Source organism: Condylostylus longicornis, unplaced genomic scaffold, assembly GCF_029603195.1.
Source record: "Condylostylus longicornis isolate FDR11 unplaced genomic scaffold, ASM2960319v2 ptg000004l, whole genome shotgun sequence".
NCBI classification, from domain to species: domain Eukaryota; kingdom Metazoa; phylum Arthropoda; class Insecta; order Diptera; family Dolichopodidae; genus Condylostylus; species Condylostylus longicornis.
The window spans coordinates 1,066,013-1,138,101 of NW_026577973.1; positions in this window are offsets into that span (position 1 = coordinate 1,066,013).

Below are 72,089 nucleotides of genomic sequence, written 5' to 3' on the forward strand. Positions count from 1 at the left end.
AATGTGTGAGGTGACTAATTTGATGAAAAATGGATTAAATGTAGATGATTTTAACAAGAAATGCTAAATTTAAGCGTTTTATAGCATGTAAAGAAAGCAGAATTGTTTTTGTGAATAAGTTTAATTTGAAAACGTAATCTCTTTTACTTTTCGGTAGGAATTTCTAGAAATAAGAAGTTCTCGAAGGATTAATATGTAAAGCTATCTTTTTTACTTGGAACTGTTGAAAATGGAAAAAAATTTTTTGCAGTACCTTTGAATAACTCATTAAAATTCGTCACACGAAATTGAACAAAATGTAATTTACGGCACATTTTACATACTAGATTGCTTTAAAAATCTGCTCTAAATAATTTATTCATAATGTTCGTGTGAGCATAAAAATTGTAAAAAAATAGTTAAAAATAAATTTTTTTCTTTTAAAACTCTATTTTATTTCGGACAATTATTAAGAATATTTTATAATGAAATAAATTCTTTTATATATACTCATTTAAAAAATCAGAACCAACATCATTTTATATTCACATTTCACAAGTTTTAAATAAAATTTTTTTAAGAAAACTTTTTAAATTCCTTGTATATCAAACCTAATGAGTTTAAAAAGAACAATTTTTTTTTTCTTCGAATATTATAATAAATTATAGTCGTACATGTTCTTGAAATTCAACTTTTGGTTAAGAAAATGCATTTCTTCATTTTAATATATAAGAGCTCAACTGAAAATATTTCACAAAGCATTTTAAATAAGAAAAATTGATGGTAAAATTGCGTAACTTTCTCGGCCATTTCCATATCAATGTTGTATGCAAAGATGAGATAAACTTAATATAACAACATTGCAGTTGTTTAAAATAATTAAACTTTATTAACAATAAAAAGTGGGCCTGAACTCTAATTTCAGAAATTATAAGAATTTTCGTAACAACTCCGTTTTTCGTTATGTGCAGATTTTGCAATCTATCTACTAAAAATTGTTTTAAAATGTTGCAATTGTTGGGTCAAGTAGTCAGAACTCGAGAAAATAAATTTAAAGCAAATATTAAGAAAATAGTAAAATTTTTTCTTTTGCTTTAGTTTTTGAAATTTATTACTTCAATTCTTTTTTATTTTTCATGCACTAAATAAAATAAAATTTAATGTAAATTAAAAAAAAAAAAAAGAACTATTATTCTATAAGCCGGGTTCATATACATACTCTTTTAGTATAGTGAGATAATCTATTTTTATATATAGAATATTAATTGAAAAATTCTTCATAAATTTTCAACTTTTCCCATTAATTCCTAGTAGAGAAAATTCATTTATATTTTCATATTCTATATGCTATATTTAAATTTTTATTTAAAACTTTTCTATGGCCATGTTAAAAGAATAAAAGACGAAGAGAGAAAAAATTATAACTTTTCAACTTTAAAATTTTTAACTCGCATAATTTCAAAACAAAATAGATAAAATGTAAGTACAACCTTTTAAAAAACTTTAAATCAAAGTAAAATAAAAATAACAAAATTTTAAAAGAAAATTCAAAAAATGCATTTACTTATTCATTAATCATCTAAAATGCGAAAACAAGTAAAATTTGCTGAAAGTATAAAAAATGTTAAATTTAATTAGGAAAAAAAAATAAACCTTCCTCATTTTAGTAATTTAATTTAAGAATTTCTTTTAATTTACTTTGTCGATGGTTATTCTAATAACAAAAATGCGGGATTTTACAAAAATTTTGTACGGAAAAGTCGGCAAGACAATTACATAATTATTCTTGTACAAACAAAAACATATTACTAAAAATTTGATATCGTAAATGGCATATGCAAGTGATTAATTTGACTTCTTTTCTGGCAAAAACACTGGTGTTCCTTACGCTTATTGTTTAGACTACTCAACAAGATTAAGTCCAACAAAAAATACATTTCCAAACGCTTTGAGAAATGCTAGAAGTTCTTGATCTATTGTGTTTTTTTTCCTAATTTAGCTGTATCTACATCTACTAAGCCTAATATAAGTAACAAGATGCACACTCCATAATCTAATTGGATTTGTAACTGCAATAATTGTTTGTATTTATACGAGTATGGTTTATTTTAAAGACAAGTTACTTCTACATATTATTTTACGCAATAAATCTCTGTTAGTACCGAAATACATATTATATAGTAATATGAAGTAATATGAAATGTTTATTATAAAGACACTAAATTTGGATATACCCTGTGTTGTACTCTAATAATTATTATACAGATTTAGAGAATTTTAATTATGCATTGTGAGAAAAATTGTATTCTATTCAGGTGAAACAACTGATTCAAATGAAATAAATAAAAATAAAAATATTAAAATCATCAATTTCAATCAATTGTTTTTAGAAGATTAAATCTGAGCACAGACAGTGATAGCAAAAAAAAAATCTAAAATAATTTCAATTTTAGAGTGCAAAAAACTCATTTTTTTTTAATGAAAATTAAAATTACAAAAAAAATCAATTTATTATTTAAAATTCTACATTAAGAAGGCGTCGTTCTGTCTTTCTATATCAACTAAAGTTTATTTATTTTTCAACATGATGAGCATTGAAAATCCTTATTTGTATTACGATATACATTATGCAGTATTATGTATATATATATTATTTAGGTATATTGAATTTTTATTTTCTCGATATAATGCGTTGTTATGCAAATTTGAAGCGGGAATTCTGGTCAAACTTAAATTTTGATTAATTTAATTCAATTTTACTAAAGAAATTTTAAATTTTAAATTTTAAACGGTCGAATTCGTCATTTTGGTATAATAAGATTAACTATATTGTGATGGAATATTTAAACTATATGCAGTAGATTATTCCAGACAGTACCAAAAACTGATCTTAACCAAATAAATTTATACCAGCATGGAACAATCATTAATGTTAAGCAATACAGGCAAATATAAAAATTTTTGAAAATTAAAATAGTTATTCGACAATACTGAATCACATTTGAAAATGAGTACAAGGATTAAAATAAACAATACTTAATTTATTTGAAAATGTTCGAAACATCAATAACAAGAAATAAGAAAATTTTATTTCTAAATTAATTTCGCAAAAGTTACAAGATGTAAACAAAATTATTAACAAAAAAATGAAACAGAAAAATTAAATCGAATCATAAATAGGACAATAAAAAAAAAGGATTGGTTGTAAAAAAAAAAAGAAATTATGAAAAATAAACAAGCATTCATTTATTGAGCTCGTCATAATACCTAAGGATAATAAATGAATAACAAAGAAATAAAATACCAAAATTTACTTTTTCTTATTTTCTCATACTGAACTAAAATGAAAATTATTAATGAAGAAATTTTTGTTTTTCTAATATCCTTATAACATTTTTCTCTTTTAATCTACTTCCTATTTATTTTTCACTCGTTTTTCTTCGTAAAATTTTTTATTTTTCATATAAAATTATATAGAATGGTCTTTACCACGAATGGTGTATACAGTCTTTTGTATATTTATTATCCTTATTGTCATTATTTTGCCAGTTCTTAATTTTTTTTTTGCGTATATCCTTCGTATTATGTTCGCTTTATTGCATAATTTGTTTAGTTGACTTGTTTTTGTTCTCTCATAATATTCTTATAATTTTACAAGAGATTTTTTTTTGAACAACCAACATACACATAAATACTTATATATATTGTGTATATGTTAATGTTACTACATATGTTGGTAGATAAAAACATATGTGCAAATGTATTGGAATAATTGTATTTTTTTCTTTACTTTTTTTTTTTCGTTTTTACTGTTTTTCAAAGAATTTACGCAACTCTTGGAGCCACAATATTATATAATATCATATTATAACATGTAAGTATGTTTCTGGAACAAAAAAAAAAAACAAGAAACAATGAAAATTATATCATAGACAAAGGGTCTGACATGGCAACACAAAACATTCAAAGGACGCGTATAGGAGATAATATGAAAGTTTTTTTTTCTGTGTATATGAAAAAAAAAAACTGACATCAAAAGATATTTTGACATTCAAAGAGATATGAAAATTAATGGATTTATAGGAAGATTTATAGATTTATAAATATGTATATGTGTATGCGAGTATATAAAGAATAAAAATAAACTGAGGCAAAGAGGGATTTGCGAAAATAAAAAATAAAAAAACCGCTTGAAATCAGTTAAATTATTATACTTAAATATGTGGAAAGTATTTTTGTTATCTAGTTTGCTTCTTTATAGCCAAGATTTTGTAAACATTAAGTTTCATTACCCGTTAAACATTTTTTGACAAATTTTTGATTATTTGGTATATAGATGAGGGTTTTTGTGTTAAAAAGTTTGACAGGAGCTGTTTTAGTTTTCCTGGTACAAAAACAAAAAAAATATTGCTTATTGTAAATATTAAAATGTTTTAAACTTTTACAACTTCGGCAGGCAATAATTGTCCATTTTGAATTCGGGTGTTTACACTATCAGTTATTGAAAGTGATTTTGTTTTGCTATTGCATGATCTGAAACAGAAAGAGAGATTGATTTGTAAGAAAAAGGATATAAATTTAAGAAAGGGGAGAGCATTTTGTCTTCTCTAAAAATATCCGTCTTACGGTTTACAATTGATTTTGGTTGAAAATAATAATAAAATTAGAAATTTGATACTTTTTAACTGATCTTAGCCATTGTATCACTTTAATAGTTATAAATTATATTTTGTTGCACGGGTGGAAAGAATAAGAAATAAAAACTAGTTTAGTTTAAGAATATGGATGATGTTTAATGTAAGCAGAAGATCGATTGAATTAAATTGTTAGTATAAAAAAAAGTTTTCCTTAGAAATGGTTATTGATTATTATATTTTGATATTTTTTTGTTATATAAAAACGCATAAGTATATCTACGCTATTCAGAGGCGAAACTTTACAGTTTTGTTGTAGTACAAAGTTCAAAAAACTTTATATTTTTTAAAATGTGTGTTAATTTCGCTTTAAAATTGTCATTCCATACTCTGAGTTTGGGTCAAAAAATAGTTATATATTTAAAAACCCGCAAGAATACCAGCTTGATGAGTATGTATAAGATGTTTTTATTTATTTCTTCACTCTTAATAATTACAGCGGTTGTTGGCAAAGTAGAGAAAACCTAAAAAAATAGGCAGTCATTGATTGGATATTTAAAAATGTGAAATTTTATTTCCAAATATTTGTCCCTTACTCAGCAAAACGAAAATGTGATTCGACTTTCACATTAATTATGGATTGCTGTGAGTTGAATTTAAAATCCTGGCACTGATTTTTAACATAGAACTCTTTTTGAATTGATTTGATTGTGATGAAAATAACAGCTCACACACTCTTACCAATTTTAATATAAAAAATATAAGCAATTACTTGAGAAAGGTGAAATAATTCTTCCTTCTTTATTCTGAGCACATACAATATGAACGGTTTGATGAGCGTATTTAATCCCTGATTACATTAATTTATAATAAGATTCCGCTTAAAGTGTTATTGAATCTTGAAATATGATTTTCTTGTTGTTGAAAGAATACAAAATAAAAAATTATTATAAATGGTATTCTGTTCTAGTTTTGTGATCCCTTCTCATTTAAGATGATCATGATGGTTGATCCAATTTTTCCAAAATATTTTTTTGTTATTCTTTTGTTTAATTTCTTTCATTAACGCTTCAATAAATTTCTGGTTTATTACACTCTGGCATTGTTTTGATAGCATAGTGCCAGTTTGTTTTTATGTTTGTTTTGTTTTTTCCTTTTTACTTAACTCCCTCTATTTTGGACGAATTAGCGCCATTTTTGAAAAGGATTTTCAAAATATTATTTTAAGAAGAATTTTATTTTTATTTAAAATGTGGAATCGATTTCTTAGGAGAATTTTTTATTAGAATCCAAGGTTGTCTATTTCTAGTAGAGAAACGTATTGAAAATGTTTTTCCACTTTTTTGAACATTTTGTTGATAAGGAAAAGTAATACACGTGGATTGCTTTTGTAACATTAGAAATTTGGTTTAAGGTTTTATGCGAGGGTTCGAAAGTCTTTTGCCAATATTAAAATATGATAAGTATGTAGATCTTATTGCTGTTATTCGCCGTGTTTATTTAAATGTCATTTTGAATATTACGAACGCTTCATTTTCCTTTCGTCATCTTGGGATGGGTATATTGTGTGTAATAATAATTAAATCTTGTTCGACTTTTAAAAAAATAATTTTTTTTTGAAATATTAATTTTGATTTTCCTTGATTTGGACTTTATTATTAAATTTTTGGTGTAATAAACGAATATAAATTTTAAAACAGAAGATACCTCTATGTGCTACTCTTTATTGTACATATTTAATTTCATCTTCCGATTATGAATTATACGTTTACAAAAAAACAGACTTTCTAAATTACTTACAAATTTTAAGCTAAAAAACCATAAATAATTTTTACATTGAAACTTTGGTCACAATCAAAGGTCGCTAATTTTAGCTATAAGAAATACCGATGAAAATCTGTTGAAACTTTTATTTAGTAGAATTTTTGTTATTGGCTCCCGAAGAGATTGATCTAAATAAATTATAAAACCTGGTCAGGCGACGCTTAAATTGTTAAGTTATGCGGTCTGTCGTCTTAAGACAAACTTTAAAAAACTCAGAAAGGAATATGATATTACAAAATATAAATTTTTTGTTTTCAACTATACTAGATTCTTCTACGGATTTCAATAACTTGTAATCCTCCAAAATTTTTCTATAAAATTTGTTTGAATGAAGAAAATTATGAAAGATTCTGATTAAGAAAAGGTTCTACCCTTTTAAACGTGTGTTTTCCTTTAAAATAATTGAGGAATATTGTTTATTTACTAGAATATGTGTATATTGAAAATCTTATATAGATATTAGATTTTTTACTTCTTTTAATATTCATTGAATATAAGAACTGGTCATTTTATTAATAAAAGTTCTCCCACTAAAAATTTAAAGAACAAAAATGTTTTCTTATTATAAAAAGGTTATAAATTAGAAATCTATTGAATAATAAAAAAAACAAAAATCCAGCAGAATTTAAAGAAGAGGGAAACCGTAAGAAAAGAAATTCCGATGGCATAATTTATGATGTTTCATACTTTCATTTTCCTCTCTATCAGTTTTCCTCTATACAAATGTAAATGTGTAACGTATACGCACACTGCTTTACTATACTTGTACTCATACCAACATAAAAAGCTTTCCAACACAAAAAATTAAAAATAGAAAAATAAAGAAAAAACAAAATTAGAAAATATTTTTGCAAAACGCAAAAATATTTTTGAAAGAAAAAACTAAGAAAATCGAGAACTAAAGCGAATTTTCGTCTTTTTTATTAAACTTTATCAATTGTTACAAATATGGAAAAGAAATCGCGGTAGCATTTCATTTTTCTTATTTGCTTTGTGTCTTGAATAATTTATTTTTGGATGATTTTATTTAAAGATATACTTGTACTTTTGGATCTTTTGTTGTTGTCTTTAATATTTTAAGGGGCCGTTCAATGTATGGGCTCCAAAATATTTTTCTAACATTTTTCTGTTTTTGTTCAACCAAAAGTAATAGCAAATGAAAAGATAAAAATTGGAAAAAAAAAAATAACAAGAACACAAAAAAAAAAGTAAACATTTTAGAGGAAATCTCAACATAAATCATAAATATTTTTTTATATACTTCGTTTTTTCGTATTTAATGTTTAAAAGATTTGAACCTGGGGTCTATTTTCATGTAATATTATGTACCTACTGTTCTTATATAATATACACGAGCGCGTATACGAATAAGTTGTGTTTTATAGAAAAAAAAATTCTTTTTTCCACACGCTGATGGTATTTTAAAAGAAAAGTGTAAATAAAAGTGAATTGGGTCGTTGCTAAAAAAATGTGATTTTTATTATGAAAATTTATTTAAAATATTAACAAAATAAAGTTAAATAAAATGAATATAATATAATATAATATCACACTTTAGGAACACCAGATGGTATAGAAGCAAAGCAACTGCAGAGAAAAATTCTAAGAATAAATTTGTAAAATGGTAGAAAAAAAAAAAAAGACAGAAAAAAATATCGTAGTAAAAAATATTACAAAAATTAGGAGGGTTATAACAAAAGTTCATAAATTTTTACAAAAAAAAAAATTATTTTTTTTTCAAATCTGCATAAATGTTTAAACATAAATTGATATACAAAAGGAACAAAATATTTAGGAAGTTGGAACTGATTTGAAAAAGAATTTTTAATTTAAAATTTTCTGTTTACACACGCATTAAATTAGTGCTCGTATAAGCATTTAGAAATTTTTAAATTATGTAACTGTGTACACCTTTTATTTTTCTTCATAATTTAGCTTTTTTGGATTTAATATGAAAACATGGATTTATTCATATTTATGGGTATTTAATTTATTGCTACAATATGGATCTGGAAAGTTAAAAACAAATAATATTATGTCGTTCACAATAAGTGTATAAATTCGCATGAAAAACGACTAAACTAGAAAATCTTTATTTGAAAAAAAAATTATGGAGAAACATAATACAGTTCTCCCCGGTTAAATGCACCACGCTTAATTGATTTTCCCCTTTTATTGAACGAAAAACTAAGGCAACTTTAAATCCCTATTAAAATATACATGAATAACATCGTTTAATTGAGTCCCGTTTAATTGAACAACTCGCTTAAATGAATCTCTTTTTTTGGTATTACCTTATAAAAACTGTGAAAAATTCCCCTGTTTATTGACCTGATAACGGCATAAACATTGTACGGAAATTTTTTATCTCACAAAATAAATTTATTGAAAACTTAGATGAAATGGAAACCTTTATTATTAAGAATCATTACAAACATAACCAAACGAAAATTGCAAATTTTTTTAAATAGGTTTAATTTTTTATTATTCTATTTGTTGTTGTTAAACTAGCAATAGTAAATTTATTGAAAAATTAGATATAACGTATGAAATATTTTGTTTTCTTTGTAATATGAAATATTTATTTTTAATTTTTGTTATGTTATGTGATATAAAAATATTATGATTTAAATATTTTGAATTTGAATTCATAGTTACATTACTTAGATGGATTTAAAATAAAGAAAAATTTAAGTTTTAAAATTTTGAAGTAAAGAAACATTTAAGTTTTTAAATTTTGAAATAAAAAAAAATTTGAGTTTTAGTATTTCATTAGTGTATCCCCTATTTTAAATATAGCTTTTTACCTAGGATATTTTGATAAGTATATGTAATAGGATATGCTTCCTATTGTTTTTATTAATTTTATGCAGTAGCAGGATCAAATTCGTTTTTGCGCCTGATCTTCAATAGCGAGTATTCGTTTTCATGCGTAAACGATTCAGTTAAAAAAATTCGTTTTATTGCACCAATTGTTCAATTAAACGGGATTTTTTTAATTGATTTACCCGCTTAATTGATACAAAAAGTGTGCAACTTTTCTCGGTTCAATTAACCGGGGAGAACTGTAATAATAAAAATGTGGAATCATTATAACACTTCTTTATATAAATAAATTGAATAAACTAATTTTTATATTTTAGGAGTCATCTGATACTGAAACAATCACCAAACAATTCAATTTATATTTTTAATATTATTTGGTCTTACAGAATTTTTCTGTTTACGCGAACATTAAATTTCTATTCAAAACTAAATGATTACTTTATTTTTTTAATTAAATTTAATATGTTGAAGAATTAAATTTGCCTCAATATAATCCTTGTTATTTCCGTTAACAAAAAATCATACATGTTATTTTTGATTCATAATGTGGTCCAGTAATTTTTTTCGATATAAAAATTTTGTTTAATGTTTTAAAACCTTAACAATTTTTTTTATAGAATTTCGCCCAACCGTTTAAGCTTTAATTTAAGTCATCAAGCATTAAAAAATTTTTTATGGTACAGAAAATATAGCACAAAACCACAAATATTGTGAGCCAAAAATTTAATTAAAATCAAAGGAGATGTTGATAAAACTAAAATTAAATTCAATCTAATATTCCTTTATTCAAAAATTTTACAAATTTCTCAAAACGAACACCAAATTCTCCTATGAAATTCATTTAGTTCGGCACAAAATTTATGTTTTTCTTCTTTCAAATCTATTTCTATTCAATCGCATATTTCAAATTAATTGCTTTACTGGAATTCCTCTTTAGTAGCATCAACCGTATACCAATTTTAGTTGTTGTAGAAATATGTTGAAAATTTATTAATTCCCTTAAATTATTTATTAATTATTTATTAGTTTAATAATGTTAATACAATATTATTTACAAACTCCATTTTGTGTAAAAAATTAAATTTTCCTATTAAACCAAAATTTTTTTCTAATAAAATAAATGTCAAAATTTCTATGGCATGTCCTTAAAAATTCCCTCCAGCTTGATAATTTTAATAATTCAGATGCCAAATGGTGTCTAGATTCCAAAAATTATTTTTTTAAATTTTTAAATTGCACCCAATCTGAGAAAAATGGATTTAAAAATTTCAAACCATATAGGTACTATTTCTTATAAAAACTGGCAAAATAAAAAACCTATCAATTTTCTTTACCAAGAAAACTTTCGAAAAACAATTTTTTGATTACTAGATTTTTTTTTTGTTTTTCCTTATACAAAATTCTAGTTTTTCTTTTCAAATATTTAAAATTTTTTAAAATCAATTTTTGATTTTCAAATTAAAAGTTTGTATAAAATTTTGTTTCAATTTTATTATTATTTGTTACATTTCAATAAAAACAATAAAATTCAGATTTTTTACAAAATAACGGCTCTTAAAAATGTCAAATGTTTTTTGGAGTTGATAATTACAGCCCTTAAAATAAGTAAAATTCAAAAAAAAGTGAAAAATAAGAGCTTTAAAACCTTTACATAGAAATGGTTTTTGTGCTAAATTTTCTGTACCATAAAAATTTTTTTAATGTTTAAGGACTTAAACTAAAGCCTAAGCAGCTGGGCGAAACTCTATAAAAAAAAATTTCTTATGAAATTATTAGAAAAAACTGAAAAAATAAAACAAGGGAAAAATTTGATTTTGCCTAAAGTTCGAATGCTTTGTATTCCGAAGGTACGTAAAATACAGAATCAAGCAGCATGTTTATTTTAAGGCCTTTTACTGGGCCTTTCAGAAACTGTTTGTTTGAAGTCTCCATCTTTTCAGAATGGAAGTTATAATCAAAAAACTTGAATAAGTAAAAATTTCGTGAAAACTCGTTAAAATTCCTGGAACTCGGAAACCTTTGGGATTTGGTACCCAGTCCGGAACAAATGTTTTACCCATTATTTAAAAACTCGAATAATTAAATATACATGTAAAATAACTATACTCGTATTTATAATTTCATATGCAATTTTACACATCAAGTAAAAATGTAGCATTTTAAATTTCATTGTAAAATCGCAAAACTGCAAATCATCTAATCGATTAAATTAATATTTCCGAACATTTTCTCATAACTAAATTGTTGACTGCTAACATTATTTCTTTTTAAACAAAATTACTTAAATCATATGTTTATATCTATATTATATATGTATATGTGTACGTGAACTCTGGTTTGATAAAAATAATGTACTCTTTTTCTGAACAATATTGCATTTTAAAAGGTTTTCAAAACTGATGAGTAACCGCCAATAAGATAATCTTAATTAAAATTTAATTAAAAATAACTTTTAATTATGAAACCTCAAAATACCGAAATATCTTAACTACAGTCGCTTTTTAATCAGTATTACAAATTGCAAACAGATAACTTATGAATAACAATATATTCAACCCCATGCTGAACAAACTGGATATATTTTTTCTAGTATTAATTTTTACAGTTTACTATATTTTTGATATATAAATGTTAATGTAAAATATATAATTTATATACGTTTCAAATTTGATCAGGTACCCAGTTTAATTTTAATTAACATTATTATTCATATATGATTTCTAATATCGTTTTTTAAAATACCCGTCTTAACATAGCAGTTTTTAATCAAAAAGTCTCTAACTGTATAAAAACAAATTTTCATGATATCAGAAGAAAAATTGTTTTAAGTTAAATTTCCCTTAAATGGATTCCCCCAAATTTTTTTAATATTTTTTTATAGATTAATATTTTCTCTTAAATTACTGTTTTTAAATTGGCAAATTTGTGATTTGTTCAAGATTACGAAGGGCTTAAAGCTACATAGTTTGAGTTTTCTACAGAAGCAAAACTAACGGTTCCCAAAATCAAATTTAATTAAGTATACATTTTATATGTATCTATTTTTTTTGGTTATTATTACTAGTAAGCACTATTTTCTAAATTTGAAATTAACGTTCTTCAAAATTCACCAAATTGCACTTAGAATAAATTCTATTACAATGTGACGATATTATATTTGAAAATGTAGTTTGACTTACGCCACAAATTTTCGTGGTTTCCTGCTACTGTGCAATATATTATACGGTGAATTTCACCGAAGGAAAAATATATTCAAGGAGAAAAATATAGCATGCTCTGAGAATATTTATAAAAAGAATTAAATTAATGTTAAAGAAGAAATCACTATAATGAAATAAAAAATATAAAAAAAAATGTAATTAGGAAATAAATACCGTCTACTTAAGGTGCTGACCTTTGCTTTTTTTAATTAAGGAAAGTGTAAAAGAATGATTGATTAGTATTTACCTTACCGTCAGTATCCAATAAAAGGTCATACTATTATATGAACATATCACATAGTATAAATTTAATGTAAGGAATTGTATGGACAACTGCAAATCGATCGATTAATGTTACCAACAAAATTTCACCTCAAATTAGATATATTAACAATTATAAAAACTTGGCGTCAAGCTTAAGCTACTAAGTGCATTAACTTAAACCAAATTTTTCTAAAAATTAATAAAGTTTTATGTCGGGTCTTCAATAAATTTTGTTTTCGATAAAATAATGTATGAAATTTAAGGCGCAGCAATAAAGTTTAGGTTAATGTTCTTGTATAGACCTAATAATCAGCATCTAATAAAAAAAAATTACATACTAAATTACTAAATGAGTATAGTGAATGCAATGTATTGAAAAGTTTCACCAGAAACCCCCAGATCATATTTAAGAGATATTTTGAAAAGAGTGCACTTTTACTATGCATTTAATAATAAAAATATTTTACAAAACAAAGTTTTTGTTTCCCTTCCCTCAAAAGAAAATTCCATTTTAACGTTTTTCTACACCATTTTATCGAATCTGTTTTTTTTTGTCCTTTTACCGAAATTTTTACTAAAAACAAAAATATGCTTTGATGTTATCAATTTGATTTTATAAGTGTAACGAAAACAAAAAAAAAAATTGTCATGATACGGTCACAGAAAAAAACTTTCATTTAATTAGGAAGCAAAAAAACTTTCAAAGCAAATTCTACAATAAAATATTATAGACCAAAATAAAAAAACCAAAAAATGGGACGAATGACAAATTCCTGAAATTAAACTGAAATATTTCGAGTTCACTATTTTCAAATTAAAATTTTAAATTTGACAATATTAGTAGAATGCAATATTCAAAAAATTTTTCCTACCCAATTTTTTCTGAACAAAAAAAAAAAAAAACAAAGTTTATTTTGCAAAAAACGTAAACATGGTCAGAATTTCAGAAAAAAAAAAAAACCTATATGAAAATGAAAAATGCATTGATTACGTTTTACGGATGCTATTTGAAAATTTGGTAAATATTTTCCTTTTTAAAAATGCCTAATTTAAATTTGATTGAGTTTTGATTAGTAAAAAAGGAAAAAAAAATTGTGTAGTGGTCTTCCAAATCACAAGTTTTTTAATGAAATTTTCATTTGATTTGTGAATGAGCAAGGAATTTAAATAACGTTGTGGCCACTCTATATTCCTTCCTTTTTTTTTTAAAGAGGTAAAACAATATTAAATAGCATGGATAGTTGAATATTCACATGAGGTTCTTGTTCATTATATTCAAAAAATTTAAAGCATGATTGAATTAAGGAAATTTTATTAACAGCCATTATTTGTGATTAATGTGCTTAATCCTAAATTTTTAGAATTAATGACTGAAGTCTTGCACTGATGTTTAGCAATAATTTTCAGTGGATTGAGTTTCCATTTAAGAATTAAACTAAATTTTTCCATATAAATATCGATGTATGGAATTTGGCAGGTTAGTGATACCCGTACGAATTTGTTATCCTATGTGCGAATAAAGATGCTTTTGAAGTTGTACGACAGCTACCACAGAAGCCAAGCAATTTCAACGAGTTTTATTGGACACATTGGCCCTACTAATATATTCGATTTTGTGAAATTTCAATACCATAACTTTTATAGTTCCTGAAATATAGTCAACTAACTTTTGAAGTTGTATGGCAGGTACCAGAAGGAGCCAAGTAATTTCAACGAGTTTTATGAGACACATTGGCCCTACTAATATATTCGTTTGTGTGAAATTTCAATACCACAACTTCTATAGTTTCTGAGATATAGTCAAATAAATTTTGAAGTTGTATGGCAGCTACTCGAACTGGTAACCCGATCATGTCCATTTTAAATAGGGTTCTGGCACTTACTACAGTAAATCGTTTGTGAAAATTTAGTGAACTTAGCTCATTTAGTTTTTGAGTTATCTTTGGGACGGACGGACAGACAAAGCTAAATCAACTCAGAATTTGACGCTGATCAAAAACATACACTTGAGTCTATATCTAGCACCGTTATTTCTTAGCGTTACAAACGGTAAGGCAAATTTAGTATACCCTTCGAACATACGTTCGTACGGGTACAAAAAAACACATGAAAAGCTAGTCTGTAAAAAAATACAAATAATTTCATATAGGTAAATTTAAAATCCCACCTAATTTTCCACTTACTTGAAGAATTACTGTCTGAACTCGAGAGTTTGTATTCAGTATTAACTTAGGTAAAGAATTAAATTATTGTTCAAATATTAAACGAAATTTTTTCGGAGCTTAGTTTTTAAAAGAGAGTTTACAAATTTCTGCCATCTTTAGACACTGCACTTCCAAAAAATATTTTTATACGAAATTAAAAAGTATTACTTGCATTGACTACTTCTCACTATTTTAATGTTGAAATTTCATAACTATTGAAAATAGAATTTTTAGAGCGTTATAAATAGTTTTTTTTTTTTAAATTTGCGGTTCACAAAATAAAAATAGATAAAGGAAATGTGATTGGACTGCAGGAATGCGTTGAAATTTTGGATATTTTCTGTATTTTACTGAGTTTTTTACTGTTGTATTTAACAGTAATAAAATAGAACAATCTTTCCTTCGTAGTACCCTTAAAAGGATAATAACGATGATATGTTAATGCTCACAGCATTCACATTATTACTAAATTCAAAACTTCAGTCCCTTTGGGTTATTGGTCCAAAAAAAAAACACATATAAAGCCATCCCACGATATGATAATTTTTTTTTTTGCATTTTATTGGCTTTTTCCATGTCGTTTTTATAATTTTGCTTGATTATTTATTTATTTTTTTTTACAAAAGCTGAGAATAGCATTTTTGTTTTATCAGTTTACTAAAGATAAGGCTATTTACAATTTTAATCCTTTTAAAATTTATTAAAAGTGAAGTAAATAAACAAAAACAATGTGTAGAAAAATATTTTACATTAAAACACCATATACGATTCAAAAATATGTGCTGGTGACGTGCTGAAAAATATTCGTTATATGCTATGCATTCCTTTTCTCACTTCTAGTCAATGTCTGTTAATTGTCGAGGTTTGTTATGTTGCTTCACATGCTTAATAATATTCTCAACTGAAATAATGTGTGTTCCAACATAGAAACAGAACTTGCCTTGATTATTGATTTAAATTTAAATCAAAGCAATTCGAGACTGGTAAGAAACTTACAGGTTTAATACTAGTCTGGAAGATGTTTTCAAAAAAATTTACGCTTTTGCATTAAATTTTATATTTTTTACATAATGTGTTACCATAAAACTAACCGGATAAATTTGACGTTACTTAAATTATGATGAAGTCTGCGTTTTACTCAAAAATCTAGATTTAAACTAATGAGTCTTTAAAGGAAAGGTGTAAATATTTGTGCATATTACGTTTCTTACACTTATCATTCATGTTGAATGCCGGTGCACTTATCAATAAAAATCATTAAAGCGTATAATTGTTTTTGGTAGCATAGGGTTTTTTTCCATAGTAAATTTGAATGTACTATTTCAATTTCCAGAAAGAAATGAATCTGATACAGAAATACTATACAGATTCACCTAATATAATATTGTGTGTGAATGTGTGTAGGCATAAAAATTAATATAAAAGAAAGAAAATGAGTAGGAAGATTCGGTATTAACGTCAAAAAATTAATTTTTAAATGAATATTTTGTAGGAAAAAAATTATTTTAATTTAAGAAAACTGAAAATTTTTTAAATCAAAAAAAAATTTACAAAGAGGTCTTCTGAAATATTATTGAAGGCTATCCAAGTACTCGTATATGGCAATATTCACATTTATTAATTTCATTATTATATTCGCAACAAACACATTCTTATAGAAGCTGCAAATAAATTTTTTTTCGAAAAAAAAATAAACGAGTCCTTTTTTCATATGTAGTTTTCCATGCCTTTTATTTTTTTTTAAAAACACTAACGACGTAATAAATTTATGAAATGATGAATTCAAAAAAGGAAAAACACCAAAAAGAGTTGGTACAATTTTAATTAAATTTTTATTTTGAAATTAAACAAAAAATAATTGAGAAAAAAATTTTAAAGCAATAGCTTGTTAGTTGAATTTTTATTCGTTGAATAATATTATTAAATAAAAACTTAGAATTTAAATGTCATCTTTATTCAAGATTAATTACAGGACTAAGGTTGTAATGAATTTTCTTTTTTCGTTTTTTATTTTCATAATGATTTAATTAAGTTTTTTAATTAATATTTTTCAAAAAAAAAATGTAAAAAAGTGTTTATTAGTTTTACTCTATTTGTTCGCCTGTCTGACCATTCGTCCGTCCGTCCGTAAACATGTTTAACAAAACTTCTACATCCTTGAAGTTTAAATCTACATGTACATAGATCTTTATTGAAAACTCATTTCCCTAGAAAATTTTTCCCAATCTCCGCCTCTGTAAAAGCTATATCCGCCAAAATCCCTAAAAACATTTATTGTAACGAAATCATGAGCATTTTTTAAATTTTTCATACGCAAAAAAAGTTATAGCTAGCTTCTTCTACCTTGGCATACTACATTTGAATTTTAAAAGTACAAAATTGCCTTTAAAATTTACCGGTACCTAACATCCGTTTTTTCAAATTGTTGATATCGTTTTTCCTCTAGATTTCAGTTTGTATAGAAATGTTCTAATAAACTTCTATAAAGAAATTTTCCACCTTTTTAAAATAATTTTTTTTTTCCACCTCCAAATCATTCTAAAGTTAACGCTTCTGGAAATTTGTAGAATTAGAATTTTCCACCTTATGTTTCCGAAACTTTCAGGCTTTTGCAAATTTCTATATAAATGCATAAAGCTAGCGGTAAATTCCATGCCATTAAAGAATATAATTATTTTTTTTAACTCACGCAATTAACCTCAAATTCGAGTATTTAATGTAAACGCTTCTTTCAGTTCTTTTTTTTTTTGTTCATCCTAATTGTATGCAATATTTTTATATGTAATTTGTTATTTCATTGAAACTAATTAAAATAATGTATTAGATTGCTTTTATTAGCAGCATATTCATTTGTTGAAGAGAAAAGTGCTATTTTACAAACTATCGGTTTGATCTAACTGAATTTTTGTAACAAAAATATTTTCTTTATTAAATTCTCTTTAAATTAAATAAATTATTTATTAACTTCAAAATTCAAGTTAATTTTTGTTCTAAGTTAGGCTACGATAAAATTTTTCTGGTCTACTTTATTTGTAGGAACAAAATTTAAATGATTTAATCAAATTAGAAAAGCATGAAAAAATAAAATTTATGAATAAAAAGAAATTTTCTAAAAAATGATTTGGTCACTTATTTAGTTATGCTTTTTTGACTTAAATTTACAATATTATTTTTAAAAATTAACTTTTGATAAGTGTTTTCACTTAAGTAGGATATTAGTTTTCTAATTTCTATAAAATTGAATTAGTCTTAAATCGGGAACTCTTAAATCTTACCTTAAATTTAAATTTCTTCAGCAGACCAATTAAAATTTCATTTAAAAAGAAGACAGGCCAAAAAAAAGTTAAAAGTAAATGCGAACCATGTAGAGAGACGCTTGTACTTTAATTTAATAAGCCGTATTTTCTATAGCTTCCTACTGTTTTGCATTTAGAACGTATATTTACCGATGTAAGTATATAAATAACAATATTAAGTAAATTTTGCAAAATAAAAAAAAATTATAATTATTGACCATGTCAAAGTTAATTTTTACGCTCTGATTTCTTTTTTTTTACTCATAGAATACCTTTTACTTGAGAAAAGCAAAAAAAAATAATAATCACCGTATAATTACTTTTAAAATAAAATCTCGTTCAAATGAAACTAGATTAGACAAGACTATAACTTTATTTTCAAAATTATAATTAAAATTTTGTCGCAAAAATTTTAGTAAAATAGTTTCAATGAACTTAAAAGTTTATTTTGCTGGAAATTCACAATTTGAAAATAATTACTATATATGTATATAACTAGGAATGTAATTCATGTATAATTAAATTTCTATTTTTTAGAAAATTAGTTCTATTCGTAGTTTCTGATGAGTAAATGAACGATGAGATGCTCATTTATTCTCAGTCATTATAAGAACGTCTATTACTCTGTTCTCTTTAACCAAAAATTGACAGATCGGTGTGAATCTAAATTATTAGTATTGTATATTTTAGCCCTACAAAATGCACACGATAAGAACAGTCGGTAAATATCGTCCCATATACGTATATATGGCAAAAGAATTGAAAAACAAATTTTCATGCATAGTTAATCGAATGATGTATGATTGACATAATTTTTAACAAATTGTTCAGTGATTCTTAATTTATCGATAAAGTAAGTTTAAGAACCTTTCAACAGGGGTAACGTAAGAATAAATGAATTGGAAACTCAACGAATTTAAAAAAAAACATTTGACGTACCCAAAGTCAAGTCTACACGGATTGGACTCAAACAAATAACACATTTTCCATATCTCAAAGCTCATTGATAAGGGACAAAAATTTACTCCATTTTTCTACTTCTGAGGATTTTTGACTCAAAAAATTATGTCATTCAGTGTTTACATATATAACTGCTCGTAGTTTATTTTAATTTAGTTGAATTAACTGATCTCAGACCTGCAAACGTTATTCCTTGTGCAATTAAAATTTACCTTTTAGATAACGATTTATTCTTACCTTAAATGTAATATAACGTGCATTCCCAACATATCTAAGTTTATATATTTTAGTTTATATTGTGTCCAAACTTCCGAAAATTAGAATTAGAAACTTTACAGTTCCATAAACAACATTGTCTTATTTGTATTACAATTAAGAGTTAACAAAACAAAATTATTTTTCTGTTTTACTGTTTAAATTCTCTCTTATGTTTCGCGGTCATACACCTGCAAATGACCGTATAATTTTAATTTAACTTGGTTAAGTTATCAGGAACGATAAGTAAAAATTTCTCTAGTGTTATCTAAAAAAGTTTTATTAATAAAATACCAAGTAGCTGTTCTCCTAACGTATTACATACTTCCATACCTATATTCACTGCTATATACCTGAATATACTTTGTCTATTCATAAGTACTTACATAGATATGTATATATGTATAAATTTATTCAAACGATTTCTTGCTTTAAAGTGAATAAAATGTAGTGCGCGGGTGAACAAAAAAAAACAATACAGAAAAAAAATAACAAAAAAAGAAAAAGACCGTAACCAAAGCAATTTATCATTTTCATTTTTAATTTTTTTTTTATGATTTTCTTTTTACCTGTTCTCTATAACTTTTGTTTGTTTCATGTTAAATACAGAACAGCTTTTCATTGCCCTTTCTATTCTTTATATGAATTTTCTATTGAAAAGATAAAATAAAATGGAAAATCTAAAGCAATATTTAATGTCATCACTCGCATTGAACACTATTTGATTTGCAAATTTTAATTTTTCTGTTTTTTTTTGTCATTCTCTTACACAAATGTTTTATTTTTGTACTGAGCTCACCAACTTTGCCAAAATACACAATTAAATTTACTTGTTAACGATTTTTTTTCACTAAAATTTTGAAACCTTTTGCAAGCTATGAGCAAGATATGAGCGTCAAATGTAATAAGAGCGAACACCTGGTGGTGAAGTGTTTTATTAACAAAATAATACTTACCCTATGTGCTTATATTTTAAAAAGTAATGTTGAAGTTAAATGCAAAAATGTAAAAAGAAACAAATTACAATATTATTACAATAATTAAAAGAAAGAGAGAGCGAAAAAATTGAAATTCTATGAAAGTAGAAAATAATTTTCAAAGCGGATATTAGTAATTTTTGCTTTCAACCGTCCACTTCATAATAATAATTGTCGGCCAGTCTAACAGATAAAAAAAGATTTGAAATTGAATGTAAAATTTAATATCATTTCCACTCAATGAGAAAACAATTTCTCTAAACGTTTGCCTGTTATCGCATTGCTTTTTTCAATTTTGTTACCTTGGCGTTGTTATTATTTGTTTTTGCTTGTTTCCGAAAAATTGATTTTTTAATATTCTTAAGAATGCGATAATAAATTTAATTAAATGTTAAAAGAAAAATTGAAAATAAAAAAAGTGTAATAAATTCACGATCTCACCTATTTGTAATAAAAAAAAAATATTAAGTTCCGTACAATTTCCGTTCCAAATTTTAATAGACATCTTTTATTCTTTTCAGTTAAGTGCTTTTTTTCTCGGTTTTTTTTTTTATATTGTATTGTCTTTTAGGTTTTTCTTTTTTTGGCGAAAGAAAGGAAAAATGTTTGTTAAAAAAAAAGTGAATCATTTTTTTTTTATTGTTTAAAATAAAAGAACTAAAAGAAGTTGTAAATCAAAAACAAAAGCAAAGAAAGCAGAAAATATTATAACAATGCCTTCTTTCATTGTTCGAAAGTTGCAAATTTTAAGGTCTTATAACTCGTAATACGACCTATACAGTTTTCTCATAGTTATTCTGAACAATCTATTCTTAGTTTTAAAAAGCCCTTATTAAATTTATAAGTGTATAGTATATTTGGTTTAAATGGCAAAGAAACTCAATTCACATATTTAAACAATAAAACATAGGTCAATGTCCATTTGAAAAGTGTATATATTATTACTTCAGTGAATAGGGAATCTTTAGTTTTTAGCCTAATAGCTACAACATTTAGTATCTTATATTTGCTAGACACGTACATCAATATATTATTCTAATTGCATTTACATATTATATGTAGGTATATATTAAACAATTTTCTAGCAGTTTAACTTCAAGAATCGTACTATACTAAATACTAAACGATGAGGTTTGTATACTATTATCGAATTGTATACTATTTAAAGATAAAATTCCAGGGTCATAAATATATTAAGAAATTAAATTTAGGCGCATGCTGTTCTTTTCATATTCCTTTTAAGTTTTGCAAACGCAGAAAAGTAATGATTGGTTCTTCTTCTAGGTGGTCTGATATTTTGGGAGCTCCAAAATTGTAAAACTTGATATTTTATCAGGTTTTAGACATTAAGAATAATTTATTTCGTTAAAACAAAATTTTTTGCACTCCAACTCCCGATCAAGTTTTCGCCTGTCGAAATTTGCAAAATTTGAATTTTCAGTGCTGTAAATGTATACTCGAAACAGCAAGCTTTTTCAAATTTCTATTAAGTAACTACAAGAAAATTTCACACCATCAAAAAATATAATTATTAGCTTACCTCCCAAATTTAATCGACGAATTCGACCATTATGTCAATGTTTTTTTAAATTTTTTGCTTTTGTTCATCCCAAATATATGCAATAATTTCATATATATTTTAGTACATGAATGAAACTAATTTAAATTTAGTAGATTGAAGGCTGAAGTGCTACTTTACAAACCATTCGTCTGATTCGTTTTTATTTTAAATTGGTATCACTTAAAAAAAAAATGTTGGTCTTAATTTAATTTTCAACATTGTGATTTATAAACTAGATTTAAATTAGAAAATAATTTTTCTTAAAGCAACTATAAATAATAAGTATACAGCCGTTTATGAGATTAAATGCATATCCTTCATTTACCATTTTAATTGACTTTTGTACTTTTTGTAAAGATAGGAAGGATAAAGGAAAACGACATTTTTACTTGTTTAAAAACAATCACTTTTAAACCTAACTACTCGTATTCAGTTAAAAAATTGCTTCAACTTTTCTTTCCATGTCAATGATATTTCCTTAAACTTCACACAAAGTTTAAAAAAAAAAATTTTAAACCTAGAATAATCAAAATACCTGAGGAATAAAAGGTATTAATTAATAATTTTAACTAAAAGCATTTTATTAAAACTTCCTTTGATATTCTATATAGCTGCAAAATGCTTTAGCAATAAATTTTATTCTCTGTACGACAAGAACAAAAGAGTTGGATTCCTTTTGCTTTCCTTTTATAAAATAAAAAAAAAAGTAAATAAAATTTCTTTGTATTGAACGGAAAAAAAAATTCCTTTATGTTCAAATATTGATTTACCGCATAATTTTCAATTTTTTTTTAGCACTCCACTCATATACAAAAAACACAACAAAAAAAAAAAACCTAACAATTTCAAATGGTTTCCTATACAATGTGTGTTTAGTGTTACTATTCTTTGTATTCGAAGAAGTTATATATACACGTACATAAGGTATTATGTGTATGTTGATTAAAATCGAATGCACTCTTTTAAAAAAAAAATCAACACCATACCTAAATCAATAAGCTTGTAAAGGATTTGCAAAATTCAATGGATTTTCTGTTTTCTTTTCGTTTTTAATTAAACCAAGATTTTTTATTAATTAAAAGATTCATTTAATAGAATTACCAGTTGTTTAAAAAAAAATAAATTAAAATTCTAAAAAGAAAAAATTTCTAAAATTTTAACACCAATTAGTAGTAGTAGCCTAAAAAGTTTCGAAATTAAGCACTTTCAAACATAATGAAATATGGGATTTGAATAAAAAATCACAAGGAATCCAAAAAATTGTTGAGTACATTATGGAAGCAAAATATAAGGTTTATACATTCGTAAAATACGTAAAAAAAATTAAAATTTCATAAAATATTTTGAAATTGAAATATAATGAGGACAATTCCCTATCAAGCTTTCTTACAATGCGGTTTGAAACATTTTATCTCGAAATTAATTTTCTTTAAAACTCGTGTTTTGTAACATTTTTCCTTTAATTATTGCACTATCGAAGGTAGAGCCAACGTAAAATTGAGAAAAAAATTGCACTGGAACATTTTTAGACAATGGACTTGTATTTGAATGGTCATGAGTTCGATCCAATGGTTAAACCTAGTATAAATTTCGTATAATAGTATGCGTGCCAACTAATGACGTATGTAACAATAAACTGGATATGCATAGAATTTTTTTTCAACTTTCCGCGTGAAAGAAAAAATTTTCTGTTTAATATCTAATCAAGTATTTTGTTTATCTAATCAATTTAAAATAATAATTATTATTTAAACCATAATAATTAAATTATTTACACCCATATAATTATTTTTATTGATTTCTAAGATTTATAATGTGAATGTTATCCTGATATTTCAAAATCTTCAAAAAAAAATGTTTTAAATAAACTCAAATATTTTAACGTTTTAGGTCACGTTTAAAAGAATTTCAAAAAAATTCCGAATTCTCACGTATTTTGAATTAAGTTAGATAATAGTTAAAGAAAAAACTTTTTCATTTTTTATTTACCGTGGCCTGTGGTTTTAAGTATACGTGCTGATAATCTTTAACACATACTTGATCTAATATATTGACCTATCCCTAAAGAAATCGATTTAAGATATTCCATATTTAATTTAATCACAAAATTTTCGAATAAATAAAGAAAGAGAAGGAAAAAAAATAATTAATGAGGAAAATTTTGTTATTTTCTTTCCCAATTTATGAGAAAACTTTCATAACTTAAATTATAAAAAAAAAAGTTATCTAAAGCTTTAAATAATATTTTCTATTAGCATATGCAAACATAGCAAAACCAAGGGTGAGAAGAAACACAAATGTAAAAAGAGAGAAGAAACACATTTTTTAAAAGTCGACCTATCAAATTATGTCACAAAATCTTTTGAACTTTTCACGGTTTACATTTCATTTTCATTTTCCTGTTTTTCATATTTATTAATCCAAATTTAAATCTATTATAAACTTAACTACATACATATATTTAGATGGCATTATGTAGAAGTTTTCATTTCACTTTTGAATTTAAATTTGTTTGTAATCGTGGGACAATGTTTTTCTTTTCAATCCCATGTGATTTAAAGAAAAAGCAAAAACCATAAATTTATATGACGAAAAACAGAAATTTAAAAGATTTAGTTTGAAACATTTTTTCAATTTGTAAAATTTTAAGAAGTTCGGATGATCTTCTTCTTCAAAAAAAAAAAATATACTAAGAAATTACTGAAGAGTGAAATGGCTTTTCAAATGGACTAAAAATTTTCTTTTCAAAACTTTATTGTGATGCCTGAGTTCTTGTACATATTAATGAATTTTCAAAATTTGTACACTTTATTTTAGGTAAGCTAGAATATTTTTTCGCAGACACTTTGCAATTTTTGAAAATTGTACATTTTTATTGCATAGATGACTTTAAAACAAATATTGTCTTTATACAAAAAAAGACTCAAATTCATAAATATTTTTAGATGAACTACTAAAGCTAATATTAATCTTATAAAAATCAGAGCTTCTTTTATAAGGCGAAGAAACAGGTTTCATTCTAAATTAATAATTTTATTTTTCTAAATTAATTTAAAATCTTTAGGATGAACGGAGGTAAAATATTAAATATATCAAGGACCTATATATGATAAAGTCGACCTTAACGGGTCCTTGTGCTTAGTATTTTCTTGTAACAGAATTATTTTGACATATTTGGCAATCCTTGATAATATTTATAGGCATAACTTAGTGTACACAATAATTTTATCAACTTTATTTAGGATCATTTTAAAAAGTAGAACAAACGCGAGAAAAAAAGAAATATTTACAAAAACTTATAAGAAAAAAAAAATAACAGGCAAGAAATCACTCTATGGTTAGAAGAGTCCTTTATTTTTTTTTTCTTGTTAAATTTTTTTTTTATTTATACATGGAAAATTCTCAGAAGATTCTAAATTTTTACTGAATATTTTGTACGTTCTTGTTTTTTCTTTTTTGAAAAGCACTTCTGTGTTTTCTTACCAAATTGCCGGTAGCAATGGAAATTTTTTCTTGTCGCTTTTTTCTTCTATTAATTCTTACAAATATTTTTTTAAGTCCTTGTTAAGGGCAATTTTGTAAAGAAACTATGTGACATTTTCGTTGTTATACGCAACAAAAAAAAAATATAGAATCAAGAAATTAAACTTTTTTTTTTTTGAATGGGCGCATTTTTTGGCAAACAACGTAAAGATACAGAAAAGAAACTAAAATAAATATTTTATAAAATATTGCGGACACATATTATTGTGTGAGTGTATATAACAGATCTTATTTTACCATCATATTCTTTCTCTCTATATTTTATTATTTAAATAAACTTTGGAAAGACAAACAAATACAATGAAAAATAAAGACAAACAGAATAATGGGTGAAAATTTTCTATTTTCTTGTATAATTTTTTCTTTGTGTTTCTTCAATGGTAGTTTGATTTGAAAAGTCGACAAGCACGAACCAAAAACCAGAAATTGTATGTGATGTTTGTACAAAACTTTAAATCCTTATGTTTTCAAGAAGCTTTTTTTCAGCTTGAGAATGTTGAAGTACGTGCTTTGAATGTGGTTTGTTTGTGCTCCTCCTCTGGTATGTTTTCCTTTTAATATTTGCGGTCGGTTGAGAAGAATTATTCTTATAACAAAAAGCAAAAAATTGTGTTCATTTCTATAGCATACCATGAGATAATGATTTTTTTTTTCAATTCGAAAAATTCCCGCGATCTATATAAGATTTTTCTTTCTTAGAAAACCAAAAATAGTGCAAATTCTTTTTTTATCATGTTACAAAATGGATTCTTACTATAAATTTTCTTATCAATTTGTAATTTTTATAGGTATAATTACATACAGGTGTTTAACAAATCTAGCTTGTGGGATTCGATAAACCAAATTTTAAAAAAATGTTTTCGAATTTTTCGCTTTAATATCAGCACCTAAACATGTTCAACATTACTTTCCAAAATTGCAGTTAGTGTTGAATGATCGATAGAAACAAAATGGCAAACAGCGCACGGAAAATCAATACTTTGTGTAAATTGTATCTCGCCGTGCTGTTTTGAACTACATGCAAACTGCACGGCGAGAAGTTGCATATCGGTCTAGTGCAGCTTTTCCATCTTGGTTCGCAAAAAATTTGAAATCATCGACTGAAACATTTAACAGGTAATGATGGTATTGCGACTAGCGAGGTCATCGTCTGTCCATAAAACCCCCTCAAGCAGCTCAATTTCCGCAGTACAAGCCCTTCAAGCAGTAATTTACCATTATTTATATTATTTAGCCATCGCGAACTGACCAGTCGTTATTTGCAACAAATAGTTTGAGCACAGCCCTTATGTTTCGTTATTTCTTGGTTTTTCGAATGAACACGATAATTATATTTCAATATGCTTTACTGTCGCCCTACTTTTTCTTTTTATTGAAAAGAAATTCTACTATGGTTTTAAATACGAATATTAAAGAATTAAAAACGAAAGAGGAAAGTATACATCCTGCAACATGTTTGAAAATGAAATAAAAACAACAGAAAAATATTTTTTCTTATATAAGTCAACAGCCCCAAGGCGATTTCAAAGTTTTTCACTCTCTCTTTTGATTATGTCACTTTTTCTTTATCTACTCTTTTACTAAAATGAAACTTCAAAAACATATGCGGTATAGTATAAGTGCACACATAACATGTGAACTAGAACTATAGAACTTACAGAAAAAGATGAAGCAGATATTAAATTTTAAACATTACTCATTTTGTTTGCCTAAATTCAAATATATGTTTTAGAACAAGTGCGGAATATATGTTTCTAGAAAGAAACTTAAAAATATGGTTGTTATTGTATATTATTAGATTGGACTTAATTTTCAAATAACATAAATGCATAACAAACATAGAAATTTGGATTTTATAGATTTTGAATTTAAAATATGCTAAGAACAAGAATACCAAAATAGAGATACGAGTAACAAAGTGGGTGCTGTTTAAAAAAATTAATTTAGAAATTTTAAATTTTTTCTGAAGGCAAACGATCAACAGTTTAATGAGTTTTAACTGTTAAAACTTAAAATGGTCAAGTATTTTTCTATTTCTGTGCAGAATCTTGGTCGAATTACAATAAGTAAGAGTGGAATGCACGATTTAAATTGTGTAATTGAAAAAATAATTTATAATTTTCATATTTATAAATCCAACGTAGTGAAAAACATCTACATATTGCGAAAAAAGGATTTTAACTAAATCTTTAAATCTTCTCATCATGTAAAAATTTTTCATTGTAACAAAATAAATTTCAAATATGCAATTTAATTTTATCGAACATTGTTCTGTAAATTTTCAAACATAAGTTCGAATCAAACTAATTGTTTGTGCAGAAGCGCATTTTCCTTGAGCAAGTGGAAAGTTTTGCTTTTAAAATTAATAATTATCTCTATATTTAAAAAATTTTTATTAATGATAAAACCAAAATCACCCCATGTAATTAAAAATTATTGTGCATTTTAACACAAGAGTTTAAAAAGCGCCAACATAACACCGTTGTCATAGTCATTTCATCATAGTGATGTTTACCAATGTTGTTCCGTAGCAAACAGAGCACTATTTGCGAAACGAGTGTCAATTAATAAAATGCATTATTAGTATGCCTGTGGCGGGCGGTAGCATTTAAAGTATTTAGGCATTTTAAAAAACACCGCATATTACAATATATAGAAAAAACTGTGTCTGTCTGTAATTTGAAAACTGTGTCCAATTTGTCTGTAAACCTTACTAAATTTTCAGCAATATGGTAAAATTTTTATCAGTTGTGCAGTTCAATCAAATCAACTACATATTTTTCTTTTATTGAATTGACAAAAATATCTTGCCCTTCAACCACGATATGTTTTTAGAGTATTCCGTTTATGAAAATCTCATTTCTTCATATTATATGCATTAATTTGTATAAATGTATTTGAGACATACATGCTATCATATTACATTCCATTTGAATAAGAACGTGTTTCAAAATTATTACATCAAACTACACCAAGTCCATCAAAAAAAAACTTTTTGTTTAAGGTTTCCATGCTCAAATTATTTTTAAAAATTGTGCCATACTGAATTAAGAAAGTATAATATTTTGAGTTCATAAAAATTATATGAAAAAAATTTCTCATTTTGACAAAAAAAACAGTTAAAATGTATGCCACGCGTTCTTGTTCTCAACGTATAATGCGTGTTAGCTACCAAAACATATTTTCAATTTCTTTATTCTTTCATAAAATCTTAAAGAAAATGAAAATGAGCAATTAAGGAAGAAGGAGTATATGAAGCAGTTTTGAAAAATGTTAACAGAATTTTTTTTATCATTACATTTACTTTGCTAATATTCATGATTATCGTCTGTTAAACGATCTGAACAGAAAACAGTTAGATATATTATTATGTAAGTAATTTTGCTTTTATTATTTTGTAAATGCTATTTTTTTTTATTTTTCGGATAATGAAAACAAGGCAAAATTACACAAGTGAAAAGAAAATGTAATTGTGAGTGATGAGCTTTAAGGCGGTTCTTATGTTGTCATTTATGTTACACATTATCATTTTCTGTCTTAGATTTTTTTCAAAAGTAGGCTTTATGTGTAAATGTGTATATGTAGCCTTAATAAAATTTCCCGAGTATTTAATACCATTGAAATTTTCTCAGGCACAACATGCCTGAAATTTTTCAGTAAAACAATATGAATTTTTTTTCAAAGAGTAGCGAATTTTTATTGCAATTTAATAATTTTGATCTATCAACTCAAAAATTAAAACTTAAACTCGGTTGAAAAAATTGCACTATTGGCTAACATGAGTTTATTAAGGTTTTAGAAAATTTCGATATACAATTTTAGAATTGTATAATATTAACTAAAACTCTATTGTTCTACATTCTGTTTTATAGTTTTATGAAATAAAATTCGTTAATAACATTATTGAAAAATTAATTATAAACGAAATTAAAATTAAACCGAGTATGTAGTCCGAATACATTTTCTGTCATTTTTACTAAAGTTTGGTTTAAATCAGCTTCAATTTTCAAAAAAAATATGTAATATGTTGAATGGGCATAATATGACCATGATAAAACGCAACACATGTTCATAAGCTCATTCAAGAAACAATATTTAGCTGTTAATAAAACAAGCACGAACATTTTGAAATATTTTACAGAATGGCAACTCATGGGATTTGAATCAATTGACTGTATCCTAGGCACAATTACGCCCTCAACGTTTGATTTTTCCTATAAAATTAATTGAGATTCCGATAATTTAAATATTAAATTTTATATTTTCTAACCAAGTTCAGAATTTGACTAAGAAGTAATCTTATACTACTACTTGATTCTCTTTTTTAGCATTTAAAACATGATTTGCACAAATTATGGTTCGCATCCTTTTATTTAATCAGTTGTTTGAGTATATATACAAGACTTAATATATATAAAAACAAAACAACATGACAAGCATCAGTGTCTTTCGAAACAGTTTTTTTTTAACACATTCCTCTCAAATTAATTTGTTGAACAAGTTTTAGAATAATTTACGACATTGTGCAAAGTAATTTTTTATACTTTTTTACTTTCCTTCTTTTCTTGTTTCTGTAAAAAAATCCTTATTAAGTCTCTGTTACTATTTTTTGTTAAATTCATAACAACATCTGAGATAATTTCAATCAAAAAATGTTAAATTTCCTCTTGCTCTTTCTTTTTTTTTTTACTAAGTACAACAAATTTTATCCTTATTTTATCCAAATGAACGTTATTTTGTCGACAATTTATGCACATATTAAATCAGAAAAAAAATTAAATCAATTTTTTTCATTCCTCATACTTTCTCTCTCTTTCTATGTTTCGTTGTTATACTTATGCCTATTTTATATTTTAATGAAGCATTAAATGCTACTAAAAATGTTTCTGTTATCCTGTGCAAAATTACTTCGAAAACTGAAAGAGAAATTGTTGATTTTTTTATTTGCTTATTTTATTTTTTATCTTTGTATTTTTCGAAAAGTACAGTAGGTATTAATAGGTTCAATGGAATGATAAAAACAAAGTAAGTTCTTGTTCTCGTTTTTTTTTTCTTCTTCTTTGTTGAATAACAATAAAATTTTTCCTTAATTTTTAACAAAGCAATGCTGCGAATACATGTTATAAAAAAGTTTTCCCACATTTTTTTTTTGTTTCCTTTTTTCTTGAAATTTGTTTTTATTTTCTTCTTATGTATAAGTAATTCTTTTTTCAAAAAATTCTGCTGATTCTACAAATCTTCAAATACTTTATTTATAAAAGTAGATTCATACCCTATATATTTAGTAACATCACAAACAAATTATAGAATTTTCTTTATATTCATCACTGGACATAAAAAGGATGTATAGCTGTAAAAGTTCTATTAAATCTCAGTTTTTTGTTAAATTTGTTTATTGTATAAAAATATTCTACTAGGGCGTAGTTCGAATTAACATACAATTCTGTTTTAATAGAACTTGGACTCATTTTGATTTATGTCACGAAAATCAAGAACTTTTATTCCACTGAAGCTTATATGACTGAGATTTTTCAGTTTAAATGGTCATAGTTCACATTTTCAATCAGGCAGATACTTCTAATCTATTAATTTCGCTCCATCAAAAACTAGATTCAGATTCAACTCAATTATCATACAGAATTTAACGTCAGTTGCGTTCTAAAGTAGTGTTCGTTCAAATCACGTTTATTAGCAAAAATAAAATAATTTTAATTTGAAGAAAAGAGAGTTTTATTTTTTGATAAAGGATTTTTATATTTCAGAATAATATAAACCTTTTTAATGAAAATTTTTTGGAGTTGTTCAATTTTTTTTTTCAATAGTTACGTCTTATATTAAAAAAAAACTGCAGAAGTTAAATTATTAAATGTTGGCCACGACAAATGACAATTTCATTAAGAATGAATTCCTTAACGCATATGCTTAAAACCTTTAATTACTTGAAATTAGGATATTCTACGTACTAGGATATTCCTTAAGCATTTTATGTATTGTGCTTTACAATATCTTAATCTTGTGCAGATCAACTATTGTATATCAACAGAATTTCCTCTCAATTTTATATTTGTTGCATGAAATAAATATACCGATTACTTACATAAATTTTTTGTTAAACCCACCTGTTACCTATATGTATTTAGAATTGTAAAAGGAAATTTCCTCTGATTTTATTATTATTATTGTTGTTTTTATTTCTACTGTTAAATTGTTTTCTTCTCTATTATAGTTACGTATTTGCCCGTAAACTTACGAGGGTTTATCAGAATAATATAACAGTGCATTGAACAAATTTTGTTTTAAAAAAATTCTAATAAAAATAAACATGACAAATAAGAACAATTTTTCTAATAAAAAATACCAATGAATTGGGTATCAAACTATACAAAGTTTTGAATATTGCACTTATACATTTTTATAGTGAAGTCAATAAATAGTGTGCACCGATTTGATGAAAAATATTGTACTGCAATACATGTACATTCACATTATCTATAATATAATTTAAAAGTGTTTCATAGAAACCATTGTATTTATTTGAAAATTGTACACAATGTACAGATATAAAAGAATTTATGCATGTTCAAAAGTTTTAAACTTTGTACAATAAAATATTTTTAAAATTTTGGTAGTTGATGTTTTTATCTTCATGCTGCTCTAAAATAAAATATATGAATTTTAACTCGCATATACTTAAAAACAGTGTGAATGTGTATAAATACATAATATTATATGTATATGTATTGTGAGAGAGAGCGATTGAAAAAAAATTGAAATAAATTGCAATGAAGTTTAAAACGCTGAAATTTATTTAAACATGTGTGTATACATTTTTTATTAAAACAAATAAACCAGTTATGAATCGTATATGGAAACTATTATGCATATATATAAAATTTGGAAGTTGATGTAAAATTTTAGTTTAATTTTAAATTGAATATGCAAAATATTTCAAATATCAAGTGGGAAACTAAATAACATTACAAAAATTTCATAATTTTAATAAAATTTTAGGTATAAAAAACACAAAATAGCAGAAGAAAAATTGGTATCAAAACACAGCAAAGTAGAACTTCAAAACATAATGCAATAATAGTTCAAAATTAATACAAAAAAAATTAGTATGCCTTTAACCATGTAGCTATATTGTGCATGAATGTTAACTTTTACTCTTCTAAAATAATTTTGGAAACCTTACTAAATGCACCTGCTTAAATAGCAAAAATCTATTGGAACGCATTTAATATTCGAAAATATTGCATACTTATGGGAGTATAATTTAATTTTTTCTATTGAATTGAGTAATTTTAACTAATTTTTCAACCAAATTTAACAAGGTTTTTATAGCATTGCAAGTTTTCTAATTGGTTAATTAAATCAGTTTCCTGTGCCTCTGCATATTTCAGTTAGTTGAATTAAAGACCTGTATAAATTAAGCATTACATATACAGAATTTTAACATTATTAAATTATAGTGCATATACTTATATTTTAATTTTCCATAAAATATTTAATATAGAGATAAGCGTAAAATAATATATGTATAGTGGTGTGTAACTTGATTTCGATTTAATTCTGGAATTTGTATATTTTAAAATTATTTTATTCATTTTCTATTCCTCCTACTTCATTTGTATTTATTTTTTTAGTTGCTTGTTTTTTTTTATAAATAGTACAAATTTATTGGGAATTTAGAAAATTTATGGCAATAAAAAAAAAAGAACAGAAAAGTGAATCAAATAAAAAAAGCGAAATGGAATAAATTCATCACTTATCTTGAAATAAAATGAAAAATAAGGGAAAAAATACAGAAGTGAGTAAAAATGAAAATAAAATGAGGATAAGAATGGATTACAAATGAAAATGTTGAAATAAAACACTCGAAGAATTTTTATTAATTTTCCTCTTTTTTTTTTAACATTTTTGAATTTGAAGCTTTGGAAAATAGGTGAAATTTGAACGTAAAGAAATTTTAAGTTTTATGAACGAATCCTTAATATGTACATTATTTATATTGATATTTAAAACAAAATAAAATCCTTAAAATTTATATCAATGTTTAGTTTTTATACAAATCCTGACAGCACAGATCAAAATCAGGTACCTACTTTAAATGTAAAAAATCTCTTATATAGAAAATCCTTCTCCGGTTTCGTTCTTGTAGGACTTTATTTTATTAGTTTTTAAACTGATAGTTAATATTAAACGAAAAAAAATAAAAATATTTTATGTTCAGCACGTTTTATTGTTGAATATTTTATCTATACATAAGAATATTTTATCTATAGTTATGGTAATACATAATATAGTTAAAGTATTTACTATTGTATTTAGTATTTTATAAAACAAATAAAACAGTTATAGTGTTTGAAAGTTTCTTTTCTCATGGAATATTTGAAAGTTTTCTTAAAAAAATTTTGAACGTGAATATAATTTGAAATGTAAAATGTAAAAGAATTTTATTTTTCCCTCAAAATTTAGATTGGGCACTAAAATGTAAATTTCGTAAATTTATTTTGAGTTTTGTGACACATAAATCAGATAACGATTAAGTTACTTTCTGATTGCATGTATAAATTGCGTAGGGTTTTATGGTTTATTGATTAAGTTTTAATAATCACAAAAATTTCAAATTTAAGTCTTTCTTAATAGTTACAAATAGCAGGTTTTTTATTAACATGGATTGAACTTAAATTCTATTACAATTTGAGAACTGAAATGAACGAAAAAAAATGTTTTTTTGATAAATCAGGTATGACTTTAATTACAATGATTAAAAATCAAAACTTCAATAATTATATTGAAAAAATTAAAATACAGGGTCTCTGGAAAGTTGCGCCCAGATATTGTTGAAAATAAAGCATGCAAAAATTTTGGTTTTTGGTGTTCACTATTTTTAATAAAAATATAGCTCATTACGATTATATGTGAAAAATTATACCATTTAAATATCGTCCATAACAGATCAATCAAATGTAGACAAGAACGTGTACAGGTTGTCATACGAAAATCAAAATGATCAAGGACTCGTTTACATGAAGTGCAGCAATACCGTTCTGAGTGTTGTGTTTCAGCTTTGAATTTGTTCTAACTCCAATGAATTATTTTTGTGAGATTTTCGAAAAATAAAACCTTTGTGAATAAGCCAAAAAGAATTCCAGAGTTTAAACACAAATTATATTTCACATATACTCGTATTTGTAAAAAATTGAAAAAATAATTTTATGCACATTTTATTAAAAAAAAAACATCTAGGGGCGACTTTTGATTTAGTTTTCAATAATATTTTCATTTTATTGCAATTTTAGTACCAACTATATTAATGCTTTCGCATATTTAATTGCTGAAAGTTTAAATAAATTTTTTTAAGGTGAAAATCATTTTTTCATTTTGAGATTAATATAATTTTTAAAAATTACCAAAAAATCCGATTTACTTCGATTGAAAAACTTAATTTTAATTTTATTTTATATATCGCCGGCAAATTTCCAAAAAATTACCTGTAAAAGAAAAAAAAAATTATTTATGTTAATTTGATGTAAAAAGTAAATACGTATAAATATTTAATAATTATTCAAAATTATATAACACAAAATATATTTCACATATTCAATTATTTTTACAAAAATTTTTCAAATATTTTATTTGTAATTTGCGTTCATTTTATCATGCCCGTCCAACTTATTGAACTCTTTTGTAATTTGAGACATTCAACCAAAATTCTATTATATCAATTAATTAAAACTAATTAATAATGTATATTAAATCATCCTTAATTCACTACTAATAAGGCGGTTTGCTAAAGGGTGGTCAACAATTTTTGTAACAAATTATTTGTAAGGAACATATTCTTTTCTATAAGAAATATTGATTTACATATTATAACAATCATTGTTTGTATGTTCATGGTTTATTTACATACATATTTCAAGAAAATCTAATATATAACTTTGATACATTTTTAAAGACACGTACTTCATTACATTAGTTAAGTGAATAAAATTTGAATTTAAAAATTTTACAATAAAATTTCGAAAAATTTTCCTAAAAATCTTCATACGAGTACCAGAATTATGTTAATTTTTATATCTTATACAAAATATAATAAGATTACAGAATAGTTATATTATAAGAAAATGCTTAGAAAGTATTGCATAAGTAAACGTATGTGTATGTACAGTTTATTTCAATATTATGATTAAATTTATTTTATCAACCAAAAGTGATAAATTACAGTATTATGCTAATACATAACATGAAAATAACATATTTTTAATAAATTTTGAAAGTCTTTTTTTAAGGACACATATCTTAAGAGAATACAGGGTTTTTAAAAATTATGAATTTGTAATATTAAAATTTCATTTTACCTCGGCTTATTAAAATTTTTATTTTGGATAATAGTTTTAGTAGAATTTCAGCTCATTTAGAATTCGTTATCTCTAACTCGAGTAAACTAATTTTACTGCAGGTATCAGAATTAACACAACAGAATTCTTAAATGAATTTAATCTTTCATATTCCTGTTGATATAAATATTGTTTTAAGTCACCCTATATTTATGACATTATATTTTACTGACATAAACCATAAACATACATACATATATCATGGTATACATATGTAAATACCATTTTATATAATGTTATACACGTTATTATCGTTTATTGAAATAAATGACATGTTTTTATCCTTACTACTAATAAATTTTCAATAAATTGAATCGTTTTTCTGAAAAAGTAAAAAATTCAATTTATGTAAGTATGTATGTATGTGTTATAGAAAATGTTACAGCAAATATAATAACATATTGGATGGTTACACGAGACAAGGACTATTACTGCATTCTATTTGCAAATACAAGTTATTGCATTTCTATTATGTAAAGTTAAAAGTACCCTCTCTCAATTCATATGTTCGAATAAAGTACATAATGTGTAGAATTTATTTAATATAAAATGTTAAAAATTAAATACATACATATACACACAGAAATACATACTACCATTTTTCTCTGGAATTTTTTTAATCTTTGAAATTGTAAAATATGTGTATTTTGTTATTTTCAAGAAAATATTCTACGAGTCCTTAAATATCATAAATGAGATTTTTATGCATATGGACTGAAAAATATTGAACTTTTATATAAAATATTACAAAAGTATTACAAATACATAATAACAAGTATAAAATAAAATGATTTTTAATAGAGTTAGAGTATATATAGTACTTCCGGGTGATAAGGTCCATTTGTAAATATGATGAGACTTTTATAAATATACTAAATAAAGTGTACATAGCAAAACGCTACTTTGTAAATTTGGACAAAATTAAAATTTGGGAAAGGAAAATTGGTTCCTTATTTCGAAAAACAAGATTTCTGTAGAAAAAAATATTACTAATTACAGTTGGTAATTTCTTTTATTTTTTCTTTGAGGAATGAGCCCTTTTGACACATTGTCACCACAACCTTTTGGATTTTTTACGATTCTCTGAAATATTCGCATGAACAAATTTCGGAATAAGCTTCCGGATCTGAACAATGCCCTGTTGGAATGATGCTAGAATCAACTAGAAAATTAAATATTAGCACATTATTAACATATTATACTTCCTACGGGTATGAAAACATTAAAGGTCTAATTAACTTGCGGTATTATAAGTAAATCTACATATTGATCTTTGTTTTAAAATTAGCATAATATTTACAGTGTTTAAGATACAAACAATTTATTTAATTTCTTTTTTGCGAAAAAATTAATTTATTACTTTTAGTTATTTTGAAAAATTTTCTAATACATTGGCCTTATTGCTCTGAAGTACTCATGCACAATGAGGGGTATAAATTTGCATACATGTATGTAATAGTATCATAGAAACTTCTTCCAACGATGCATTTGTATTGTGTACAAATATAAGTAATGATAAGTATGTCATAAATGTTGATGTTATTCGATTGTAAAATCAATGTAAATAACGTAAAGTATATATGTATATAATTCATATGGAAACGATGCGTTGACATGATGTCACTTTATATTTTACAGTATTCCTTTTTTTATAACATATTTAAAATATTTTATATAATAAATAATATCAGTTTCTTTAGTTGAATTACGGAACGTTTTTTTCTCTTTTAGTGTTATTGAAAAAAAAACGACTCTTCTATAAATGTGATTTCAAGCGCAATTAAACTTATATCAACGTAAGATACTGTTATTTTTTTAATAAAATGAAAATAAAAGAAAATAGTAAAGTGTGATAGGAAGGAAATAAAAGAGAAAGGTTGCTTGGAAGATATTACAGAAATAAGACTAGTTACACTCGAGTATGAATGAGATCGAGCAAAATTTCTATTAAAAATGCAAAACATTGTAAAAAGTGACAAAAAAAAGTTGAAATACTCCAAAATTTAAATTAATGCTTTAAATCTGTATCACTTCCTATTTAAAATACTAATTTGTCACAATATAATAACAGTCTCAAGTAGTGTCGCAGTATCTCTTATATAGATAGTTTCACTTTACTGATTACTTTAATTAGCTAAAAAACTTGAATTTTCAACCACCAAATAAATCATATAAGAAAAATAAATATGAAGTATTAGGAAAATTAGCATTTTCGGAGAACGCACTTGTCTAGGATCGGGTGCTAATACGAAAGAGATTTAATTACCAATATTAAGTATAGTGGTGTATTCGTTTCAATGAAAATGGAGCTATCGAAGTTGCCACCCATAAAAATACAATTTTTAATTTAAATTTTTAGTAAAAGCTTTTTGGAAAACAGATAATAATTGTCCCAATTTTTGTCTTTCTTTTTACATTAAGAAAAAATCAGAAAGATACTTTCTTAATCATCAATTCAATTTTGTAATTACTCTCACTTTAAATTCTGACGAAACATATATAAAAACTCTTAATAGTCTATTATTAATTAGCATTATATTATTTTATTATTAATAGTATGCGAACTTCCTCACACTGACAAGCTGTTGAATTAAATATTAAGATTTTTTTTTCCTGAAATAAAACTACAATTGATTTATTATTTACGATACATCCTGTGTATTAGAAAATTTCACATTTCTTAAAAATGCACAAACATTAAAATGGTATAATAAAAAATTATGCTGTGAAAAGACATATTTAAGCACCCATGTATCTTAGCAATCGTCATTTGTATGTCATACTGAAGAAAGAAAGAATTTATTTTCAAAATATTCAACAAATCTTTATTGTATTTACTTTAGTTGCAATTTTTTTGAAATTGAAAATATGAAAAAATACTGAATCGTTAAAATTTTTTCAGCAAGAGTGTTCAGTTGAATTTAAAGGAGAAATGTTCACGTTTATACAATTTTTCTTCAGTTCATTGTATTTCTTAAAGAAATTTTCAAAGAATTCTGAAATTTTAAATTTTTGTTTCCTATTCGAAAAATGTTATAGAAAATATTTTATTTTGCATTGTGTTCTTTTTAATAAGAATTCAATGTAGATTATTTGCTTTAATTTGAAATTTTTCTCTGTAAGGTTTATTGCTATTCCTTTTTTTTAAGCAAATACATGAAGGGGTTTGAAGAATTTTTTTAGAACTATAGTGAAAAAAATTTCGTTTTAAATCTTCATTTAGGACGAGTTTTTTTTTTTGTTAAATTAAAAGAAAGTCCATTTTGAAAAATATTGTACACGGTTTGTCTTCGTTTTTTTTCATAGATTGTCCAAAAAAATTGTAGATTTCCGTATACGTATGTCAAAAGAATTTTAAATCTAAAAACTCACTTAAACCTCAACTATAGTGTATTTCTAAGGACCATTATTTAAGTAGAATAATTTTTCTAAATTTCACATAAATTATATTTTTGTAAAATTGAGAAAAATATTTAATTAATTAACTTTTTTCATGTTTTTTTCACAATTTTTTTTTTGTTTTGTTAATTAAATAATTTGTTGTAACTATTCACTTACAAAATTGTTGGGTCATTCTGCAAAAACCCATATTCAAATATAATTAGAAGCGATTCAACATTTTAAATCGATTATTTTTATTTTTCATAGCATAAACCTTATTATTTTTTGAAAACAATGAAGACGAACAAAATTTCTGCTATGCTATATAGTAGCAATATAATAAAAATAACTTAATTGCTCTGAATTATTTTTTTAATTTTTTAACCAAATTTCCGAATAATTTCATTGTATTTGTTATAGAAAGAATTATAATCCTTAATGTACTCGTAATAATATTCAAATTATAATTAAAATGCAAAAAGGAAATTTTTAGTTATAATTTATTAAGACAGAAATTTCCTTCAAATCTTAAAAAAATTTTAATCCGATATAAATTTTTTTATAGTTCTCACTTGTGCCACACATTGACTTCTTTTTTATTCTTAGTGCGTTTAAGAAATGCATGACTTAATCTTTTTTATTGAGCAATAAATTTTATTTATTTTTTTTTTTTCCTCTTATTTAATTTTTTAACTAATAAAACGTTTTGCTTTTTTTTATTACATTTAAAGTTTCTTTTGAAATTGCAGGGATCGTACATGCTCTTTTTTATTTTATTAAAGAAAAAATTTTCTTTTATTTTTTATTTTTTTCTGTTTTTTTTTTTGTCAAACCATATCACCACTCAAACCGATAATTTATTTTAATAAATAAATCAACAATTTAACTTTAATGTCCCTAACATAATAAAAATATCCTTAAAAAATATTTTTTTTTATCTTTGCGTTTTTCTTTTATTTTATTTATTTTTTTCTTTATTTTTTTTTCCCCAATTGGTACACCAAAATATACGAGCTCACCCATATTTTGTAAGTGTAACGACGAGTTGTTATTTCTAATGAAATATCTTTATTAAGAATCTAAATTGACTTTTCAAATATATTTGGTGCGAGTAAAGTTTTTATTACTCAACAAACTAAACGAAATATTGACTTGCTGTAGAAAAACACTACTACAACTTGTTTACAATAAACAAACATTTGGAACTCAATATTGTGTGTGTGTATATAACATTAAATTCTTTGAAACTAACTACATTATATTGTGTATTCTATCTAACTAACATAATAAAATAGACAAAATGGAAATGGAAAAAAATTAAATAAGTGCAGTGTTGGGTTAGAATTTTCTTTTTAATTTCGAATGGCGTTTTGTATTCAAAAAATTATTTGAGTAAGATTTTTAAGATTTGAGTGAAATTTCTAGCCTGTTTCTTTTAATAAATAAAAATTTTACATATAAATTTAGTCGAAACGGAAAAACTAATTTTAAAGTTTAATTACTGCAATATTGAAACCTAAAGTACTTTTCGAACTGATTTGGTAAACGCATTTGGATGCATTTCAACTGGCTTAAGATAACAAATTTGATATTTACCTTCCTTTAAATTTAGTTTTCTATAAAATTTTATCTTAAAAACTCAATTGACAGTTTAAAAAATTTTTACTAAAATAATTATTGTACCAAAATAAGAAAAAATTGTACTATATTCCAAAATATTTCAAACCCAAAGCCCTAAACCGTCAAATCAGAAAATTTCTTCTTGAACAGTTTCTTCATTTCTTATAATCAATTTTTTTTCAATTCTATTTTTTTTTTTCTTACTAGATTTAATTGACCGTTAACTTTGAGCATATTATATAACTGTAAAAGGCAAAAAAAAAACAAATAACAAAAACTATAATTTTGTTTATTTCTCGGCCTCATTTAATGCACTCTTCCTTGAATTACGTAATTCTCAATATGTAAGTGTAATATATGTTTATTTCCTTATATACCAAAAAAAAACAAAAAGAAAATCACACAAACTTGTAAAAATAAAACGGAGACAATTTCTTTTTATATATTCATTTGTATTACTTCGGTTATATCCTTTTTATGGATAATTTTATTACTTTAAGGATATCTCGAAGGGCTATCAAAGTACATGTTATATATTATGGAATAAATGAAAGAGGAAGAGAGAAAAGAAAAATAGCGAGAAATAGAAAGAAATAGTAGCATAGAGGAAAGACTTTTCTTTTGCTTTCTGGTTTAATGGTTTCAAGTCAAAGGATTTCTTATACTTGAATATCAAAAAGCAACAAAAGAAATGTACATGTATGTATTATTGTACGAGTATTATGTAAAAAAAAATAGAATAGTAATAATAGATAGTGTGACCGTTTTCGCATCTTTGAATTGCTGCACCCAATCTAAAATAATTTCATGTTACAATTTTTTTTTTTTTTGTCCTTGTTTTGCTATATTGAATATTTTCGTACGTTTTTAATGTTATTTATATTTAGTTTGAAATGAATAAAAAACCAAAATCAAATAATGAAAAATTTAGTAAATTTTTTCCCCTTCTCTTTATAATATCTACATTATAACCGCTCCCAATTTTCAAATATATTACTTTATAACCGGGGAGAAAAAATAAAGGAACTGTTGAATGTGCGATTTAAAAGAATGAATTCCTGTTATTTTTCTAAAAATATCATAATAATATTATAGAGTAATGTTGTGTGAACAAAAATATTTCTGAATTGTAAAATTTTCCGTTTTCGTGAATTGAATTTCTAGAAATTTTAAAGGATATGTACACAAAAGTTGAACATATCAATTTTCCATGCGTATCATAGAATAAATCTGGGGAGGAATGTGTAGCGGCTGACTTTATTATAATTTAGTATTATATGCTTTTATTTTTGACATGATTCAGTAAAATATCCAGCGTCGAATCGGTTCAATTCCTTTAGTGATTTCAATTTGGGGATTCATTAATTGTATTATCCAATTAATTTATCCCCTAATTAATTGGATAATACAATTATCCAATTAATATTGTATATTAATATTAATAATACATTTGTCGTTGTATAAATTTCCCAAAACTTTCGGCATTTGAGTTGACCTCTCAGACCTGTAAATTGGATTAGATTATACGATTTAACGTCTCTCATTGTCTTCTTCTTTAAAAACATATTCAACTTGCTATTCGCGATGTACCGACCTCAAGATATTAAAAAGTAGCTTATATTCGAATTCTTTAAATGAATCACTTATACAGAAAATTATTTTTATAAAGTGTAGACCAAAAATTTATTTAACAAGTCCCATTTTAAATTTTTGGAAACGAAATGCTTGACAATACAATGTACCCAATACAATATACGTAACATGCACACAATCTACATGTAATATGAATATATCCACATAACATCTAAATTTATGGTCATAAAATATAAACTAAATTTTTTGGGAAAATTTTGAGAAAATTATATGTGTACATGTATATAATTTACAATTGAAGAGTTTATGAAAGTGTATGTGTATATCAAATCCTTAATTTGATTAGTTTGTCGAAAAAAAATATCTTAACTAAAAACTATTCAAATATAACAGTGTATATATGTTGGGTTGTAATTCATGATGATGAAAATCATGACTTACAAAATTTTATGAATGCAAAAGTAAAATCAAGAAAATTTTAAAAAGGATAGGCAGAATAATATAGTAAAACAGTTACAACGACAGTTTTCGTTTTTTTTTTCTCTACATATAGTTGTTTAGTAATCAATTACGTTGCATCCTGGGCTATCAATATACAAAATATTTTCATTTTACTCTTTGTTTATTTTTCATTTCAGAAAAAAAGTATGGATATACTCGTAATATAGTTTATTACTAAGAAGTCGATCTAGGGTGTGATGGGATAACTCGAGTGTAATGATGCAGTTTTTGTGTATGTACTCGTATATATGTTTTTTCGGTTTTTGGGTTTTTTGGATTTACGAAATTAAATTTTAAAGCATATTTTTTCGTTTTTCTTTGCGACAGATTTTGAACGAAAGGATTAAATTGTAGCAGAAATTATAGAAATTTCACTGATGATTCGGTTGTAATTAAATTTCTATTAGAATTTTAAAATATAGTTTAAAATAACATATAGTTTAAAATACAAGCTATATCTTAACATAATTATAATAAATTGTTCATTATGATAAAAATTAATAGACGCGTTAAAAACCATAAATACATACATGAATATTATTGATTCCATAGTTTTCCTGTTCCAATTTATATTGCTAATAAAAAATATTTGATTGTTAAACACGTACAGTTTTATATTTTATTAAAATACAATTATTTGTAAACGCTTGGTCGGAATTTTAAATAATTTGTCATTGTTTTTTTCTTATATAAATATTTGACTGTCAAAGCGCGGTATCAAGATAAAAGGAAAAAAATATCAAATAAATGTCATAATCAATATGTAAAAATAGTAAAAAAAAATTCTTTACAGTTTCATTTAGATAATTTTAAAACATAAAGTTTTAAAGTGTAAAAAAAACAATATGAAAAAAATTAGGTCTACTCGACTGGTTTTCCATTCAGTTTTTTCATCTTTTTCTTGTTTTCTGTTCCACTTACAATATTTGCAGAATGAACCAATATTTAATCGAAGAATAAAATTTACTTTTTGATTTGTTTTTTCATTTTTTGTTATTCAATCACTTCAATGTTGAATCTTTTTTTCTATCAAATAATTTTGATATCGTTGATTTGATGCCAAGATTTTTTTTAAATTTATTTTATTTCAAACTTATTGAAAATTTCGTTAACTGAACTATAAACATAAAAGAGATAGAATCAGGAAGTTTACACAAAATTAAATTTTATTTCCATTGATTTTGGCAAACATAGAAAAATTAATAGAAATTGTGAACATTAGTTATACATAGCTACATTTAATTGAAGTTTTGTTTAATTACTAAAAAAAGTTATGGTCGCTCAAAGCAGAATAGCGAAAAAAAACCTAATATGGTACATAACCGACCGCAATGTGTATTAACCAATCTACCGAAAGTGTTACAGTAGATAATGAAAATGCCTTTTAAACACTTTTTTCCACCTTTAAGAAAATTAGCAAACTTTTAACGTATTCAAAAAACATAGAAAAATTAAAATTTTTCTCTTTTGGAGTTTGTGCTTTATGATTTCCGAATGCGCCTGTTGATCAAGAAGTTCAATTGTTAAAGAAGTGTACATTGTTCCGTAAATGTGGCAAGAAATTTAGAGTCGGCCCCTAATTCGATTTCAGAGCCCCCATTTTTCCAACAAATTTATAGGTCCATTGTTTTGACCTAATTCAATATTTTAAATATTAAATATTATGGAAATTACCAAAAACAAGACATTCAAAATTTGGTGCCATCGCACAACCTCCCTTATCGGTAAAAATATGCATAAAATATTGTGTATAATATAGTAAATGAATGATTGTCGCAGAGACCAGAATTGCTTAAAATTGCTTGCAAATTAAATTTGTATAACACAAAAATATTTAATAATAATTTATTTTGAAATAAATTTATGTTTATTTTGTTAGTAAGAATTATAATTCGATAAATCAATAAAATTTATTTATAAATGTGAAAATTCGATTATGTTTTATTATTTATGCCTTAGGTTAAGATAATGCCTTAATGGTAAAACTAAAAATATGATATTGCTTATGTTTAATTAACAAAAATATAATATACAATTTTAATTACAATTTAAAACAAAGAAAAAGAAAAAATCAACAAATAAAACACAAAAATTATGCATTACAATAAATTTTGGTAAAATTTGAGTAAAAATAATAAAGTTGAGTCAAACAAATGATTTGTAAAATAGCACTTTTCCCTTTAATAAGAGAAAAAATTGCTTTTAACATTTAACAGCAATCTATTACATTATTAAAATATTTTCCCTCACATACCAAATTATTTCAAAGATTGTGAAATAAGAAAATTATTAAATTTTTTAATGGCGTGGCATTTGCCGTTAACTTTCAACGTTTATAGAAATTCGAAAAAGCTTGCAGTTTCTGAATTATATTTGTTGTGAAATATATGTGCTTTTACAACTTACGGTCTATAAGAATAATTAAAAAATTAAAAAAAAAATGGATTTTAGATAATGGCAAATTTTAACGACCACTTTATTTTTTTAAAATTCGAATATAGTATGCCACGGTAGAAAAAGCCAGCCCCTACTTTTCTGCGTGAATTTAGAAATTGCTTGTGGTTTTGTTTATACAAAAATTAAATACATAGTTAAAAAATGTTATTTTAATCTGTTTGATAGCTTTTTAGGCGAGGGAACTGAAACGATAAAACTGAACGCAGAACTAAGATTTTTCATGTTTAATATATTTCTCAAACATATTTGGTTTCTGTATTCGCTGGACAAGTAAAATACATAGTTCTCTATGGTTCTGATACGCTCAGAGTAGCAAATTTAGTTCGATCATAAAACAATTAAAAAATTTTAATTTTTTAACGAAAACATACTTGTTGTAACTAAAAAATTAGATCTTTACGAATGATGTCATATTAATTGATTGTTAAAAATCGAACATATACATAGCTTTTTTGAGCAAGTCAGAACCAGGAAACTAGATAATAACTGAATTCTCTACGGATACAGAAAAATATTTTTTATTTGATCTCTGTTTGTTAATGAAATTAAATGACTTGGTTGAAATTTGGATGCTGAAATAATTTTTAGAAACCTGAAATAAAGAACAAAAAAAAATTTTTTTTCAATGTGGAAGAGAACCTCTGCGCTAAATTAATAAGAACAAACTTGTTGGAATTTGAAAATGATAAACCACTTGGTGAGAATGATAAATCAATTACACTGGTCGCATTAAATTTTCGTAAAATTGTATGCTGCAATTGTAACTTACTTAATCTTCAGAAAATTTTATCTAGAATTTAAATTGTAGATATGAAATAACTTAAACATTTTAAACCGCACAAAAACTTGCATAAAATTACGTAAATTTTTTTACGAAGCCTAGTTGTTCTACATTAATCACCTTATATTCGTTCGAAATACATTTGAATAACATACGCATTATAAACTTAGGAATATCTGCCAAAAAAATCAGTAATCATGCCTAAAACATGAATATGCATATTATCATTATTTAACAGAAACATTCGTACTTATGTACGAATCACATCACTGTTACATAATATGTACAGCGAGAGGTGTGATAAATATCGAACTATTATGAAAGGAATGATATTCGATTAATAAAATCATGTACAATAAAAAAAATTTCTTCATGGAAATCGTTTCCAAGAAAAATGCTGATGCCAATGATATTTTCACTTTTTTTTTCAGATTTATTCCCTTGAGCAAAATAATGTTCCATAATTTGTATATTACCTTAAATAAGTATTTTTTTATTGCGAATTTCCATATTAATTCTAATTCAGGAAAATAAAATCAATAATACCAGATAATCGCTTCGAATAAATAATTTTACCTAAAGGGAAATTATAATATCAAAAATATTATAAATTATTCTTAATTTTTTATCTGCCTGTATAACATTATTTTTTTTTCTTCTTCTTCTCTAAAATATAAAATTACTCAAATATTTTTTTTATTTTATATGGAAAAGAAAATTTTTTTCTCTGCATAGTATGAGTGTACATTTTTCTTTATCATTATTCCTTTTTTTTATCTGCAGGAGTATGAAATAAAACCGTATGTAAGTAGGTACTTTTTTTCATAAGAATCCTCTACACTGTGCAGACATCAAAAAACCTTCATGAAAAATTAAGAAGCAAAAAAAAAAATCATGATGATTTAGAATCAAAGAAAATATATCCTGAAAACCAATAACAATAAATATTTTGGCATTTAATATGCAAAATACACAATATTTAAAATTAATGTTCTTTTTCATGGATCGCAAAATATTGTATATGGATATGTGATGAAAGTAGTAAGTTCAATGTTTCTTTAAGGATCTTATAGGATTCTTTATACAATATGTACTTTTCATTAAATGAAAAGAAAAATGGTAAGCTACTTGAGATTCAATATAATTTTATATTTAAGTTTATAATATCAAAGTGGTTTAATAAATATTTGGCAGTGATTTAATTTTAAACAATAATAAATTAGTGACTAAATCAACGGATATTGTTTTATGTTTTATATTGTTTACTTATATAAAGAAAAAGTTCCAAAACTGTTAGAAAACGTAAAAATATCAACCGCTTTTCTTAAAGTTTAAGCTACACTGCACTTGTTACATATTTATACCATGTAGAAGGAATACTATTATCAGCATATGTATTTTTTGTACAATTTTGATGAGGCTTAAATATCGAAATTTCGTAATCAGCTAAGAAATAGAATCCAATTATATTATTTATGCCAGAAATCAACCTAAATAATGTAATTTGTACGATGCCGTAAATTTTGTTCCTTATATTTTTCGTAATTAGTTTCTAGTTCTCAAAAGCTAATACGTAATCATTTCATGAAAAAGCTGAAATCTATAATTACTTTAGTACCACAAAATTATTTAAGTATGAAATATCTTCTAGTTTCAAAGATTAACTAATAATTTTGTTTGCAATGTTTTCTTTTCGTTATGCAAAAGAATTCACTTAAAACCATAAATATAAAAAACTGAGTAGAAAAAATATTACGTCGTGAGTCAGGAAAAGCATTGTTTCAAAAACCGAAAACAGAAAAATGAAAAAGAAGTTTTTTTTTTTTAGGATAATAAAGAAAATTTCAGTATTTTTAATGTTCATTTAGGCAGTGTATTTTTTCTGAGCTAAGTGAACGTAAAAATAATTTAATTTTTTTTTTTTGTTTTTCTTAAACAATAAAATATTTTTATTTTTAATTTTTCCTTGTTTTATGTTTTTCTGCTTTATATTATGATCCTTTAGAACTCGCTATGTACACATAATATTTATGAAAATTTCTGTGTGTATATCGGCATACTAAAAAAATATTTGCAAAAAAAAAAAATATCTTGAAAATTTAGAATATTTCCTCATTTTACCAGAGCAAATACACACGAACTCAATAAATACAATGTATGGTTTTCGTTCCCTTTTTTAAAGTGTATAGATACATGTGCACATGCTAGATCATAATTTGGAGCCTAAGTTCATTTTGATTGAAAATTTTAACTTGTTTTATAAAAGTTTATTGACACATATAATATATATTTATGCATGACAACGTTTTCGAACTTTTGTTGTCAAAAAAGAAAAAAATAAACAAAAGATAAAAAATTAAATAAAGTCACTCAAATATGCACTAGTCTATATAAAAGAGTTCTGTTTTAATTTTTGCTTTTGTCATTTATTTTACCTTAATATGAATTGTAAATATTAAAAATATGAAAAATCAACAGCGACAAAATCAAAATATTTTCATATATGATTTATAACAATAGCAGAAAAAGCGAATGAACGCAAAAACGGATATTAAGGACAAAATTTGAATTTTAAAATATTGAATTTTTTTCCATTAAAATATTTTAAAAAAAACATCTATCTAAAATATTACACGGATGAACACTAATAACGTCAAAATAAAAGACAAAAAGAACTTTAAGTTTTTAAAATATTTCTATACAGACTTTTTTTGACCAGTGTCTTGAGAATATTATTTTAATATTTTATGAAAAAAGAAAAACAAAAAAAAAATTTGAAAAATTAAAATTTTATTTATTTTTAGCACATTTTCAAAAGCTTTTGGAACAAATTATGTGATAGTATCTATGTGTCCGTTTTAAAATTTTGGGCTCTTCAAAATAGAAAGCTAGAACCAAAGATATTTTGTAAACAAACAGATTTTAGTGAAAATATTAATTCTCTACAAATCATGGTAAAACTTTTCAAATTCACTATAAGTAAGTATATGTTGTGCTGAAGCAAGAACACAACAAGTCTTTGACAGAGCTCTTGCGTGTACGCTGACTATCAACCCACAAAATAGGCAACTAGTTATTTTTAGCAGGAAATACATAGTACCAAGAATAACTCTGCCGAAATTTGAAGGGATCCGTTTATCCTCTGAGTTTAATTCTTGATTCGGTTGGAAGTTGAACTGGAATTACAACATTATGGAAAGAGTATGAGTAAACAGGGAAAAGCAAATGGGAAGAGGTGATCAGACTAAGTTTGGTTTTTTGGTTATGCACCACATCAAATATGATTTTTTGACTATACAAAATTTATGGAATGACAATGATTATGTGTTGGTAATTTAAGGAATGGACTCTACTCGGGCCCTCGAGATTCTCTTTCATCTGGCGTCATTAGATATACTAGACAGGCAGATGGCTGCGGAATCCCCGTTATGGTTGGGAGTCGCATCTTAATGGTCATATGACCCTAGGAGATATACTGCCGTTCTTGCGGACTCTCATTAACTAAGAACTTTGGGACTTCGATTCCGTCGAGCTAAACATGGCTGAACAAAGAGAGTGTCAGGATAGGTCAGTCCATTTTTACACGGACGGATCCGAACTTGATAACTGGATATATGAAGTAGTTTATTCTGAGCAATTGGATGTTGAGCTCTTCTTTCGTTCACCGGATCACCGCAATACCTTTCAAGCAGAGGTGGCCATGATTGCAGAGGTTCCGCGCTAGTTTGGAAGCAGTATAATATGTGCCGGTAGCGTAAATATATTCACTGACAGCCACACCGCGATAGAGACGTTGCACTTTGAAGTCTCTCAACAATTTTTCAGCAGTACGGGCTGGGGCGAATGAGGGACTGAAAAGGAGAAATTTGGTGTACTACAATGAGTCTAAGTGGCCTAAATGTATCTTTCGGGGAGCCGCATTATCCTACGCTAACCTAAATTACACCCGTGTTTCATTTATTTTTGAAAACGTTTCCTTCTCTAACAACAACTCACGGAATCCTTAATTTTAACTCTATTTTCATTTTATTAGTACTTTAAAACGGAATACTTCTCCTCCTCACAATCATCATCGAATATCCGTAAAAGCATGATATGAAATATTTAACATTCCTCCTAAACGTATGCAACGTTGAATTATGGCAAAAGAGCTATTTCAATATAAAATTTTTTTCTTAGTTTAGCACACAATACTGAATTTCCTAATACCGAAACAACATACAATTTTGTTACATAACACAGAACTTGTTTTATCAATATAAGTTTAATCTGATTTTATCTAAAAATATTAACAATTCGTTTTACATATATTTTCAATAACGCGTAAATTATGCAAAACAGTTTTATTTTAATTGCATCATAAATTTTTGTGAAATTTCAATGCATTATAATATTGCAATAGATTAATTCCTAAAACCTTTTTATTATTTCATTCAAAGTAAAACCAAGCTAATATTTTTCACTTCAAAGCGAATTTAAAATAGGTATATTAAGAGATTTTGTTCTCAAATTATTAACATATTATTTTAATACCCATTAATTCAAATTGCAAGAAACTTAATACTTATTCAAAAATTTCATAAAGAATACATACAACATTATATACGTAAATGCAACAAATAAAATAATATTTTAAGTATCTACATTATTGTATTGAAATATTAAGACTATTTTACTTCAATTCTTAAATTTAATAATAAAAAAATTTCGAATTATAAATATTTTAAATGCGATTATAAAATTTTCTATTCGAAATGCGATAAAAATTTAAATTGCTTCAGTAATTTGAAAGTATTCGCACACATTATTTCTATTTATACATATACACGTACTCGTATATATAAAAATATATTAATACTTAACATCTTTTTTAGCTAAAATTTATGTGTATGCTCATAAAATTGCAAAATTTCTAAGAAAACGTACATATGAATTTTAACAGTTCTTATTTTATAACAATAGAATTTAAAGTACATATTTAAGTTTAATATATTATATAATCTACAGTTATAAATTTTCATACTAAATTCTTAAACGACTAAAAACGGTATATATATGTATAATGTATTATAAATTCTAAATTCAATGTTAGCACTTTATACCTACTATGCTTTATCTAATCATCTCTTTTAAATAAAATCGGCATTGATAAGCATATTATACATAACATAACATACGTACATACATGCAAGTATATTTACAAAATCAATGAAAAAACATGAGCATTAAAAATGTCCTTTTTACTATACAAATGACTATGTGTGAACATTATGTATAATATGTACACTCTCTTTAATGTACCCACATCAATTTATTGTATTATGCATTTCTTTTTAATGCGTACATCAGATGAACATGATAATGATAAGCATCAAAAAGAACAAAAGGGAAAATCCTCATCCCCAATTCATCCAATAGGAAAATTTATCGGATCTAAAAATGCAAAATACAAAAAAAAAAAAAAAAACCTAAAAAAAAATAATTTATGTCAGAAATTTATTTTCATTCACTCATAATTTCAACTTGCTTTTTCCTTTTTGTATTTTTCTTTTTTTTTTTTTTAATTCTCTTACACCCCAATAATTTTTTTTTATTTTATTTTAAAAAATTTACAATGAATTCTTGTTTAAAAATTGATACTCGCATGAAAATCAACACTCATTTTTTTTCTCTCTCTCTCTCTTTGCTTAAGCATGTATATAAGTAAAGTTTTCATTCCGTTAATGGTAAAAAAGAAAACAAAAAATGCAAGAGAAAAAATGTATCATCATTTTCATTTCATTCATTTTAACCAAAATCTTATCCGATGATATGAATTTAAGGAAATTCATGATAAAATTTAAAGGGAAGATAACTACTCATATTATACTATGTATAACACTTTCAATCCCCCCTTCAGTCCTCCTTTCATTCATCCTTTCCAACTTATTTTCTTATTCCCATTCTTTTAATTCCAAACATGGAAGAGAAAATATAAGTTAACAGAAATATAAGTTATATGTATGTATAGAAAAATATTTACCATAAAAGAAAAATTGTATTTTTCATCAAATTAAAATTTACATTCTTAGAAAGTGTTTTTGTGGGTTTTAACAAAACAAAACATAAAAGAAAAAAAAAAAACAATAATATTTTGTGAAAGGATGAGTCATACTTATAAAATCACTCAAAAATTTTATTTAATATTCAAAAAATCTTATGAAACGCAATACATGCAATAGTAAAACAACAATAAAATGAAAAAAAAAAAATAAATAAAAAAGACTAAAAATACAGAAGAATTTTTATGATTTTGAAAGTTTTTAATTAAAGTACAATAATAAGAATAACTTTGAAGCTGAGTGAATTGAATGAAAAAATATTTTTTCTATCCAAAAAAAAACAAAAAAAATTTTTTTTGGGACAAATGATCAAAAAATAAAAATTAAAAAAAAAATCAAATTGTAAAATATTGTTTTCTTAATAAAGTTTCATTTTCGCATAAATAACAAAGATAAAAGAATTAGGGTTTACACACTATCAGAATATTAAGTGGCAAAGAAGGGAGTAATTATAAGAACAATAACAGCTTTCGAATTTTGTTTACAACACAAAATGTTTCGAATATTTTCGCCAATTTTGTGAATGCCTAAGAAATACTTCTATTTCAATTTCGATTACAAATGAATTTTTAAAGTATTTGGAGCAGAAAAACTGATTGTAATTCTGGAAGTATATGAAAAATCTTATTAAATATTCTCATTACATGGATCAATTGTTCATGACTGAGTATTAAAAAAAATGTTGGTATAATTGGCTCATGGACAAACAATTTTTTGTGCTCAGAGGAGATATTAATGAATTGATTTGAAAATCATAGATTTTATCCTTAATTTTATATTAATTTTTTATATTTTCAAATTTTCCACATCCACAAGTATCAATAACTCTTGCACCTATAAGCTATACATAATATAACAAAAGAAAAATAATTGTTTTCCTTTTTCCCGAACTTACACAAATTGCATTTAAATTGACAAAAGAATTTTTTTATACAAAATGTATTGCAGTTTTAATTACGTTGTAGGTTTTCAAACGTTATCATAAGGATTATAGTTTAAGTTGAAAGCTTATTGGTAATAAAATTTTAAATTGGTTTAGAATCTAAACTTTAGATTAAAAAATTTTTTAACATACTTCGATTAATACGTAATTTAATTTCAAAAATTGTTATTAAAATATGCTGTGACAGATTGGTTATATGGGTAAGATATGCGAAAATACTGACTTTATGAAAAATCATCACTTGTAAATTATTGTTATATTATATTAATGTCGAATATGTCTATTTAAATTTTCTATCGATAGATATATTTGGCATTAGCTAATATAACAGCAAGTTTATTAGTATGTGTTCATTCAAAATGTTCAAGGCATATTTAGAAATATTGAAAGATTCTTAATATAAAATATTATTGAAACATCAAATTTAATATTTATTGTTAATTAAAGCATATTTACCACAATTAATCAAAAAATAATTGAAACATTCCTTGGTATAAATTATTCTACTACATATAATATAAATTTCTACAATAATACCAACTCACTACGAAAACTATAAATTCTCAGATTATGTTCAAAAAATTGTTAAAACATTTCAATATAATTTTCCAGATATTACAGCGAATCCTAGTTTTTAGATGAATTGGAAACGACAGCGCTTATCTTCTTTCAAAAAATCATGATATCCTAGGAAGTGTGAATTTAATGAGAAATTCAAAATTTTTTAAGGAAATAAAGTGAAATATAAAAAAAAAAACATAAATACAAGGGATAACAACCCAAGGCTATTTAAAATAATTTATGAGTAACTGAATCCGTTATTCTTCCTTTCATTTTGTTCTAACGATTTCTGTTTTTGTTTTTCATCATTCTTGATTTTAAAGTTTTTCTTTTTTATTAATGGATCATTTTCAAGATAAAAATTAGATTCGCTTCATATTTTCAAAAAAAAAAATTTTTTTTATTTATGGTCTGATGAAAAATGTTATTGCAATATGGAAATAACCAAAATAAGAAAATTTCAAGTTGTTTTCCGGATTTTTTTTTTTAATTTTTTTCCATTTCTTTCTTACTCCCACTTTACTATGTAGATGTTATGTGTTTCACTAACTATAAATATTTATATATGTATGTTTACACTTTGTTATCTGAATTTTAAGTTTTTATATTTTTGAAAAATGAACACAAAAATTCACTTGCATTTAACCATAAGAAATATGAAAATTAATGATAATTCTTCGAATTTTGGTATATTGAAAATTCGTTTAATTAACATAAATTATTTTGATTTTGAAAATTCTTGAAATTTATTAAGATGAAATATTTTGATTTTCCATCATATTAAACAGAATATAGTAATCAGTTGCATAGTATAAAACCATAAATTTTTATTTGAAAACCTCATTGATTTGCTCTATACAGTCATAATATAATGTTCATTCAAGATGTTTACGTTCTAAAAACACCTTTGTATACTGCTCCATAGTTCTTCGAACATTTGCAAATAATAGAAATTTGAAATTTAATTTACATTATATTCATCCCTATAAGATTATATTTACATTATATTCATCATACTTAGAGTTGTTGACCTCAACAACTCTAAGTATGCAATATACCAACTTGCTTAATTTCTATTTTATATATGAAAGTAAATCAAATTTGAGCTTAAATAAATTGAAAAAATTTGCTGTATGCCCAGTAGTCATAACAATGCTTAATTGCTTTTCATAATTTTTTCTCACTTTTCTTTCTGTTCAATAGAAGCAATTTATAAGAAGAATATAATTAGAAAACTGTAAAATAAACAATTTTATTTTAAAATTAATTTCTAAGAAACCTATAACACTTTATACGAAATATAAAAAAATAACAATGTTAAACAAGCACGATAATTAAAATGCAACACTAGCATAAAATTCATCTTTAAAAGTTCAAATTCAAAATTGTAGACAAAGCGTTTTCAATTTTTTATTCAAAAGCTCTAGTTTATCTTAATTTCAATTTTTTTCCATTTATTGCTATTATTACGATTAAAAATGAATACTGTCTATTATTCAAAATTAATAAAAGAAAATATAATTGATGAAAGCCTTCACAATTGTGGGTCAAGAAAATTACAACTAATAATATTCTTATATGTATGTTTCGAGATTTGTTTGCATGCATTTTACTTTGAAAGCATATCTTTACAAAATCAGATGCATTCGTATAAGATTAAAATAGAAAAACGACTATTCAACAAGTATATGAATTTTACAAAAAAAAAGAGCAAAAAGAAATTGTGTCACATTCAATCTTGGAATTTTATTTAATCCACACATTTGTAAATAATTTTAAAGTTCTTCATTTTTTGTCGTTGTTTTTTTTTTTTTTTGCCTCTTACATATGAAATGATTTAATTAATTTTGAAATTCTTAAATATAATTGATGTTATTGTAAAAGTTTTACAATATTGTATTAAATAGTCCTTGAAATGTTCTTTTAAAGAGAATTCAATTTAAAAATGAAAAATTATATAAATTGTAAATTTCAGTGCATTTGTATATTTTGAAGAAACGATAGCACTAATTTGTGTCATTGAAATTTTTACGAATTCAGTAGTATACGAGTTGCTTTGTGATTTTGTATTCAAAACACATAAAAAATTGCTCATATTTTGTAATAAGGGTACACAATATTCTTTAAATAACGAATTTTAAGTATTTATAAAACTTTAAAAAATATGTCTTATTGTAAGTAGGAAAAACGTTTTGACACTATCTTAAAAAATATATTTTTTATTATACTAATTTGTAAAACAATTATGAGTAAATTCGGACGTAAATGTTCGCCCGTTATAGTTTGATTTTATACATGTAAATTTTTGTCGGATTTCGATTCAGCGTAAAACGTTTTACTTAATCTTAAATTAGCATTTTCCTAATTTTTACTGATGACTTTATTTGGAGACAACCTGGAGTTTCCTTAAGCTTTTATTTTAAGGGTCTCCAGATCCAGCGTTTGCTTACATTAAGCCCGAAAGCGCTCTGAATTTATTTAAATGGATCCTTTTACATTGTAAACGTAATAAAGTAATTGCCTTATTGTAAACAGGAAATATTTTTTTTTATTAATTTGAGAAAGTTAGCGTTTTCATTTTTTAAAAATTTATTAATTACACAACACAAATTATTGTACATTTAAACTTATTAAATATTTATTTCTAAAATTGATATACCTATATTTCGTAAGTTTTCTATCTTTTTACATAGGAAAGACTCATGTTGATTAAATAGTTCTTTAAGAAAAACGGCATTAAAAATTTTAAAGAGTTATACACGCGCATATCTAAATGAATTCCTATTAAAAGTTATAGGGTAAAATGAAAAAAAAAAAACAAATTCACAAATAATTTATTTTAATTAAAGTAAATTAACTTTAAACATATAGCTACCATTGAAATTCAAGTTCTCCAAAATATAAAAAAAATTGGTGTCTATTATGAAGAACCGCCCGTATACGTACGTATATACGTTTGTAAATAATTATGTACAATATAATTTTGCAAGGAAAACATCTATAATAAGCTATTAAAAACTAGAAATTCTGGAATCTGTACCTACGCGTAAGTATAGTTAATTTCTCTCCCAATTAAGGAAAAAATGCGATTTTCGTATACAAGGATTATATTGCGGATAGAATATCGTTAATTAAAAATGATAAGAAACAAAAAATTGTGAAATGGGAACGTGTTAAAAGTACTTAAAATTTTATGAACAGGAGATGAAAAAATTTTTTTGTAAATGTGTTTTCTGAAAAATTTATGATGGTTTTATTGATTTCATTACAAGTTATGTGAAACAAACAAGCTAGCATGGAATTGCTTATACTCAGGTTAAATATAAATAATAAAAGTTTTTACCGCATTAATTAAAATTGGGTTAAAGGAAATTATTAAGATTACAAGTTGTTCGAACAAATAGTCATGGTTTTGTATGGTTGAGGTGAAAAAAATTTAATTAGGATAGATTTATGCCTCAAAATTTTAAATGTTTGTTATTCGCAATATGTGATTTATATGAAAAGTTGTAAATAATTTAGAAATGTTAAATTTTAATTTAAAATTTTGGTTTAATTTTTTTAATATTTGTAATTTAAACTCACTATTATATACCTTTTATACCTACACACAAATTATGTTATTATCACATTTCTTAATTAGCATAATTATATGCTAAAGCAATTTAAAAAAAAATCATCAATTAAATTTCATTGCTTTTTTGAGAAAAAATTTAATTTCAATTTTTTTTAATTTAAATTTTTAATTCAAAATCACATGAAATAATTTCATTTTTGCAGTATTTTTTGATTGCTTTGAATCCAGTATGATTTTTAGTATGGAAGTTGTGAAGGAATTTTAAATACAATTAAAATTTTTACATGTGTGAAAAGAAATTTTTAAAATATTTACTTTTAATTATAAAATTTAAAACTTTAATTATGTTAGTTTTTAAATTAAATTGTATTTTTGTGTTTAACTTATGGTGATTTTTTTTTGCAATCACCGAATTGAAATAAATTAAAATAATTCTTATTTAATGTATACTTGTGGGTATATGTGTATATATGCGCCATTAATTCAATTATGCATATATTGGCAGTATTCAAGTCATATACATTTTTAACAAAATATTAATAAATAATAATTATTTTAGTGTCCATCTCATTTTAGTTTTACACTATTTTAAGTAATCGTTTGAACCAACTAAAGTAACTAAAATTGGGTAACAATCTCTTTATCGTTTCGGGTAAATGTTATTGCCATGGCACTCTCATATACAATAAAAATCAAAATACACCTTTTTTCAAAATGTTCCCATATTCTGTCAAAATTATATTCCTTCTTCTTGGGTTTTGTTATACATTAATCATTTTCTAGTGTGTTATGGCAACATTTTCTATATTATGCATTAAAGTGAAATATATACCAGTAGAATCGTTTATGTATATCTTATTTTTAACAAATATTTATATGAACTTTAAATATTTTCAAAATTATCAAGTTGGTCTTTGTCTAAATAATACACATTATGCAGGTATTTCAAACCGAACAATGTATTTTCAAAATAGAACAAAATCTTAATCTTCTGGATTAATACATAAAATTATCCTTAATCTACCTTAAACCAATATTTTTAAAACAGCGCATGTTATACAATATTCTTCTACAAATCTTCTAATTATCGTTTGTTAAATCCTTGAAATTTATACGAAAACACAAGGGCAAAAATTTAAAAAATGTAAAATATTACTATATTCTATTGCTGTTAACAACTTTTCGTATAGCTATACATACATATATGTAAGTATAATAATATAGTTGTTGTATACAACAGATTTAAAATTTAACTTTATTACTTTCTATTCCCTTCTTTATATTGTTTCAAATTTTTAAATCTCAACAATTTATTGATGATACTGTAAAAGAAGACACAAAATAATTCCTTTGGGATTCCAAAGATATTTGTAAATTCTATCCATAAACTTAATGTATGTATATACTATGAGAAAAATTAAGTGATTCATGTTGGTCCAGTTACGGAATGTAAACCATTAAAAATACAATGCTTTTACACTAAATGCTTACATTTTTTATATATCACTTTTGATATACGATATATTGTACAAATGTATATTATAATGTAATAGAAAGAGAAAATTTTATTGAAAATGTAATTGTGGGGGATAAAATTGTATTAAAAAATATAAAAATAAAATATAGTATTGGGTGAATTAAAATAAAAGAAATTTCGTAACTGCCATATGCACAATATAACTACATATATAGAATATAAATTTAACATTTTATGCATTAATGTAAACCTATACATAAGTACGTGCGACATAATTTAATTCTCAAAATGAGTGAAGTGGAGATAACTTTATATATAGCTCTAGCAATTATTTTCACTTTCAGAATACTAAAAGTTGGAAAAAATTTTACCAGGGTCAAAAAATAAATAGCCCTCTTTTTTTTCTACTAAATATAGTTAATATTGGTTAAAGTTAATTAAAACTTACAAATGTCTTATAATTTAAAATGTCTGTAGATTCATAATTGAGATTAAATTCTAATAAGGGGGTAGATTAATTTCATATATTTGTTTTTGGAGTTGAGCAAATTAAAATATATAGGCGATACAAAAATGAAATACCATTTTAAAGAAATTTAATAGTCTTATCAACCCCTCTCAAAAATCATCTCAATTCAACCCCCTGTAAAAATGTTATTACATTAATCAATCCTGTAGAATATTGTGCAATTTTTGAGATTTGTTTTGATGTGTGATATTTTATACTTTCATTGTTCTTATCAACATGTGGTTATGCAGTTCATTATCTTACCCCATTATAAATTAAGTTATCTTGAAAAAAAAGATTTTGACCTTCTTGTCAGTTTTTGGTATTGTATATAGATAAGTTTAATAAACAAAAAATTTCTTAACCGTTTTTCACATTAGACTTCAGTTCCGGCGAACATATTGCTATAATATGTACCATACTAAATGGAATTGTCTTGCATTAATAAATTCATGTTATTCGCGAATTTACGCTTTTGAATAAATATATACTTAAGCTTCATCGCTTTTTTTAAGTGGTAATAGCACTCTTAAGAAATAGCGATAATTTTATAACTAGAAAACAAAAAAATTTAAACTCCAATTAAATTTATACTTTTTCTATTACTTTGTTTTTAACTCATGTTAATATTAGGTTTTATACTATACATAATGTATGTTTAATTCTTCACATACTTGTTTACAATGTATATTTACTTTCTACCATGTATGTACGAGTATACATACAAATTTTTTTAGGGTCACTTGTTTTTATAAACCCCTTAGTCTGTTATACTTCGTTCAATCAATGTTCAACCAATTCCAAAAGAATGTTAAAAAAAAACTTGATTGAACATGTCATCAACCTGGCCACAAAAAAGTATGTCAGAAAAAAATATAGTTTTTCGTTATATTTTTTCGCGCAATTATACCGGAAATATCTAAAGAAAACTTTTGTTATAGCGGTAAACTTTATACATCTAAATTAATTTATGAAAAAAAAACTAAAAAAGTAAAAAAATTAATTTTAATTTTAAATTTTTCTATTTTCTTCTTTGAGTATATCTATTCAGTTTGGCGCATGCCACAACAATCAAGGGGTCAATAGCATCTAAAATAAACTAGCCATAATTAACTTTCAGAATCAATAAAATATTATGATTTACTTTGTAAAACAACAAAATGTACAAGAACAAAACATATTATTAAAAAAAATATATATATAAAAATTACTTATATGGAATAAATAACTTGTTATTACAAAAGAATTGCAGAATTTTTTTAGTTCTTTGTACCTCATACATACATAAAGAATTTGTTCTTAACAGAAGATATGTGATGTTGCGATTTCCTTGACTTATTATTTTAATTATTATTTTTTTCTATATCTCGAATTGGCAAAATGGAGGTTTTTTATAGCAGTATTAATATGTTATGTTTGATTCGAATAATAAGATTAAATTATTGTAAATTTCAAATATTTCCGTCTGCTGATTATAGGATAAAAAATTTCGGTACATTTCGAGGTCTAGTACCTTACATTAATAACATAAGGCACATAAAGTTTTTTCTTTGAAATATTGGACAATATTGAATATCTTTACAATATATTCGAAATCTCTTATTAAAGTTTCCATTAAATATAATGGAACCGTTCAAGTTTTAGTGTTAAATTTTAAGTGAAACTGGCTCGAATAAATTTGTAATTTCTTCATATAAAAGAAGAAAAAAAATTATGTTGTTAGAAAACTGAAATCAATTTTACAACAATTTTATTTTTTACACAAAAATCATAGAGATAGAACAAATCTTCATAGATAAAAAGCGGAAATTAAGACTGAGAAAAAAAAATTACTTTATGGTTTTAATCTACAACAATTCTTTACTATATTTTTATTCTATTGTTTAACATAAAATTTCAATTTAACTCCAATTGAAGTCAGTTGTAAAAAAAAACAATTCTTCAATTTTGTAGTTTTCTTTACTCGATTTGAAAAAAATAAAAATTTTTTTACAAGTATATTTTTTTTCTTAATAGGTCAGTGTATTAAAACGAATAACAACTGCATACATTTCACTTAGAATCTACGATATGCTTGATAAAAAAAATTATATTTTCCCGCTTCACTTCGTCTAAATTAGATTCTTCATACATATAGAGAGAGAGACAAATAATAATAATAAAACATTTTGCTGTATTTGGATGGTAGCGCCTCATAACATAACAACTTTAACGCCAATAAAACTACTATGTACAGTATTGTATACACTACCATCTCAATTATCAGCTTATTTCATAGTGTTATAGAGGAAAAATAAAATTTATTTTTTTTTGTTACTAAATAACCAAGTTCAAGACGTTGTTCAAAATAAAAACATTTTGTGTGTCTATTCTCTAAGCTAAAACCGAAATACAATAATTTTTAAGAAATTATATAACAAGTACAAAAAGTGAGTATACAGTATAACAGTATAATAATAAGATACAATATATTGCAGAACACTTTGATGACGGTTAAATTTTTGTATATGTATATACTTCTGCACATACATATATAATGTATATATACATTTTTATGTACACAAATTGAAACATAAGGAAAAATTGAAACAATCTTTCTTGAAATTTTTCTTATGTTGAAAAATTATTTGGCTATGGTAATTCGTTTCATTTAATATTTATTTATTTATTTATTTTATATTAATTGAAATGAGTTCATACAAAAATTTTTATTTTGGGAGAAATATTAATAAATAAAAATTTAAATTTAAATTGTTGGGAGAATAAAAATTTTAGGTCAATTTAGGTCAATAATGCAACAATTTTTTTTTTGTTTTATATTTTAATTTCTTGGAAACAAAAATTTACTTTTATTTAAAAATTGGCTAAGAGTTTATTTTTTATCTTGAATTATAAAACAGGGAGCAGTAGACCGTGAGCCACTACCGACCATTCGGTGTGTTTGATTGGACTTGCTATAGTTAAAAACTGATTGGTGAAATAAGACCAACTCAGAATTATGGGGAAGGTTTATCATATCATAAGCGTATTATTATAACCTGCAAACATTAAATTTCTTTTTCTTTTTGAAATTTTGAATTTTCTAATGTAAAGTAAATGCTCATACTCGTATATTGTAATCATACAAAGAAATTATTTCAAATCTTCTCACTTGTTTTCAATTTTTCCAAATATTTTTTGTACATTTTAAGTTTAATTTTGATACATTGAGCTAAACATTTCGAAATACTTTTATTGAAATTCTTTATTACCACGATCCTTAAAAATAGCAACCAGGTGCCCTATATTCTTTGTTAGAGAGTAGCGAAGGTCAAAAACTATCGTTATACTAATTCAAATATTATCAATTAACGCGCATGTTGGTAATATTTATAGTCAAAATTCTACAAAAAATATTAAGAATTTTTTGTATGAGCGATTTGCTTTTCTCTGCATTTCGAAAACTCATTTTATGCAATTTGGAATTTTTGCGTAACATTGCAATGCAGAAATTAGGAAACATTACAATGCATTAGGAAACAATGCAGAAAAATAATAGTTATTATAATGAACTATTATATTGAAACTTATTATGACGGATAATAAGAATGAGTTTGAGACTTAAACAATTAGAACACTGCCTTAACATATCAGTACTAATTTTTAGTAAAAAATTTCATAAATATTCAGCTACATTTGAGCCAGACAGTATTGAATATGACATATTTCTATATAGTATATACATATATGTATATCGTATGATAAAAATTACAAGAAGTACAAAATGGGAAATAGGTGTTCATATAAAAAAAATTGCGTTTTCAAATTTAAAAATAATGAGTTGCGTGTATGTAATTACTGGGCATTATATTTTAATCAACTAGCATTATAGATCTGTAATACGACATTCGTTTTAAATATTATAGGTAATAATGAAATTATCACATTACTTACTTATATTGATTTTTAGATATTCAATAATGTTCAAACAAGTTCGTATATCGTATTATACTTTTTAGTAGTTTGCAACCTGAATAAAATAACCTATTTAATGTAATTATTGTCTTATAAGCAAATAAAATGTAAGTATTCAGAAAAAAATCTACAAATTGTTTGAATTGAATGTTTTGTATTGAAATTATCAATATTATCTAATTTATTTATAAAATAGCACTCAGCTTGAACTCATTTTATAAATAAACGAAACTAAACAATTTTAAATGTCTCACGACCCCTTACCTTGGCAAAAAGCAAAACTTTTTGAAAAAATTTTAAAATTTTGCACGACCCCCAACCTTGGAGAAAAAAACAAAAACTTTTTGAAAATTTTTTAAAATTCAGCACGACCCCTACCTTGGCGAAAAAAAAAACAAAAATTTTTTGAAAATTTTTAAAAATTTTGCTCCTTGGCGAAAACACAAAAATTTTTAAAATTTGACACGTCATTTTGTACGACCCCCTTGGCGAAAATCAAAAATTCTTAAAATTTGGACGATCCCCTATCTTGGTGAAAAACAAAAATGTTTTGAAAATTTTTTAAAATTTTGCACGACCCCCTTATTTTATACTATATAAATTATATATTATATAAATATATATTTTATATATTAAATCAGTGAAGCCCAAACTTATTTTTACTTGGGCCAAAAAATAAAATTTACAAGATAAGGTGGGCCAAATTTTTTTTTTAAAAATCCAATTAAAAAGTATATAAAAGAACAATAATACAAAAGCAAGAAATTAAGCGTATTTTATTGAATAATTATTTTAATTCATTTTTTTAAAAAATTAAAAAGTATAAATCCCAATAATACAAAAATTGAAATTTATTGTATTTTATTATCAATGAAAACATTTAGAAAATTAAATCAAAAATATATTTATATTAAATATGGTGCGATGGATGTGCTTGCATGGTAAATGCCAGTTTTGTAATGTTTGGTTCTATTTTTGACGTTGAAATTCCTAAAATGTCCTGCAAATGATTATCTGATAGCTTATTTCTGCTGTTAGTTTTTGAATTTTTCATTCTTGAGTAAGTTTGTTCACATATGTATGAGCTGCCAAAAATTGATAACAACAGGGGAATCACCAAAAAATTTTGGTGTAAGAAAATGTTTATTTTTTTTGTATAGTTATGGTTTAGCTGTGATTAACGTAAAATTGGTGTAATATTATTGTGAATATGTAATTAGAAACTCAAGAACTGATCGGAACATTTTTGTGAAAAAATATTTATTTTTTTTTTAAATTAATAGACGTAAAGGAGCCTGCAATAGAAAAATAATATAAATATACACGTGGAATTGAACATATTTTTTTCTAGATAAATTTCCGAAAATATTTTTTTAAAGAGTGTTAAACATGTTTTCACAAAATTGCAAGACGCTTCGAGGGCGGGCCACAGAATTGGTTTAGCCCGCGAGCCGTAGTTTAGGCATCGCTGTATTAAATTATATATTTTATATAAATAATAATATATAAAATTAAATTTGTGTTTTATTTTTTATTAAATTTGTGTAAAATTTATCAGCTTTCAACAGTTCTAATTTAATATTGAAAATTTTTATAATTATTATTATCTCATCAAATTTATTCTGAAATATTATATTCTAACTAATATAAACAAATTTTTAACATTTATAACACTTTTATAGCATTTATAATGAATTTTTTATTTAATCAGAATTTTCAAATTGACACTCTCATGTTGGAAAATTTTTATAACAAATGATTCGGCATTTTATTTTAATATGCAATTTTCAAAATTGACATAATCTTATTATGCTTATTTATCATTTTGCAAGAAAAATAAAATAAAATTAACAACATATCTAAGAATAAGAATCAGAAAATTTCCCCTTTAATTTTTATTTCCAATGAAAAAATTTTTCATTATATAAAAATCGTGGAAAGTAGCATTATAGCCTGTGGAAGAGGGAGACGGGGGTGAAGATAAATTGAGCTTTTATCTAAAATAAAAAAAAAGAAGAAATTCTTCTTATTTTTTATTCTTTCGTAATCTGAAAACAACGTAAATTTTTGTACGACAATTACTATGGCAGACCGCAAAGTTCTTAATTGAAATTTATTATTTTATATCTTTGTAAAAACGTAAATAAGGCAAAGAAAAATGAAAATTATTTGCTTTTATTTTTTGTTGTTTCTTTTTTCTCGTTAATTTATTTCAATTTTCAAATAAAGAAAAGAGCTTACAGCGAAAAAAAGAGAAACGTTAAAATAAAACAGTCAAAATAATAATACAAAAATAAATAATAATGAGATTTTATCACTTTACCGACCTTTTTTTTTTTCTTCGAAATTATAAGATGAAAACTACTTAATAGAATTTCGCAAATATTCCGGGAAGTTACACAGGGAAAATATAAATAGAACTCGTACAAACGACATGAAAAACGCGCTCTCATTTGCAAAAGAGAAAAATAAAACCCAAAATTTTAACAAATTGTCAAAGTTTAATTCATAAGAGCATGTTATAAACTGTTTTGCTCTACATATATATGCATTTTGCTTAAAATAATTAGAAAATATTATTAAGGTGCAAATTATTTGTTACGTTACTTGGCAAAAAAATACAATTTTCTACTGCAAATACATTAATACGAATGCATGGATGAGTTCTGCTATATTTAACTTTATTTTGTTATTCTAGATTACCGTACATAATAATATGGCCGAAAATAATAATTTGATTTCTAAATTTTTAAATAAAGCAACAAGAAATTGTTGTTGACAAAAAATAAACTTACACCTACAGGTTTCTGCGGCCACTTTGATTGTAGATAAATAAAGAAAATCCAGCTTACCTGCAAAAGAAAAAAAATATAGCATATTAGGGTTAAAATAAGGCTATTTACGCATATTTGTATATGGGACGTAATTATATTTATAAATTACATTATAAATTATTTCTAATTTGTTTTAGTTTTGTTTTGCAATATAAATTATGGGTAAGTTATTTAATTGTTAAATAAAGAAAAAACGAGAAAAAACAGAGTTGACCTTGTCAACTCTGTGATACCCGTACGAATTGGTTATCCTATGTGCGAATAAATGAGCCATAACTGACTATGGAACAGACAATGACTTTAAGTTGCCGTATTACCATATTAATTTATGCAAAATTTCAGTACTGTGTTTTTCAAAATACTGTGTGTGCCAAACTACTATTGAAGTTGTATGGCAGCTACCAGAAAGAGCCGAAATATTTTAGTGAATTTTTTCAAGCACATCGGACCTACTAATATATTCGCTTGTGTAAAATATCAATATTACAGCTTTTATAGTTTCTGAGATATAGTTAAATAACTTTTGAAGTTGTATGGCAGGTACCAGAAGGAGTCAAGTAATTTCAACGACTTTTATCAGACACATTGGCCCTACTAATATATTCGTTTTTGTAAAATTTCACTACAATAGCTTTTATAGTTTCTGAGATATAGTTAAATATCTTTTGAAGTTGTATGGCAGGTACCAGAAGGAGCCAAGTACTTTCAACGACTTTTATCAGACATATTGGCCCTACTAATATATTTGTTTGTGCGAAATTTCAATACTACAGCTTTTATAGTTTCTGAGATATAGCCAAATAAATTTTGAAGTTGTATGGCAGCTACCCGAACCGGTACCCCGATCATGTCGAATAGAACCCTATGTTCTGGCACTTACTACAGTAAATCATTTGTGAAAATTTGGTGAACAAAGCTCATTAGTTTTTGAGTTATCATTGGGACGGACGGACGGACGGACAGACTGACGGACGGACGGACAGCCGGACGTACGGACGGACAGACGGACGGATCGACGCACAGACAAAGCTAAATCAACTCAGAATTCGACGCTGATCAAAAACATACACTTGAGTCTATATCTAAGACCGTTATTTCTCAACGTTACAAACGGTAAGGCAAATTTAGTATACCCTTCGAACATACGTTCGTACGGGTATAAACAATTCACAAATCAACAGTAATGCCATATGAATCGTAATTTGCAGAAAATAAGCAACAAAACAATGAATTAAATTTGTCGAATAGATTGTGTACCAATGCCGAAAACATAAAGAATACTTAATGTTTTCAAGTGTGTTTAACACGTTGAGTTCCAATATTTTTTGGATGAGTAAATCTAAATTAGAAAGAGTTCGCGCTTGCTGGTAAACGTAATTCAAATTGTTATTCAAATCCAAATCATTATTCAAAATGAATTTTTCAAAAATTTCACAGTTAGCAAGAATACACTTCAAACGACGCTAATATTATCATAGTTGAATAATGACTGATAAATGTATACATAAACATCATAACTGTATACTAATATTACGGTAAATTAAATAAATTAAAGATTTGTGTTTTATAGAACTTCAAAGTACCTACTCATTATTTATTTAAATGTCATTTTTGGAAATTTTCCAAATGTAATTATTTATTAACATTTTAACATATAATACGAAATTTTTGTAAAACATACATACATATAAGGTAGGAAATTGCAAAAGCAAGCACATTTTCTATTTAGACGAAAATTATTTTGAGTTTCTTATAGTTTTTAACAATTTTTGGTAAAGAGATATTTCTATTACCAGAATTTCTTCCAAATTTGTAAGCCTCCAATATAAAAATATTATAATAATTCAATATCTATTTTCTCACGAACTCTTACAGGAAACAAATTGCAGTATTTGTTAATCTCTAAAGAAGGGATTGGCCCAAGTTTTTGATAATTCAATATTAATTTGTTTGTTAAAAAATGAAAATTTGGTAGAGAATTTGCAGAATTAACGTTGATTAAAGAACTAAGCTGTTAGTTTTACCTGTAACCAAAACCACACAAAGTCTAAATTACCATAAAGCATAATTTGTGTTAAGTCAGAGAGACTAAATGAAATTTATTAAAGCATTTTTCCAGAATTATTTTAAGAAACTAATTTGCATAATTATATGCAGTTTATGAATATTTATAATTTTATGCACACAACATGCACATAAAATATTAAAGCGAACAAAAATCATTTTTATTTGATTAAGCAACAAGAGACTGAAGAAGGCACAATCCTTGAACTTGTTGATAGACAAATCTGTATGAGATGCTGTATGTAATTATTTTAAAAATTTAATTATTACATCGTCTACAATAATACATACATATGTATATTATTCATATGTGTACAAACCATTGTGATTTATATGACAAATTTTGGCAACAAGAGAAATAGGTTAAGAATTGCATAAATTTTTTACACCATATAAAAAATGATTTCTTTCAATATTTTTATTTTAACCTGAGATGGGTTTGTAATTTTTTATGTATATAATTAATGATTACATATTTGGCGTACCGTTGAATAAGAATGTATTCTTCAATTGTTCCAACATACATTTGTAAATATGAATGTATCTAAATGCGTATTTTGTCTATATAGGACATAGGTATTAGGGTTAAAAATGCGAAAGAGTTTTTGTAGTTTCAAATGCTTTATGAAACAACTTACGCCGATCGCCTTCTTGATTGAAAAAGCAACAATATTTTACGAAACCCTCTGAGAACAATTTTTTTACATTCTGGCAGTTTATTTGGTTGCAAAGATCATTTTATTATGTCATGTTTTGTAGATTACTCCCTTCATGTACGTGGAGTTTCCTGTTTTTGTATTACGACCAAAAACGATTGCAACTTTCGAAATCGCATTTAAGTAGATGATATTTCTGTCAAACCATTTGAAATTTTAAAATTTTTGCATTATTTTATTATTTGTAATTTCAAAATTTTAATTATTAATATATTTTTCTTTAAATTTAAAAATTACCTCTTATATAAGTGAAAGCATGATTTTAACACAAAAATTTTTGATTCGCTACCATATTTTTAACCTAAATAATATTTTTTAGTCTTGTCTGAATTGGAATGTAATAATTTGTACGAATTTATTTGAAAATCTCTTAAATTATTTCAAAAAATTTTCTTGACACAAAAATGCACTTTAATAATGCAATTAAAATGTGTCTGTCTCATATAAATGTCATAAACATGTGACTACAATAATTGGAATTGATTCAAATATTCTGTTTTTTTTCTTAATAAAAAATTATTTTTCATATTATTAATTAATAAAAAACAATATAGTTTTAGCCTATTATAAAAATTTAAATCCATAGCACAAGAATATGTACACAAAAAATTATTTATTTGCAAAGGATGCTATTAATCATGATTCAATTTGCATTTCTATACAGCCAACAAGCAGTAGAGTCATCGTTATCAATGAAATTTAATTGTTTTCAATGGTTATTAATTGAAGGTATACAAGTAAGGCAAACATTAATAATATTGTTTATATTTTATAAATAAGCATACAAAGTGCGAAAACACAATGCCCTAAATATGTAGATTTATACTAAATAACAGGTTTTATAGGTATAATAATTTCAGAGTCTCAACTGTTATTGTTTTTGAATGCACACTTATATTATATTTTGTAATTGCTATTACACATGTAATTATTGTACTTACATGCTTTGTGTATAATAATAAAAATTAAAGGCTATAAAGTAAATAGCTACATGAAAATAATTTTTCGGAATTATTGTGAGAAATAAATTAAGTCTACAATAATTGAATCCCAAATTCTATGCCAACACCGCTAATCATTGGTTAATGCCGGTAACTTAGATATAAGAATAAGTCAAAAAAAATATCAAGACTAGTTTATTTAACTGCTTGAAAAAGAAAAGGTACAAATATCATTAAGGAAATATTTAAAAAGATTGTATTGTTGAGGTTGACTGAATTTTAAAAATGATAAAATATTTTCTTGTTTCTTTGAGAAAAACTTTTTTTTACAAAACTGTTTTTTTGCAGTTTCATGTAACTTTTTTTTTGTACACAGTTGTAGGTACATTTTCTGCATAGTAGCGCCAACAGTTTCATTCACTTCTTTATACTATAAATGAGTAAAAATTCCATTTTTTCTTTTTTGATTTATTGGTGTCATATTACAAAATTAATTCAAGTAGTCTTAAACGCATAAGATAAAAGCTGTACTTACAAATCTATACTTGAATCTAAACATGCATGCATGTATGTATGCGAACGTTAATATACGTGTCCACAGTTTGATATTAATTAATGTATAAAAAAATGAAAAAAATTAAAGCATTTTCTTTTATTTTTAATTTTTTTTTACCTTTAACCGCCAAACCACATCCATTTGGGTTTCTTTGGTCTTTTTTTATTCAATTTAATTCACAACGCTAACGCATAAAGCCGTATCGTAATTCAATACAATTGTTATAATAAGCGAATATGAATGTGTGTATGTATTTTATAGACGGTGAAAATGTCGTTGTTGTTGATGTGTGGCGTTGGATTCATTAAATGAATGATGCATATGCTATGTTAATTTTTTTGTTTTTCTTGTTTTTTATTGTGGCACTCATCAGATTACATACATATGTGTATACGATGGTTATTCATTAGCTTGGAAATTAATTGTCATAATTTAATTTTTATCATACTTCTGCTTTTTCTTTATTTTAGCGTGTACATATTTTGTAAATTTTTGAGGTTTTTATTTCTTTGAAAGTATAGAGCTACCATACAATATAATGTACATGTCGTTCAAAAATATATGCATACTTTTGATAAAAGGAAAATCTAATAAAGAATAATTTTATTTAAAAATAAACTCATTTTCTGTACTTATGTTTAGGACAAGGGTTTAATAGTCCACTGGATAAATATTTATGGTATCGTACTTATAAATTACATTGTTTAATATGTAAGCCAAAGAAAAAAGAATTGAGTCACCCTAATAAAATAAAAGGAAATATTATAACATCAACTTACAAAATACATACAAACAAATATTAAAATGCAGGTGCAAAATTTACCTCCTTTTGTAATTTACCAGTGGTTTGTTTTTGTTTTGTTTCTTTCTTATAAATGAATTAATGCGTAGGTGTGTGCACTAGAGCGACACTGTAATTTATTTTATCTATTTTATTTTTAAAATAAAACTATGTGCGTAAGTATATTATGTATTTAAATTTTTGTATCAATGTGTCTGGCTGTGTATATATTAACGTGGAATATGAAACCGTAATGAGACATATTCGAATTTGATAATATAGGAAAAATAATGAATGAGAGTTTAATTATTATCTAAATGCTATAATTTAAGGCTTCTTTCCGTGAATTTCATTTATAATTTTGAATATAAAGTGAAATTCGTAATATGTACACCAAACGTAAATACTTACAAATATAGCAATGTATATGTTCATGTATACAATATTATAAAAAGGACAGTATTAATTGAACAGACACTATAGTGCTATAACGTTACAACTGCCATGAAGTATCAAATTTTTTTAAAATTTTAAAGTGATTGTGATTTTGCTGGATAAATGATAATTTACTTAGAAGCTCTAGAATAGTTATTAAACAGACAATGTATTTTGAACCCACGCAAGTTCTATACTAAAGCTATATTTTTGAACAGTTTAATTAGTTTAGTACTCTGTTTAATTGTCAATAATTAATCAATTTCTTGTAAACAATATTTAGAGCAATATAGAAATTTCAGAAAGTATTTTTCATATATGTAACCATATGTATGTAATTATATAGGTATGTTACGATATGAATTTAACCGGTATTTTG